General features: G+C 46.8%; 3 protein-coding genes and 1 pseudogene across 6 annotated transcripts in view; 1 reads left to right on the top strand and 3 right to left on the bottom strand.

Moving 5' to 3' along the window:
- The window catches only part of LOC146203721 (uncharacterized), a 7,918-nt gene extending 3,592 nt beyond the window's left edge, over positions 1-4,326 (bottom strand). Inside the window, exon 1 of the mRNA XM_084588887.1 lies at positions 3,787-4,326. Within this exon, the coding sequence (XP_084445013.1) occupies positions 3,787-4,080 (294 nt within the window). The 5' untranslated portion in view covers positions 4,081-4,326. The remainder of the gene's footprint in view (positions 1-3,786) is intronic.
- A 13,818-nt stretch (positions 4,327-18,144) lies between these two features.
- On the bottom strand, positions 18,145-32,068 carry LOC146203720 (uncharacterized). 4 transcript variants are annotated; one of them, XM_084588884.1, is made up of 3 exons: positions 31,776-32,068; positions 30,054-30,139; positions 18,145-20,441 (listed from the first exon to the last, which is right to left on the bottom strand). In XM_084588884.1, exon 3 carries the CDS (start codon positions 20,319-20,321, stop codon positions 18,840-18,842), a length of 1,482 nt encoding a protein of 493 aa, XP_084445010.1. In that variant the 5' UTR covers positions 20,322-20,441; positions 30,054-30,139; positions 31,776-32,068; the 3' UTR covers positions 18,145-18,839. The 4 variants fall into 4 exon arrangements, 3 of the variants coding, with proteins under 3 accessions (XP_084445010.1, XP_084445011.1, XP_084445012.1); XM_084588885.1 differs by having other exon boundaries at positions 31,913-32,068; XR_014703911.1 differs by lacking the exon at positions 18,145-20,441 and adding an exon at positions 22,801-22,984.
- A 9,079-nt stretch (positions 32,069-41,147) lies between these two features.
- On the top strand, positions 41,148-45,221 carry LOC146203719 (uncharacterized; the record flags this gene model as incomplete). The annotated part of the gene is made up of 3 exons (XM_084587533.1): positions 41,148-41,701; positions 42,782-42,885; positions 42,969-45,221. A coding segment is annotated over one exon (540 nt), but the record flags the coding sequence as incomplete, so codon positions are not given.
- Positions 45,222-46,428: 1,207 nt separating this feature from the next.
- LOC146203718 (uncharacterized) lies at positions 46,429-47,384 on the bottom strand (annotated as a pseudogene).
- Between the last annotated feature and the right edge of the window lie 24,705 nt (positions 47,385-72,089).

The raw sequence follows: 72,089 nt of genomic DNA, 5'->3' as shown, positions 1-72,089 counted from the left end.
AGAAAGGCAGTGAAGGAATGACACATACCCTCGGTCCTTACCTAGATCCTCCTGCTACAGCGACTCTAGAGACCTTACCAATAGTCGCCATTATTCAAGACCTCTCACTAACACTCCCTAACTCTTCAGGATATATACCATATACGCTGATTCAATGCAGGCTATACGCGCCGTTCATACGGGTCGCATTCCTAAAGAACTACAGGATGATCTACACAGAGCTCTTACTAAACTACGCCCCCACACTGTCACACTGGGGTGGATTCCTGGTCACGCTGGAATCCCAGGCAATGAGATATAGTGCATCGCCTCGCCCGCGGACTTCAGCAACGGGCGCCTGGGATTCCCTGGCCTTATCCACTTACGTAGAATCCACTTCACTAAAAAAAAAAAAAGAAAAAAAAAATCAATCTTCAATAAGACCAAATTATACAGAAACTCTTCGTACACTTCATTGCTCTCCCGGATAAATCCCTCACTACCATGCAAATACGCATTCTTCGGCGCATACGCCTAAATACACTCCTTACTCCTGCCCGATCGTTTCTCTACAGCATCAAACATTCTCCCGCAATGGCCGAATTATTCTGAACCCTATGCAAAGTTAGAAAACTGCATGTTTTCCTGCCCTGTTGCAATATAGTCACCTTACTTTCCACGCCCTTCTCCCTCAGTGTGGCGGGCTTTGTTAGCCTCCGACTAGCTGAAAGACCAGTTGGCCTTGGTGACCGTACCAGGACATTCTCGACGCATAATAGTGCGTTTCATTAGATTTTTTTTTTGCTCCTCCTTCCCCTCCTATTAACACGTTTTAAAGCGAAAGCTAGGAGAAACCACGTGACAACCATGACGTCATTGAGCCGCAGCTGCGCTGAGCATAGAGTTTATATTATAGTGAACTATAATACTATAGTTTATATGCTCCGAGGCCGCGCGCTCGCCTTTGCCTAGTCACGTGATAGTCATGACGTAACTCGGCAACAGCTCCGCCGGTGCCGCCGCATTGCAACAGTTCTCGACATTGCCTCGCCGATGAGTATAAAGTGGCTTTGCTGCCGTGTTAACGGCAGCAGTCGTCATCCAGTGAACGTAGCTCGCCGAGGTTTAGCAGAGTTAAACCTGTGCCTAATTGTAGGCATGGGGTTACTAACACACTTGCATTGAAACCTTCGTCTGCCAGAAGCATGCCCGTGAATTTTCAAAGCTGCGACGCCACCGACAGACAGGCTTTTTTTTTTTTCTTTTACTATACGGTCATACTAACGCTCCCGCGTTAAAAAAGTGGGTGTGGCGAGTCAAACACGCTACCCCTACGCCACCAATTTTTTTCATTATTGCCAGCTGCAAAACTTCATTTTACACACAAAATTATACGCGACCAACACAGAACATGGGTTAAGAAACCCGCCAACCTCACTCTCGGGCTGCATGATTCATTAAAAACTTGCGCATGTGCAACAGTATTTCCATTCTCGGAAGCCACTGAGGCACCGGGTCCTGTGACCCGAACAATAACACTGCAGACGTATTCGCGAAAATATTGTCTTATTGTCCTCGCATCAATGTCTGCGTGGCCGAAAATCATCCTAGATCGCCAAATACTGTGCGGGCCTAAAACCATGATCATACTCAGTGGTAGCTCATCATTTTCAATGTGCAAAAACCTAATTCAGAAAGCATCCCCGGTAGGTTTTTTTAATCGTTCGTTGTAGATTGTCCCAAAAGAAAGCAAATGTGTTTTATAGTTTCCGGCTTGCGGCATACGAAGCAGGATTTCCACAAGGTAAAAAAAACTTTCTAAATACTTTTTCACTTCAAGTGTATTGCTGTGGAGCTTGAAAACGTTTGCGCTCCCCCTGGGGCAGTCATACTTTTTCCACGTTTAAGGACTGAATTCCATATACTTGCACAGTACAAAGATCTGTACAATGGAATTGGAAGAAAGACGTCGTACAGATCCTTAAAGTTTCTTTCCCCATACAGCAGACAAATATTCCAACGAAAATCTGGTTTGCAAGACACGACATGCCATGCAAACTCCTTTAGAGATGCCAAATTCTGCCTTGCCTGGTCGCCGAACTTACGACTAAATTTGGAAAGGCTCTGCTCACAACTGACCGGACTTTTCGTGGCACGACCGCTTTTCGCCTGCTCCACCAAGTCAGATCCTTTCGACTGGGTTAGAAAGCAGTATGTTATGGCAACAAGCTGGTTGATGTTGTGATAGGGCATAGGGATCCTTTAAGACCATCGCGTTATATGCCCAGTTGTGAAATCCAGCGTTGTAGTTATAGCTGGCAGGTTATAGTTGATAGATGACATGGCCGGGTAGTGATGCGGGTTCTGCGACGTCACGACACCATATGACATGGCAGGAGATGCCAACTAGGACTAATCCTGTGAGATGGGTGGGTGAAAGGGGAATCTAATATTTCAGACCCGTGGGCGTATTCCTGGACCGCGCAGGCACGTCCGTATGGTTTGGTTAAAGCGCGGCTTTATAGGTGTCTTATGTCGAATGCTAAGTCCGGACTGTAAGGAGGGCAGTAGATTGTACAGTAGCGACAAATTTGGCAAATGAGTTTCCAGGCCGGTCTGAGCACCGGCGTTTCCTCCATGCTGGCTCCGTGAAGGAAGAAAAAAAAAAGAAACAACTCGTACAAGGTAGGAACGCATGCCCTTGTTCAGCGGGTGTGCAAAACCGTGCATGGTCACCCCGACTGTATTGTAAAGTTTAGAGGTCCAGCAAAAATGGGAATGTAATGGTTGCAAAATTTCAATAAACTGAGTGTATGGTGCTCGAGAAAAAAAAGCATGACTGACATTACATTTCTGACACCCCACGTATTTCACGAGTGACTTTCTTTTTTCTTGTGCGGTTCAACGAAGAAGCCGCCGGCGCTCGCTTCTAACGTCATCATTAACGCATGGAAACAGTATATATGATGGCCTATTAGGACTTGTGGAACAAAACACGTGGCAGTGTTCGCCTTTAACTCATTACAGCGTGCACCTCAAAAATGCAGTTAGGCGCCACTGTGCGACGCCTGCATATATTTTATTATGGGTGGAATGTGTCACAAAATGTATTACACCCATCGTTTTTCTTTTATGGCGTATGCGGTTCAACGTTCCAAAGCACCATCGGCTAGAGAGATGCTGCAGTGAAAAGCTCCGCTAATTTCGACCTCCTGGAATTCTTAAACGCGCGCCGACAAAGCACAGTACATGAGCGCCTTGCTTTTCGCCTCCATCGAACCGTGACTGCGGCTGCAGAGATCGAACCCGTGTCTGGCGCCTCTCAGCGGGACAGCACTTTTATTGTGCTTACTGCTGTTTAGAGTCTTCAAAACAGGCTGCACATTTCGGTAACATTGGATGACTACACGTAGGCGGCCTCCAAGTGCTGAAAAGCGCCACCATGCCGCCAATTAAGTCACTTCGTGCAGGTAGGGTGTAGTGCAGGTATGCCAGTGAAAACTGTAGGCGGCAGCCGTCGCCATCGTACGCGACGTGGTGAGAAGCGTCGCTTCACGCGATTGTCGCTTCACGGATGGGGCTACTCTCATATTTAACGACCCAAAATAAAGCACTCGGTCTCAGGGGAATGATATGTTCAGATCGTTTGGGTACCACGAGGCGGTTCACTCCGTTCGCATTACTCTTCGGTCGCCAGGTTCCTGTGTAACAACTATGACAATATAGTTTAACGTCTTAATCACTTTGCGCAACGCGTTCTCTTGAGTTAAGGGGCCGAGGCAGGGCAGCCTTGTGGCCTTCGCTTACGTATTTTGAAGCCACGTCCTGGCTACTGTAGGTCATTCGGGCGACGTCCTTCTGCCGGAATCGCTGCGCATCTAGCACACAGGTGGAGTTCCTTGCCAGGCACTGAGAGTAGCAGCTGTCGCAGACAATGTGGCAGCACGGCAGCATCCGCGTGTTCGCGCTCACCACGCCGCAGTAGGTGCAGTACCGGCTCGGGGGCAGTGGCTCCAAGAAGCATGTCTGTCGCCAGTCCAGGTCACTGTCGAAGCCGTACATGGTGTAAGTGGGGTCCGTTCTCTCCGCCGCCGATGCCATCTCGTCTACGTCAACGTTGGTGGAAACTCTCTCTCGTCTTCCTACCCTTCCGGCGCCTCACGGTGTACCCTGCAGCTGTACAGCGGAAGGCCGGTGCTATCGGCTACTGTCTCGCGTTCACAGTAGCAACTGCTGCTTGACAAAGGGGCGTTCCCGGCAAACAGTTGTTAAAAAAGACGAGCTGACTACAAATCCGATATTCTACATGTGCGCACGCTGGAGCGTATTCAAAAAGAGATTAAGCGAACGCATGATAGTGTGCGCCAAGGGGGACACTATTTTTATGCTCAGATGATATATTGATACCGTAGGAACAAAACGTTAAAGTACACATGATTGGTGCATATAAAGCTACACATCGATATTAACGGCTAGAAAAGTCTCAAGCCAGCATCGTCACCGTGCTGTCTGCGCGAGGCTCGTGTGAATAGTTTTTTTTTTTATATATATAAGCAAAATGACAAGTGGTTTCGTACACTGAGTTCGTCACATACCTTTGCAAAGTCAACGAGAGAAAAGAAGATATAGACGAGGAAATGAGTAGCTGTGAGGCATTCACTACAGTGCAGCTGCCATAAAGCCGTTTGGTGAAGAAGCAACCATTGCTTTTCTTAACCCGAATCGTCCCTTCACACTGGATCAAGTGATCACATGTTCTTTGCTAGTTCCCGAAATAGTAGGCACTGTTTTATGCATGCATGGCTACGTTTGCAGGCCTTTTTCATGTGAAGATTTTTCCAGCGACAAAAGTGCCGTATATGATACAACACACTACTTAAAAAGCGGGAAAAGGAATTGCATTCGGGTATTGGGCAAACGTGCAGGAGCTAGGCGTGAGTCGCGCACCAGTTAGGGAGATATATAGGCAATTATACCTATTATAGGCGCCCGCTTCTCACCATGACCGAAACGCATGCCACTAGCAACGCTGAATAATAACATTCGCACTTTGACAGTGCCGTGCAGACGACGCAGGAGGTAGGTGTATGATGTCTTGATACGGGGATTGGATAGAGCATAGACTGGGTCAACGGCCACGGCATCCTCATTTTAGCATAGTGAAAAGCGACTGAGTGTTGATATTTTGATGCCCGAAAAAGAATCCGGGAGGTCGATGAGGATCCAGAGGCATCCGGCGCGACATTTCTGCTGACCTGGTGAGCTCGCGTTTTAAGCCTCTCTGCTGTGGACAGCCACAAAAAGACTACATGATTGCCGCGGCACAGAATATAAATAATCGCTAGAAAGCTGAACTGCCATAAAATGTAGTAAAGAGAGGCGGTCGGTAAAATTTGAGGAACTTACTGTATGGGAAAGCGGAGTCATGATGTTTATTATGTGTAAGAATGATTTAATTATCGGATGGGGACAATCTCGAAAAAAAAAAAAAAAAGAAAGAAAGGAAAAGACGAGTAACTATCTTTCTCATATCCACGTGCACTAAGCACTGCCTATACTTGCACAAACGTGCCTGAAAGGTTATCGCCCTGTGTGGGCTCGAAATTAGATGGTCATATAAAAGCCGCAAATATTCTGGGAAAACGCAGTATGTTGTCCGGGCAGTGGGCAACGTGCAGAGCATGTTGAATTTTTGTTGCCAAAAAAACGTTACACAGCTGGGCACGACCGAGCATTGAGGAACGATGCAGAGAAAAAAATGTGAGCAATAGCGTCCAGTTGCAAGAACCCGCTACCTCCAGTAAGGTACATGCACTTATTATTTTTTTCAAAGACTGCCATGTGGTATAGGATGGGGCTGTGTTTAGCTTAAAGTAAGTCGTGTAGGCATTATAACTACAAGTGTTTTTTTTTTTTTTTTTTTTTTTTTTTTTTTTTTTTTTTTAAGCGAAAAGCTTCACTATAGGCTAGGGATGGATGGCGGGTGCCCCGCCTCAGACGCAGGCCGGCTGGATTAAATCCGCTGGAATAAATAAAAAGTTCTGCTCTCTCTCTCTCTAGGCTAGTCAACTCCGAGTCTCGCGTGTGCTCCGTCGTAGGCAGGAGCTTCCAACTCGGGTCGCTCCTTTCATACGGGAGGGTGACATCAGAATCAGCCTGCCAGAACGCTTTGCATTCACGCAGGCACGTCCATACGGCTTAGTTAAAGCGGGGCTTTATATGTGGGCTGGTAGCTTACGCTATCGCTTCATACCCTTAAAGGATGAGCTAAGTGTCCTCAATAACGTAACGCCCTGCACTGATAGGGTGGGATGGGGGAATAATGTAGCAGGCAAAAGAAGCTACCACAGCTACTTTTTTTTATTTGATTTTATTTTACTTTTATTTATTTATTTATTTATTTATTTATTTATTTATTTATTTATTTATTTATTTATTTATTTATTTATTTATTTATTTATTTATTTATTTTGCTGACAACCCCACTTCTTGTAGTCGTCGTGTTCATGGTGTCTGCAACCTTGGGAACGTTCATAAAAGGTGGCAAAGGTCCATCTCTGTGGAGGGTCTTGGACAGGGCATGTGCTCGGCGCTGCATCTTCATGAGAGCCCAATCGGCAAGTCACCGACGGGGTAAGGACCTCCACAGCCCTAATCGTTTTAAGGGACACCTCCTCCATTCTCGTTAGGTTAGGTTTAGGTTATGGGGAATCAGGGCACGCGCATTTTTCCTTAAAACAGATGCTAAGATTGGGAGAGCGGAGCGGGGATCAAATGGGAGGCTTGTGGGTGGAGCACTCGTCTTAGAGGCTTGTTGTGTAAGGGATTTTTTTTTTTTTTTTTTTTTTTTTTACGGTCAATATTCTGAGCGCCTTCTTGTATCCAATATATCTGAATGCGTTTTGCTATATTCTTATTTGGAGCATGTATCTCCTGAGTAAGACTGTTGAGCTGTTTATTCGCCGCTAGAGAGTCGGTGTAAATGTGAGCTTCTCGTATAGGCGGTATTGCCTTCATCGCACCGCGTATAGCGTAAAGCTCCATTAAAAGTGAATTTGGGTGGTCCGTTACGTACTACCGATGTGTAACTAACTCCGCATGTGTGGGGCTGGTAGCTGCCGTTCTTTCATCAGTTTGAATGACCGATGCGTCTGCACAAGTTATACGGGCCGGAACCTAAATCAACCAATGGGCATGTTATTGGCTGTGCTTCACGACGGAGTTTAGTAGTCCTTTTAGTAGTCATTGTCGTGTAGGCCTTGGGAGGGTGGTCTATTATTTTCACTGTCTGTGCTATCACCACAGCATATACGGCTGGTACATGTGCAACAAACTTTTTCTTTGAATTTCTTGTTTCTGCTCTCAGTTGAATAATTTCCGCCAGAGTGTTCAACTGTGCATATCCCTGGAGGATAGGGATGGGTGTAAGCTTTGGCGAACGCGTGATGGTGAGCATTGCGTTTCTATATTTATTGTTTCTAGCTCCGCTCACTGTTGTTTCGTCGGCCTATGGAACTGAGCTTGGTACACTATCTATAAGCTGAAGTGCTGAGCGTGCGAGACGTCTGGTTATATCTGCTGGATGCATGAAGCGGAGTGCTAATAATATTAAGGGTCGCACTCGGCCATTCTATTCCAGCAGAAACGGGGTGGTGTTGAGCCCCATGAATCACGTCACATTCGCACTCTGTGACGGCAACAGCATGGTATTAGTGCTGCGGCTACATTCCTAGGAATTTTTCGGTCGAACACCACGTCCCTACGTGTGCGCAGCACTGCCAACATTAAAGCTTTCATCTAAACGTTGCGTTGTAATCACTATTTGCGCGTCGACCGCCTGCATAGTGCGTGCCTGCTGCTCGGTGGCACTATCTGCAAGCTGTGCCGTATAACTCCCATTAAGAGCCTAGGCTGTCTACGAGGCACATGCCGCCCGGGTGCCGGTATGCAAAGCCACGTCAACTGAAGACTGACGTCACTGCATTTGCACTCCGCGGCGACATTAGCTGGGCGCAGCGCTGCGGCTAGATTCATAACCTTGGAATTCTTCACGTGAACGAAAATCAGGGCACTTCGTAGTTCGGTGACATGTCGAGAAGACCGGCACGTCACAGAACTAACCGAAAGAACAGCAGAAATAATCCTTGGAGACATCAGGTCTGAAACAATTAAGCTAGGAGACAAGGGCACCCCTCAGGGCTCAGTTCTTTCCCCTTTCTTCTTCAACCTAGCGTTAAAGAACCTCCCACCATTACTGAAAACTGTGAAAGGGGTGAAACATACGCTATATGCTGATGATGTCACGTTATGGACATGCACAGGCAACGATGGGGAAATAGAAGAAAATCTTCAACACGCAATCGACATTGTTGAAGAATATGCGGAATGGGCAGGGCTGAAATGCTCACCAAGCAAATCGGAATTTCTGGTAATACGAGGAACAAAAAAACGCAGTATCAACGCTGAAGAAATTTTGGTGGAATTAAATGGCACACCGATAACCAGAGTGGACAAAATCAGGGTCTTAGGACTGATAATACAAGAAAATGGAAAGAACACAGAAATAATAAATCGACTTAAGTCAACAATTAACATGACAACCAGGTTGATAAGGCGAATAGCCAACAAAAGACGCGGGGTCAAAGAGAAAGATTTGTGAAGAATTGTTCAGGCTTTTGTGATAAGCAGATTAGTGTACACCATCCCCTACCTCAAGCTAGGGGTGGTAGAAAAGAACAAAATTGAAACGATCATAAGGCAGGCATATAAAGCAGCACTGAGGCTATCCCACTGCACCCCTACGGAAAGACTTCTTAAACTGGGGGTCTACAATAACACCATGGAACTATGCGAGGCACATATAATAACACAGCTAAAGAGGCTCGCCACCACATCCATGGGATGGAAAATCCTGGGTAAATTACGGCTACAAGATAGAATCCCAGAAAGAAATGCACAAGTAAAACTGCCGACTGAAGTAAGGAACGCACTTACTATTAAACCGCTACCAAAAAACATGCACCCTGCTTTTCATGAAGGCAGCAGAAAAGCAAGAGCAAAGGCCCTTGAGGCCAAGTTAGAAGGCTCTAAATACACTGTTTATGTAGACGCGGCGGAATACAAAGGAGGCAACTCTTTTGCTATCGTGGGCGTGAACGACTCGGGTAAAACATTAATGGCAGGTTCAATAACAACAAACTACTCAGGGACAGCGGAGGAGGCGGCTATCGCCATGGCGATGGTCAGCGCCAAAGCGGTTACCATAATTAGCGACTCAAAATCTGCTATAAACAATTTTGCGAGGGACATGATCTCCAAAGAGACAGAGCGAATTTTAAGATATAAAGACTGGAACCAAAAAGAGGTGGAATTAATATGGGTGCCGCCACACTCGGGGAACAAAGGAAACGAGTTGGCTTACAGTATAGCTCGAGGTTATGTCAGCCGAGCAGTGAGCAAGGTTGATTCCCCCAATTTCTCGAGAGATGCACTAATCTCATTTCATGACTACACTGATCACTTTAAACTAGAAAGGCGGATATATCCTCCACCAGACAAGAAACTGGACAAAAGGCAAGAAGTAATCTGGCGTCGGCTCCAGACGCGTGCCTTCTTCAGCCCTTCTAAATTAGCGCACATGTATCCAGCACAATATAATCCAAATTGTAAACACTGCTGCGAAATAGCAGGATATGATCACATATTATGGAGCTGCAAAAAAGCGCCGCCACCAGCGGATCTACTACCAGTCCCTTCTTTTGAGCAGTGAGAGACTATACTGGCCAGCTCAGACCCGTTAATGCAAGTTCGGGCTACTGAGTGGGCTCAAAAGGTCGCCGAGAGCAACGGTCTTGAGGCCATCTAAGTGTAGCGCCCACAAATCGCTCATTGCTGACAATAAATGTTTTCCAATCCAATCCAATTCTTCTAGGCTCAGTATCACGGATACGACTATGTGTTTTCGTTCAATTGGCAGTCGGAATTAAAGCCCTAAAGGGCAAAGTTGACAGGATCGCCACCGCAAATCCAGGCTGCGCGGGCCGATTTCGATGAAGGCTAAAGGCAAGGCTCCCGCGTACCGCGCAATGTCAGTGCACGCTTAAGAACATCAGACTTTCCTAGAGCCCTGCTCTACAGCATATCTCGAATACGATGACAATTTGGTTTGATTTGTAGGGTTTAATGCCCCAAAGCGACTTAGGCTACGCGAGACGCCGTAGGGCTCCCGAAATTTTGACCACCATATCTCGTGCACTGACATCGCACACGGGCGCCTTGCTTTTCACCTTCATCGAAAAGCGGTCATCGCGGCCGCGATTCGATCCCGCATCTTTGGGCACAGCAGTCGAGCGCCAATTCACTACAACGCCGGGTCGATGTGGATTTTGCACGTTAAACCCCATAAAACCAACCATATCAAGTTGACATGAATGCAGGCGCGACAGTCACGTGGTGACCAGCTTTATTGCTTTTCTCATATCTACTTACTGCCAAGAATGGGCCCGAGTGTGCGAGCCCACTTTTTGGGCTGGTACGTACTCGGGGAAAAAAAATTCTGAGTAGCAGCGTTGAACTGCAAACTTACCGCTGGCTATTTCCATGCAAATATGAGGCACAGATTTCCCACCGTGTGCCGATGTCAGGCGCCGCATCACTGCTCGCGTATGACGACAGTTGCGCGGGAGTCATTTGATCGGCTCTCGCTAACCTCGAATCGAGGGTGTTTTAATTCTATGTAGTGCAAACGCCAACTTTCATGGACAGACAAAGCTGCAAGCAGAGCGCTTGCCTAGTCTTCGCCCAAACAACATCGCTCTTTATGAAGGAGCTAATAATTCACGCTTTTGGCTTTTTGTTGTTCATTTGTGCACTGCAATGCAGCATATTTTCGGCACGTCATGCTCGCCGGCCTGATCGCTGCTGCTGTACGAGCGTAGGCTCCAGGTAGATTCGACAGGCCTTTAAATGGGAAAAAATTTCGTGCCTCACTGGTGGCGTGTACACGAGTTGTCGCCACGGCGTCTTCTCATGAGCTGCCAGTCGAAAGCAGATAGACTAAACTTTAATGTCCAACGGATAAGGTGTTCTACCTATACCCCCGACACGCAGGTCAGGGGGCGGGTGCAGCCGCCGCCTCAGATGCAGGCTTGGGACGTCTTGGGTCCCACACTCTAAGAAAAAAAGGTGTGATCTTACCCCTTTAGGGGGGTAAGTCCCCTGACGCACTGGGGAGCCCCTTTGGGTGCAAAGTAACACCCTCGACAGGGGCTTAAGTGTGTGTGGTGTAAAGTTTATTCTGCCACGAGGCTAACGTTATGCCATATGGTGAAGTGCAAGTATATGCTTCTGAGGAGTAACGTTGCCCTTTCTCAGAAGGACTAAAGGTTAGGCCATAAAAGTGCAAAAATATGCTTTAAAATCTGGTGCATATTTGCCCCCAGCTGGAATAAGCTTATGCCTAATCCTAAGGTGTAAACTTACCCTCACAGGGTCTGCATTTATGCCAGGGTAATGAGCTTACTACAGCACCCCGTAAGTGCATTTTTGCACCCTATGAATGGGCGTAACTTTGCACTTTTACGTTCATATTTATGTTTCGTTTGGAAGGGTAATATTACCACCCAGAGGAATAAAATAAATTCATACTAGAGTGTGTTTTTACACCTATTTAAGATAATGTTCTTTTCCTTCGAAGGGTATGTTTGCGCCCTTCTATATATACTCTAAGCGCACACTGGTACGCTAGTAATTTGAAAAATACCACACTTCGACTGAGTGTGCATTCCGTCACAAGACGTCGCCGCTATCGAAGCGATACGAGACATACATTTTATTTATTTGCAACGCAAGCGACTTCGTTTGGCGTATGTGTGGTAATGCTGCCTTCGCTGCAACATTAGACAGCCTTAACATACACCCTATGCAGAAGAAAAACTTTAGGTAAAAAGATGTGTGATGTCTTCGTCAGCCGGTCACAGACGCCCTCGCTTCCGCAATGTTGGTTTCTTCGTGCTAGAGCGACATATTTGTGACGGGCCATGTAGCCATTCAGGGTGCAGTTTGCACGCCAATATTAGTACATGAGGACGGAAGGCAGAGTTTACTTTTTATTGCGTTTGAAAATGGCAGGATAACTGAGCAGTCTTTTGTCATCGTCGTGGTTGAATCCATACTCCGAAGGAACCTGTGTGAGAGAAGAAAAAGAGAGAATTTGAGATGTGAGGGAGTACACACAATTAAAATGTATACACATGCAAGCGATGGAAACACCACGGCGACTAAACTGCGGCGACGTGGCAAAAAAAAAAAAAATGGAAGTGTGTTGGAACCGCGTCGTGGCTGCAGATACAGCAAGCGCTTTCTCTTGCATGGGAAACATTTTTCCAGCAACACACCCCTCTTGTGGCCGCCAAGCGAGGAACGTCTCACGGGGCGGGTTACCGAAGATCGCTCCTATTTTTTCTGCACATTCGGCTGACCGAGGTACCACGGTCAGCCGTCCCGTCAAGGGTACTTCACCTGGCGGTCACAAGAGGGGTGCGCCACTGAGAAAAGGTCAATTATTGTTACGAGTTTAGTTGACCACCATATTAGCTTGATTAACCTGTATCCTGATGTAAACAATTGCAATTTGAAACCATCTCAATATCACAAAAAGAAGTTTTAAACCTTCCGGTTCAACTTCGCTGACACACATGGTATACGTATGGGTGGTCACTCAAATGCAGTCACGCCTGCTGATCATAGAGATTGGGACCATTCGAACCTCGGACTCAACACTGTGCTCACTATTGCGACGCATGCTGATTAAATGAGTACGGGCTTAAACCGACAATAAGGGCAGCAAGAAGTTCGAAAAATGAAACTTACAAGCACCATGCGCCGGTTTACGTTGACCGCTGCCGCCGCACCTGCTGCTGTCGCCCATCATTGGCATGCGTCATGGAGTCCGAAGCTGGTCTTTGTGACACGGCGTCACCGAAGCAGCAACCTTTCAAGTCAATACTTGTTCTCAACGCTGGCCAAGCGAATCTGCTAACGTGACCTCTCCTCCGCTGCTGCTTTTCGGCAGCCCAAGACTGTTGCAGCACTAGAAGATGTGTACCTCTCGCTTTATCCAAGCTCCACGTCGTCGCTGATTGCAGAGTCGTCGCGAGCTGTACCCTTAACAGAATTCTGTCGCGTCAGTTAATTTAAGGTTACGTCTCTATATGGGGTAGTTTCCTGCAGTGACAACGAAGGACTTTGCTCGCACATATCTATTTGCATGTTGAGTATGATACAAATATTTACAACTCAAGGGCAGTGCAGCCCATAGGCATAAGACTGAGACCGCTCGATGCTTCCGCGTCCGAACAGGACATCGCTTCTGCTGGAATGACTCGTGACCCCACGGAGCCTTGAGAAGAGTGTGTGTGCAGAGCCACCACGTGCTCGCTGTCGAAAAGAGGCGTGCATTTGGGCTCCCTGGGCCCTGCCATATTGTTCACAATGAACAGTCTTGTGTACCTCGTGCAGGCACTGTGGAAGCTACAGCCAAACTGGTTTCCGAAAGTGCGACGAAAAATGACTTTGCGCTGTGAAGAAAAGAGTTCCGGGGAGCAGCAGGTTCTTCTGATTGTTCCGTACCCCGCCTCCGTCATTGGCGCGTGAGATTCAGTGTCCAAAATTCCGATGCTCACTGGAGGGGCAAGCTTATCGGGACAAAAGAGCATGCGTCACCTTTGCGCTTTGTCATACGGCGAGCGAGGGAATCAATGCCTAGTTTCCTGGATTCTTGGAACTGGAAAGGATACGTGACCGCGAGTAAGTATCACAGGCTGTACCTGGCTCCGCAGGTAGCCAGCTAGCTGGTCTTTTGTAAATTTTCCACTCAACTTATGCTGGAAGGCATCATGTCGCTCAATGCTGCTGCAAACACGTGTGTGCTGCATTGAAAAACGCGAAGTGCATGGTGTCCGGCGTGGCGGAAAACATGCATGTGTCATGTTTCATCACAAAAGCGCCCGAGAAGCGGCGATTGCAACCACCCGACAGCGTGGTGCAGCAAGTACGAAACACGCCGAAGAACTGCGAAAAGAAAGAGCCCTGGAAACTAGGAAGAATAGAGCTAGCTCTTGGGGCAGTTTTTGCACCTTAAAATTGTGCCAAAATGGGGTTACTAGCGGAAACAAAAGACGCAAAAGACGGATATAAACGAACCTGCTGAAATCTGAGCCAATAAAAAAATTATGAATGATGGCATGCCAAAATAACGTCTCCTGCAATATTAATAAAGAACACGGTGTACGCATTCTGTTTCCTTCACCTTCCAAACTGATTAGCCTGTCTTTGAAAATTGGAAAAAAAAGAAAGGAATGAAGAAGGGAGCATGTGTGTAGAACAGTAAAATCAAGCAAATGAAAACCTTGGTCGAGGCAAGACGGGTTATTTACCGCATTCCGATGGCCCGTGGAAAAGTGCATTATAGGACAGACAGGCAGGTAGGTGCCTTAACTTTATTTGCAGAAACATAAAAATTCTCTTAAAGAGGAGACCCAGGAATATACAGGGCGTTTCACAATTACCAGCGCGCTGTATAATGCTCCTCCCAGCTAAACCGCAAAATCCTCGCAGCTGAAATTTCGCACAGAAATGGAATTTTGCCGTTAGTATTTTGAATACTAAATTGTTTGGGGTACTTGCCTGATTCAATCAGAAGTCGAATGTTCCCATTATATGCTGTGGCGGCGATGCAAGACAAGCCGCTGTCTCAGCGATAGCACCGGCATCGCCGCCGCATACGATGGGAACATCCGACTTCTGATCGAATCAGGCAAGAATCATACCATCGACAAATGCCATTTCTGCCCGAAATTTGAGCTGCGAGGATTCCACGGTTTAGCTGGGAGAAGCATTCTACAGCACGCCGGTAATTGTGCAACGCGCTCTATTTTGCAGTTCATTGCAGCAGGAGCAACGAGAGAGAGAGAGAGACAAGCATTTATTATGAGCAGGCGTGAAATATTAAGCCCTAAGTGGGCAGCCTCCTCAGTATGAAAAAAAAAGAAAGGGGGGGGGGGAGGTTTCAGCGCGTCATCATTTTGGACAAGGAAAGGAACGGACGAGGTATATATATATATATATATACGTGTGTGTGTGTGTCCATTTGTAAACTAAGAATGTCCGACTGACATGCTTTCTGTGGTACGGTAAATGAGGGTGAAGAAATCCTTAATTTCAGTGTAGCTGGTCGCATTTAACAAAAATCGAGTAGAAAGAACTTCTAATGAAATTTGTCCTCGAGTGTCACAGATTTCAGCTGCCCATCAGCCTACCTCTAGTTCACGCTATAAAATTAAATTATTTAAAGCCAGGATGACACCAAAGCTGTAGACGCGATAGCGCCTTTAACACCGCGTTTTCCTTCCGCGAATGCTTGACGTTAAGAGACGCAGAGTTCGGCAATGGGATTAACGCCTTTAGTTGGCTTGGTTTGGAGGAAGGGAAGGTGCTGTGTCTGTCTCACTTCTTGATGAACTACGAACTTTAAAATGAAAGGCATAAAACAGGAAGTAGAGCCGCCCAAATCTTTAACTGGCGTGCGCATGACGACCTCCTTTTCTGTGCTACTGCGCCTTAGTGCGGACAATACTTGCCAGAAGATCAAGATTACGCAAGAGCTTGGTGAGCCCTTTCTTATATATATACTTGGACTTTTCGCAGGTTAGCATGCTCTGTAACGCTCAGAACCACAGAAACTGCTGACGTCACGAACATCAGTTAAGATTTTGGCAGCTGTACATTGTCATTGGTTCGAATCTCTGTCGCAAACTAACCTTCAGTATGACTAGCAGGTGGATGCTAAATGTGACGCGAGAAGGGTATGACACCACCCTGAAAGCTGTATAAGGAATCGGTTTTACCACGATTTTAATATAAATCAGAGCATATATTTTTCCACGAGTTGCGAGTTTCGGCAACGACAATGGCAATGGCGATGCCTTTTCGACCGAACGAGCTTTATGCGCTTCAGGTAAAATCAAATATGTGCATAATTTTGTTGCTGAACACAACCAGCACCTCTTTCTTTCTTTTCTTTTATTCCACCTTCCTTGGAAGCTTCCCAAGCTTCCACTTGCGGTGTGGTTCAGGATTCTACCAAGAAGTGTGACAGATACTGTGCCTTTTCTTCCCTTTAAGCAGCTTAGGAAATACGTTTGCACAACGGCCCGTGACAGTGCGCTGTGCAGTCGGAGCGGCTCCACTAAGCCTGAAACAGGCTGTGTACTGCCAGAGCATTACTCCCACAAGCAAAACAAAAGTATCTGCTGTTTCATTACAATTTAGAAGCAGTTTTGCAGTCATGACGTCACCCCATAGAAACCACGACACACCTGCAGCGTGCAGTTCGTTACTGGGGAGAGGTAAACTTGGAGAGGGACCCAAACCCCCCCGAGAGAAAAACGGTGGCGAGGGTGGCACAAAAGGCGTCCCCTCACTGAAAGCGACGCTGCGGGAACAAAACATGATGGGACAGAATGCTGCTCGAGCGCCCCATCGTGACATGTGCCCAAAATAATCACACCGCTGTTTAAGGGGCAGGAACACACACAAACACACAAACATTGGTAGAGAGGGTAAGTAGGGTTGCAGTAGGGTGCAAGTTTTCTAAGAGGGGGTAAGTGAATAGGGATCTGCTTCCAGCAGGTGCAAAGTTACCCCCAAGGCCTTCTAAAGGGGGTAAATGACCATGCTATGCCCTTTTTACCCCTTTCGCACACCCTTTTTTCTTAGAGTGCAGCAGCCTCAATGTGTGCGTCCCCCTGGGAGAATACGGGCATTCCCATATTATGTGGTCGAGGGTCCCTGTCGCCTCACAAAGATTACATTCATCACTCCTGGCCTCAGGGAACATGTGGTTCGCCATAACCGGGTGCGGGTATGTATAAGTTTGCAGTCGCCTCCACGCGACTGCTTGTCTTCTACTTAATTTCAGGACTGGCGGGGGTACCAGTCTACGATCCAATCTATAGTGCTCCATATTTTAGCAAGCGCTCTCCGCTCCCTCGGTCATCAAGTGGCCCTGTAGCGGCTCGGCGGTAGAGATCTCGAGCCAGCTTGTGGGCCGCCTCGTTGCCAGGGAGAGCTTCGTGCGCAGTAGTCCAAATTATCAGACTTTTCCTATCCAACTTTTTCTGACCTAGGATTCTGGTTGCTAGGGCGAGATCCTGCCCTTGCTAAAAGTTTGTATGGTAGTTTTGCTGTCACCGATGACAAACTTCGTTTCCGTTCCGACGCAAGCTAACGCGATCGCAGTTTCTTCGGCTATTTCTATGCTCCGCCTGCGCAAAGTGGCAGCTGTCACGGGATTGCCCCGGCCGCTGACGACCACCACCTCCCGCCGCGTCTGCATAGGCTACCTCATGTTCCGAAATTTCGCCGAATCTAATTTCTAATGCTTCGGCTCGTTTTTTCCTCCTGTAAATTTGTTATATTCCGGGTGCATGTTTTTTGGCAGGAGGGGGGGGGGGGGGGGAATCATCAGAATTTTTCTGGCTTCCCTATCTACCTCCACCTTGACCGTGGGACCCCTATGATAAAAAAATGATAGAAACAACAAGGGCCGGAAAACAGAAATGAAAGAAATAACAAAAACTTTAAAAATATAAAAGCTGATAAAAAGCAAGAAATGTGCAGACGTCGCAAAAAGCAACGAAACACAGAATCACCTCTCAATGAAGCTATAGGCATGGAACTCGCAATGCTTTCTCATTTCCGCACGTGAGGTGACGTAAGTGCACACCTGTAAATTTTTGCCATGGTTTCGAGGTAGAATTTAAAAACGAGATTTAATGAGCTTCGTATCTGCTTTGTTCGCAGATAAAGAATATCTAGCATAACATTTCTTACGCTGTTCTGAAGCAGTTGGCCTCATTAATGGCCGTGCCTGAAACGTCATCGGAGCTGGTATCTACGAAACATGGGCTAACATATCAAAGAATAGCTGCGGAACAGCTGCTGTTTTCTTTGAAGCATGCAGGTGCAGAGATTTTCTCTTGCTCCCGTGAAGCACTGGTGTGTAGGATGGGCATTGTCGGCATGATTGGCTTTCATTGGAAAATGCGAAGGCCGAGGCCTCTGCATTTTGAATGGCCAGTAATATCTTAATACACATCGGTCCTGAAGGCAACTTTTATTTTGCTGTTTACAAGGTCAGTAACTACAGCCAAAGCTGCTGCTTTTCAGCCTGCCAGTATAGGTGCTAAATGCAGTAACCAATGTGACAATAAAATGCAGCATAGGAAACATGAGCTAATAGAACAAAAAAACAATAACGATACACTGAAGACAAAAGAGCGAACGCAACAATCACTTCTCTGCAAACATTAAACAGAAGATAATCACACAAATTAAGAGTACCAACTCTAATGGCATTTTGGAAACAGATGAGCAGGACGACTTAGATCGAAGCAGCTTTGAGTCACATGAGACTTTTCGTGCCAAGAGTCTCTTCCAAATACACATGTCAGAAAAAAAAAAAAAGAAAAAAAAAAACACTCAAGTGCTTGTTTTGCAGAGGGAGCAGCTCTGTGGTGAAAGATTGCTTTGGCAGAGCAGATGCACTTGATGTAAGCCTCTATTTGGCTTCGAATTTGAGCAACAGCTTATCACCGGAGACGTAACCATTCGTGTCAAAATAGTCGGCTTTGACAGTCTTGGTGCTTAACGATGGCTTGGCGATCTCACTTCCCGGCTGTCTGCATTTTTCTTTGAGATCCCTCTTCGTGTCAACTGTCAAGCCACGCACCTTTCCTTTATCGGTGTGGTGAAGAATGCTGAGCGTCAACTTCTTATCGAGGGGCCACTCAAGGAAATTGTCATAAATTCCCCTTCGCACGTAGAAGGAGAAACGAAGCCTTAGACCGCCGGCTGTGTTTTCCAGCATCAGACCAGGGACGATGATGTAACCGAAGAACGGTGAGCTGATGTCGTGGAAAAAGTCCGTCGCCTCGCCCACAGCAAGTGCCCTGGCCTTTAGTTCCGACCATCCATCGAGGTACCACTGTACGGGCACTGAGACGCGTACGCGCTGTCGCAAAACGTGTTTGCCCAGGCTTAAGAGGTGGTCTATCTTTTCCGCAACATATTCCGGGGAGAGAGTATTGCCGGCGCCTTCTTTTTGTACCGCTTGGAGAACTTCTGTTGATCCTCTCTTGATCTCGTCCGTCACGGTACTTGAAGATGCGCCCTCCCCCTCTCATCTGCCTCCTAACCTCTTCGGCGGCCTTCAAGACGAAGACAAGCTCTTCTGGCATCAGTTTACCGAAGGCATCTCTTACCACGTCAATTCCATTGACAACCATGCGCACGAGGCGACCGATCTCATTGAGGTACCCGTGCAGCAGGGAGGACAAGGCGCCACCGTTAGCACCTGCAGAAGTTACTTCCATTTCGCTGACCGAGGCAGCAGTTTCATCCTCGTTTTCGCTGTCTATTGTAGGGCTTGCTGGGCTCATGGGAATCTCGCCTGTGTCGTGTGGCAGTGCAGGACTCTCCGACGGAGCTGCTCGGCTTTCTGAAGAATCTTCTGTTCTCTTGCCGATGTCTTGCGCGGGAGCTGCTGCTCCTTCGGCGTGCGAAGATGCATGGTTGTTAAACGCCTCAGTTTCAGGCGTCGTCCCTCGGTTTTGCTCGGACATACTCAAAGCGCCGTTTGCCAGTATAGCAGCGACGAGCGGGTACTGTTGGCTTTCTGGGGGTGGTATTTCAAGTGGTGCGCTGTTACTGTCTGACGATACTCCTCGCCCTTGAAGGCTGACTTCTTTCATGGGGTCCTGCACAGTCGTAGGCGATATGGATAACAGGCAGTCTGGGATTTCAGCATCTGGGCTAAGAGTGAATGATTTACGCCCCGTCAGCAGATCGGTGTGCTGGTCGACATAATTAGGTAGCTCTTCGTACAGATCATTCCTCACTGCCGCTGGAATGTAGCTGTCTACAACAGATTCCAGCTTGCCGCCGCGATCATTGCGTGGATAAGGTCCCCTTGCTGCGTCCCCGCTCAAATTCATGACCGGTGAAGTGTTGGTCGGACGATAACGTCCAGCCAAGGCGAATGTTGCACTTGAGGTGGCGTCTCCGCGCTCGAGCTTTGGATGCTGGTCAAAACTGACAAGTACTTCTTGATCGGCTTCACTCGGTAGTCGGGAAGCGCCCAGGGCTTCCGGTTTGAGCTGTTTGACAGCCTCTTCGCCCTCAAGCAACGTACATGGTACTCGGTTCTGAGGAAGCAAGGGCTGCTGCGAACTTCTGGGGCTGCAGTTCAAGGCCAGGTGTGCGGCGATGTCAGCGTGAGCCATCACCTTGTCGCACCTAAGGCAGCTAACTGCGTGGTACAAGCAGTCCTTGTGGAAGTGTTCTAGAATCAAGAACGACGGTCCCGAAACTGTACAGCCCCTCTCGGCATTCCAGCATTTTATCTGCAAGTAAAAAAAAAATGTTTCTTTTTATGACAGCTGAAAACAGAACGTAAAAAAGTTACCTAGCACCTTTTTTTTTTTTTTTACTTGCCTTCTATTAGTTGAGCACGTTAACCTTGCCTTTGGTACGAAATTAATATGCTAAGCAAGGCCTTTTGTATTACGTTTAAGAGGTGGAGCCCTGCATAGTGCTCTGGAGCATATAACTCTCGCGGCGAATCAGATGTTAGTGTGAAAATTAGCTGACGCCTAAGCAATATATAGCAAAGCCCAGGTTGGCTTACGACAGCACACGTAACAGGATGTGGCGTTCTGTTGGCACCGGCGGCAGCTCAGTGCCAGAGGCGGGCAGTTTTATACGCGAAAACGCGGATATTTGGTTTGGTTTGTGGGATTTAACGTCCCACAGCGACTCAGGCTATGAGAGACGCGGAAGAGGAGGACTCCGGAAATTTCGACCACCTGGGGTTCTTTAACGTACACTGACATCGCACAGCACACGGGCACCTTGCTTTTCGCCTGCAGTGAAAAGCGGCCGCCGAGGCAGGGATTAGATCCCGCGTCGTTGGGAACAGTAGTCGAGCGCCGTAACCACTGAGCCAGCCCCGCGGGGCAAAACGCGGGTATTTGAATGGGGACGCGACGACGCCAATATCACAACACAAAACAATAGCTGCTCAACACGTGAACTCTTCAGCTGCAGCAGTGGCGTAGCGGTGTGAAGCACCAATCATCGGAACGGATCTGCTCGCGCCAGCACGGTTCGAATCCCGTTTCCGGATGCAAGTTTAGCCATTAGTTTTCTTTCGCAGGGTATGACGCCGGGCGCTGGAGAACGTCCGAAGTGCCTTTTTATACTGACGCATAAACAGACTAATTTTTGCACTTGGAATCTACGGAGGCAATAGCGGGCAGGCCAAGCAGTTGGAGAAAAGCATCAACTCTGTCAATTCAGGCGCACGCAGGCCGCAACAAAAACACGCATCAGTTTCTCGTGGATCTCACCGCTTTAAAGATGTTAGCGATAGTTTCCCTATGCCTAGTACGTGAAAGAATGCCGATGTAAGATAACCTTCCCGCAAGAATTTCTGAAATGCGGCATTTGGAAGCAGAGTTATTTACAATCAAAATTTGAATGTCTGCGCCTTCGCGGCTTTCCTCCTCTCAACTTTTTAGCGCGCGTAAAGGCTGGCCCTCCTCCACGGGCCTCGCCCACTGACACGTCACAACTAACGCATCTGCGCTTTTACTTTTTGCTTAGCGCCGCACGCCGCCACTTCCGTTTTGGCGCGCTTGTTTTCCGACGCGCCGCCGGAGCTGGCCGGGGGCCTCTCGTCGTCTGCTTCATCGTCCGTCGCCCCGGTCGCCCTTCGGCGCAACTCGGAAGTTTTGTTGCCACGCTATACATATGTCACCACCGAGATCTTGAAACTCGGTGTTTATACATCCCTGGCGTTGACCTCACCATCGATTTTGTGTTGCGTCGTGTGCGCGACGGGTGCAGGACAGCTCTGGCACGGCCAGCTCGAACCCAGTGCGCTTCCATCGAGCGGCCGTGGCTCTGGGCTAGACTGGCCACTCTCGAGTTCGCGAAGGCAGTTATCGAAGCGCTGAATTGTTTTGACGGGACATGAGCGGGAGGTTGCTACAGTGTCTAGTCCCTGGCTGCGAAGGTATCGCTAGTGACGGCAGGAAAAAAAATCTACATAAAGTACGCCAACCTCCGGAAACAGTGGCTACAGCTCATTGGATAGCCAGCATCGGTGAAGAAAGAGTTTATCTACGTTTGTGGACGGCATTTCTCTCCCGATGTGCACAATTTTTACCCGGATGTGGTTTGCGATTTGGGGATCCCAACAAGACTGCGTCTGCGTGAAGGAGCGGTACTAACGCTGTTTCTTCCAACACTACTGGCAAGTGTAAAATGAAAAAATTGTGAATTAGCTTTAGACGCTTTATCACAGTACAGTGTGTTTTTTTTTTTTTTCTAATTCTGGCGATTTTGCTGGCGGTTGTGGCGTGCATAAGCGATTAGCTGCCGATCGAAAGTTTAGGTGTTGGTTGACAGGAGCATAGACAGGAGTTATACACAGCTAGATTTTTCGTGCGGAAATGGGGGGGGGGGGGGGGGGGGGGGGGGGGGGGGGGAGAGAGATAAACCGCAACAAGGGAAGAGGGCTTCTCCAAATGGCTCACCGAGAACAATAAGAGCAGGAGCCTTCTTCGGTTCCTAACGGAAAATAATTTACACGGGTTTTTATAACATGCCTTATGGCAAGCTTGAGTAATATATATATATATATATAAAAAGACAGCGCGCGCGAATGCAGCAGTGCGTGCTGCGATCGAGTGACACAGTTCGGCGCAATGTTACAAGTGGCTCACAAATGCACATTTATTTTTGTCCCAGCTTTTCCAGGAACAGCAGGCGCAGATCATCAGCCAGCTGGATGGAATGGCCAGGAGATGGGGCGTTGCGACTCCCCCGGCTACAGCGCCAAATATGCACGTACAGCGTTGTTGCCATTCAGACTGACCATATCCTACAATGCGAACAGGTAAGAATAGGAGAGGTAAGGCAATGCTGTGATACGAAAATTGGCAAGCTACAATTCATAATAACTGTGTGAAGTCAGCTGCAGTGCCCAATAGCGCGAACTTGGGACCTGGCCTCAACTTAACGAGTCTCAGTGACGTCTTTAACAAAAGGCAACAAATTCTGCATATTATTAAGAGATTATTTTCAACCTCACCAAGAATGCCCTTGGCATGTGCTGCTTGCATGTCTATACACAAAAAGAATCAAATTAATCATTATACAATACAAATAATTGAATTACAAAATGTTTCATCGTTACAAACCATTGGGGAAGAGGTACATTTGCTGACATCTATTGTGTAATGAGTTTTTAATTTCATCTATCTACAGACCGCCACCCAGCTATCCGGACATATTGCAAGAACAGCAAATTGCACATACAGCACTACTTTGATGCCTGGCACATTACAAAGGTGCGTGCAGTTGCTTGCTTTAATGATTAGGGCGAACAAATGGTCATAACATTATCCTGCACTGGATTTAAGGAGTTGAAAGCTGTGAGCAGGTCGAAGGGCTGTGAAGCAATAGAACCACGGATCCAGGCAATCATAAGTCATGTTTACTATGTTGCTGCCCTAGGCCAGGGTGATGGTGCGATAGCATGATGGCCATGATGTACCATACAGCAAATGCCTGCATGAGCTCCTTGCAAACAGGCAATGGATGAGCAGAGGTAATCTGTTTTCTATAGGTTTTTTTTTTTGTAAAGTTTTCATTTTGATGTTTGGCAGGTGCACGGCTCACATTTGTGGCATTTGTCAACCGATGCTAAATTTAAGGGACAGGTAATGCAAATAGAACTTCACGGAAAAAACTTTCTACACATCCGCACATAACAGCAAGTTCACATATAACATAGCAGAGAAAGAAATGCATAATGAAGTGAAGAAACAAAATAATGTAAATGTAAGTGCCGAGACTGCAAGATATTTTAACACTGAAGCAGCTTGGTTATACATGCCAGTATGGAACACAAATACAATGGGATTTTCCATACTGTCCTATACTGACAATTTTAAAGAAGACAAAGTGCAGCATGTTTGCTCGACAACATTTCTTAGATTTTTTTTTACACAGTAATATAGTAGTACAAGACCTGGGGTCTTTTTATGAATATGATGCTGCTAAAACTGTTTTCAGCTGCAATGCAGAAGCTGTAAGCAGGTTCATCTACGATTGACTAGAATAGACACCAACACTGCGACTCTATGTATATGTATTTAACAGATTCATGTGCTTTCAAGAAGCTGATCTCCATTGTGAAGAACTCCCGGTTTTTGAATGACATTCAACAACTGAATCATTTCACAACTTGGTCATTGCAAGTAAGGTAAGTTGAATGAAAAAGAAGACCAAGACATTTTCCACTCCAGTGTGACTATGCAGTCCAACTTTTCTGCATGGTACGTGTAAACAATAAATCCTTGAATGAAGCTTTTAATGTATGCACATAATATTGTAATTATAAAAGGAACAGAGGCCAGAGGAAATAGAACCCAGTATGAAAAAGAAAAACAGAAGTTCATCTACGAAAGCTTGCGCTTCATTTGCTCTATTTCTTTTTGCTCCTTTTGATTCTTCAAACTTGCTAAGCAGCCCATTTGAACTTGTAACCAAGCAAATCGATTTTAGTTTGTGCTATAGAATAGCCCTGGAGGGCTAAAAAATTGCACTGTGACCAATTTCAAGTACCTCAAAGCAGTCTTTCTCATGGTGTAGTGCTGAGGTCTGGAGAAAAAGAGAAAATGAGTTCGTGTTTCTTTTTTTTTTTTTTTTTAATGGGAGGAGGGAGCAGCTGCTGTGTTACTGGACGCAATGGGTGCCTTCTTTTTATGGAAGTTGGGCTTGACTTCAGTCTCCTTAGTGCAGTGCTTGATCTGGAGCTCTCATGTTACCAGGCCAGGTAAAACGAGACCCTACAAGATTCACAGGAGTCGATCCTGACATCTGCCAAAAAAAAAGTGCCCAGCACGTAACTCTATCCCAACTTCTGCATAAAGTAGGCACCCAATGCACCTTATGAGCCAGTTGCTAAATCCTTCCATCCTGATAGTAAATACACTGCTGTAAAATTATCTAAACTTATCTTGCGTCTTTCTTCGAAACTTGGAACACTGCCATGTCAAAGGTAGTTTGCATACATTTGGAGGAGACTGTGGTGCACACTTCTGACATTCAAGGATGCTTCATATAATATGGTAAAAACATATTTGGTAGGATGGTAGCACTAGCCATTCTGTAATCCCCTTCCATGGAAAAAGTGAGACAGGAGGCTATGGAAGTACTGCACAACCCACTCAAGGGTCCTCACTGAAAGTCATTGCTGTTATTTTAGAATAGGCAGATGGGATGACATAAAGAACAGTGCACCAGGAACACATACAGACAGAAAGGATAAGAGCTGAGCTGCAATGACACAAAGTTGAGGACAAGCATGGATGGCTGGCTGGAAAATCACCTCGTTTCTCTTTTGTGCTCCTCATTTTAGTGCAGTCCCAAGACAAAGGTAGCTTCTAAAGAACTGGAAGTTATCAGCGCAAGTTTCTGACCCCTCTAGAACCGTCTCGAATGTCCCGAAGCTACTGTATTGAAACTGAAAGAATGCTCAAGGTTCACTTGATTACTTGAACTAATGATAATCGCTAGAATACAACAGCAGGGAGAACACGGGCGATTCCCGATATCATGTTGTATCATCATCAGCCAGACTATACCCACTTCAGGGCGAAGGCCTCTCCAATATTTCTCCACTTAACCCAGTTCTGTGCTAGCTGCATCCACTTGACTCCTGCGAACTTCTTAACCTCATCTGCCCATCTAACTTTCTGCCGCCCCCTGCTATGCTTTCCTTCCCTTGGAATCCAGTTTGTTACCCTCAGCGACCATCGGTTATCCTCTCTTCGCACTACATGTCCTGCCCATGTCCATTTCTTCTTCTTAATTTCTACTAGAATGTCGGTAACTTGAGTTATTTCTCTGACCCATTCTGCATGCTTCCAATCTCTTAATGTTACCCCTACCATTTTTCGTTACATAGCCCTCTGGGTTGTCCTCAACTTAAGTAGAACTCTCTTGGTTAGCCTCCACATTGCAGCCCCATAGGCGAGTACAGGTAAGATGCAACTGTTGTATACTGTTGAATTCATCTTAGAGCAGCGCGAAACATAAAGTGCTCGTGTTGTCTCGTTTCTTTTCGTCTTGTGTTTCAAGCTGCTTTAAGATGAATATACCGTATTTACAAGCGCATAACCCCCACCCCTGCATAACTTGCATCCCCAACTTTTAACTCCATGTTACAAGAAAAAAACAAAATGTACAGTAAACCCTCGTTAACACAAACTTGCATATCTAGAAAATTTTCCACGCCCATTAGCTCCCGTTTATTTCGAAGCATTTTTCAAGCGTAATGCGGATATCTCGAAATTTTGACCGGAAAGTCCAGAGGCAAAGGGCATTACCGGAAGGTGATAGGGGCTCTCAGCGAGCGCTTTGTTCTTATACTAAGTGCCGAACGCAGTCACGTCGAAGAGTGAATACAAAATTCCCGCTTTTCACCTTGGGAACAGTCACGTGAGCGCCGATCGCACGCGGGGGCTGACAAGTCTTATTGGGCGTGGTTCGGACAGCTGCTCTCCGTACGTGCATACTAGCAAGAGCGATTTAGTGATTGTGTGGTTCTGTTTCGTCGCGCCATGTGCACGAAGCATTGACAGATTTTTGTTGTGTATGTGGTGTCCGCAGCACGTATCAGACGAAGGGAGCGTCTGCAGGTTCTTCGCTCAAGCCAGACTAGGAAAACAAACAACAAACTTCGGTCGCGCAAAAGAAAAAGTCAGGACGGAAATTGAGTAGCCCAAAGCCTTCTGTGACAGGCTGCCTAGCGAGCTGCTTCTGGCTGATACACGAAATCTTCTGCTCAATTTTCGTCCTGGCTTTTTTTTTTTTTTTTTTGCAAGCGAAGTTTGTTTTCCTAGTCCGGCTCGAGCGAAGAACCTGCAGACGCTCACGGATGCGACCGGTCAAGGGCTGCCAAAGCATTTTCGCTCGTTGCTATCGCACTCAGGTTCTGGCTTTGTAAAAATTTTGTGTATCACCCAGAAGCAGCTCGCCAGGCAGCCAATTGCAGAAGGCTTTGGGCTACTCAATTTCCGTCCTGGCTTTTTTTTTTTTTTTTTTTGCGCGAGCGAAGTTTGTTTTTCTAGTCCGGTTTGAGCGAAGAACCTGCAGTTGCTCACTTCGTCTGATCCGTGCATGTGTGAGCGCATCGAGACAAATCAGTAAAAGCTTGGCAGGGTAGTAAAGGAAAATAAAAAGGCTAGTGTGGCTAGATGTTAACTTTCGAAAGGAGCAAGAGAAAGTCGCTGCTTGCATCGCAGTGTAGTAGCGCACCGCTGAGCTGTGACTTTTTTTTTTTTACACACGATGCATTACAAAAAAATTCATCACTGTTTTACCATACGTCATGCTGTTTAGTGTTATAAACGGGATATAGCGTAAATGTACTCCCCCTGACTGAACAACGAGGCGGTGGTAATAAAGCAACGCTGAATACGCGCCTCTGTGTTCCTTTGCTCTGTGCGGTGTGCACCAGCAGCAACGACAGGCAATGGCGGCGGCGGCGCGCAGCTGATCGCCAGGGAGTGTTGCCAGAAATTTTTGGCATTTTGTTTAACTCGAAACTCCGCTTATCTCGAAATCTTTCCCAGATTTTATAACTTCGCGTTAATGAGAGCTCACTGTACTAGAAAGATACAACTGCACACTCGGTGATCATTTTGTTTTCAGAACATTAATTCAAACAACTGCCACAATGTCACTGGTTGTCCAATTCTCAATCATCGCCGCTCTCACTGCTACCATCCGAGGGTTCAGAGCCACTACGTAAGACATCCTCAGAACCATCCAAGCTGTTACTGATAGCACATTATTTGAAGCTGTGCTCCTTCCGAAGTCCGATGACATATCGTTAAATGCTCAAAAATTTTTCCTCGTAAGCATCAGGAACCTCATCCGCCCACCTAACTTTCTGCCGCCCCCTGCTACGCTTTCCTTCCCTTGGAATCCAGTTTGTTACCCTAATTGACCATCGGTTATCCTTACTTCGCGCTACATGTCCTGCCCATGCCCATTTCTTCTTCTTGACTTCCACTAGAATGTCAGTAACCTGAGTTATTTCTCTGAACCACTCTGCATGCTTCCTATCTCTTAATGTTACCCCTACCATTTTTCGTTCCATAGCCCTCTGGGTTGTCCTCAACTTAGGTAGAACTCTCTTGGTTAGCCTCCAGGTTTCAGCCCCATAGGTGAGTACAGGTAAGATGCAACTGTTATATACTTTCCTCTTGAGTGATACCGGTAAGCTACTAGTCATAATCTGCGAGTGCTTGCCAAATTTGCTCCATTCCAATCTTATTATTCTTGTTATTTCCTTTTCATGGTCTGGATCTGCGGTTACTACCTGTCCTAAGTAGACATATTCGCCTACTACTTCCAGTACTTCGCTACCTAATGTAAGCTGCTGTTCCTTCCAGAGGTTGTTGAACATTACCTTCGTCTTCTGCATATTAATTTTCAAGCCTACCTTTCTACTTTTCCCGTCTAGGTCATCAATCATTATTTGCAGTTCATCCCCTGAGTTGCTTAGCAAGGCAATGTCATCAGCAAATCGAAGATTACTGAGGTATTCTCCATCTATCCTTATCCCTAACTACTCCCATTCCAAGTCTCTGAATACTTCCTCTAAGCAAGCTGCGAATAGTACTGAGGAGATTGTGTCTCCTTGCCTAATACCTTTCTTTATAGGAATTTTGTTACTTTCTTTATGCAGAACTATGGTTGCTGTGCAGCCACTATATATATCTTCCAGCACTTTCACGTACGGCTCGTCGACCCCCTGATTTTGCAATGCCTGCATCACCGCCAAGGTTTCAACTGAGTTAAATGCTTTTTCGTAATCAATGAATGCTATGTATAAGGGCTGGTTATATTCCGAGCATTTTTCTATCACCTGATTGATGGTATGGATATGATCGATAGTAGAGTACCGTTACTGTAAACCTGCTCGATTCTTTGCTTGATTGCAGTCTAAGGTTGTCCTGATTCTATTAGCGATTACCTTAGTAAATACCTTATACATAACAGGCAGTAAGCTGATTGGTCTGCAATTTTTAAGGTCCTTAGAGTCCCCTGAGAATAATGTTTGCATTTTTCCACGATTCCTGTACTGTCGATGACACCAGGCACTGCGTATACAGGGTGGCCAGTTTTTCAAGCACAATATCCCCCCCCCCCCCCCCCCCTCCTTTCCCAATTCCCCCTTTTTATAGTTTCTAATGCTTTCTTGACCTCGTCCTTCGTCACTGGTGGAACGTCTGACTGTTTTTCCCTACCGCCAATCTCATTACGATCCTGACTACTTTGGCTACTGTAGAGATTTGTATAGAACTCCTCGGATACTGACTATCTTGTCCATATTCGTGATGACGTTGCCCGCCTTGTCCCTTATCGCATACATCTGGTTTTTGCCTATGCCGAATTTCTTCTTTACCGCTTTAAGGCTTCCCCCGTTCTTTACAGCATGCTCAATTTCCTCCATGTTATACTTCCTTATATTGGCCACCTTGCGCTTATTGATTAGCTTTGATATCTCGGCCAATTTGATCTGTTCTGTTGGATCGGAAGCTTTCATACTCTGGCATTTCTTAATCAAATCTTTCGTCTCCTTAGACAGCTTCGTTATCCTTTCTAACTATCCTACCGCCTACTTCTACCGCACCTACTTCATGTTGTATAGCCCATGCCATACATTCATTTTGCTGCTCGAAGATCACTGCATCACATTCTTAATTCGATATAAAGGCGCTGGATATAGGACCTAAAACAGAAGCAATCTCTGCTGCAGTGATGTGAATATAATGCATAATGGTTCCTTATAGTAGCCTCTACTCGGCATAATTTTGCTAGTAGGCAGAAACATTTTTTTTCCAAAGTATGAGAAATTCATTCATATTTACCTTCTTTTTAGGTCACATCTGGTTGTTACTCACTTCAATGAAAATTCTTCAAGGCTCCAGGCATAGAAAAAGAAAGGAGAGGACCGCTGGAAAGTGAAAATGGTAAAATCAAGAAATTGACATTTCAGTGCCACTCCAGTGAAAATGGAGCCCACTTCTTGTAAGTTAAAACTTTGTTCTAGTTATATTATTACACAAAAAACTAAGTGAAGTATTGTAACCTTGATGACTATTTCACGCAGCATACGTCCACAGGCTCCTCCAGGATGCGGAGAAACGGTCTCAGGGTTCTTACACAGAGAGACAGCTGCAAGCATAGCTTCAGAGCACCACTTTATGACTGGTGCCTATGAAAGACCGTCAAAAGAAGAATTTCTGTACACAGGCACAGATTTGCGCTTCATCATGACTATTCAATTGCACAGTACAACTGTCAGTATACTTGACCCAAATGCTCAACAGACTGGCATCAGCGCTACAAAGCATTGGCCGCTGGAGCCGAAACAATTGTTTCAATATGTTTGCTGCGACTATCAATAGCTGGAGCGCAGTTTCATATGACTTTTTCTGTCGGAGTGAGTGCAGTCTTGTTGTACCCATGTCTCAGTGTTCCACTTCTGGCTGCGGCCAAGCAAAAGTGCACACAAAACATGTTGCTGTTTGCTTTTTGAAGCAACTCCACATGTTGTGCGACCGCTCGCAGGCCCTTCAAGTATTGCATTAAAGCTGCCGCTTGAAACAAAAAGTAGGAAAGACAGAGCAACTGTGGGTTCAGGGTGTGGTAAGGCTAGATTGCGAATAATTATGCCGATCAGAGTTGTTCAGCTTCTCGAGACCAAGCTGGAAGTAAGTGGAAGTAATTAAAATGAGCCGACTTCACAAGTCACCACGTCACATCTCTCTTTTCACGGGCTCGCTGTTCCTTATTCGTTAAGCTACACAGTTTACAAGACAACAGTGTAATTGCGCTGATTATTATTATATGCGCGAAATACTGTTTCTTAGCGGTAATTTATACTGCTGAGCGACTAAGAAAGCACAGCGCTTCGCCGCGGATAAAACGGTTTTTTTTTTTTCTTTTTTTTTATAACGTTGTTTACTGTCTCATGGCATAATGGAATATGTTTTAGGACTTATATAGAGAAATGCTGTAGGCCTTCTCTCGAAATAAAGTTGTTTTCTTTGTTTCTTCGGTGCCTCCTCATCACTGGACGTCATGTGAAACCTTGCAAGGGCCAGATACAGCATGCGTATCCTAATAGGTGTTTACCGCGACGGCTTGTATCTCTCCGGCTCAACCGCTCAAACCTGCACACGAAGCTTTGATATTGCGGTAACTTTTATTTGCTCGTAGTAAGTTAGGTAAGGGTGCTTAATTCGTTGCTGCTGCGTACAATGCGAACCCGCAATCTGCGCCAGTATCAGGGGCCGAAAGCTGCCAACGCCGGCACACGATACCGCCGGATCCGCATCGCGCATGGCCGAGCCAGGTAGGTACAGTTAGCTAATTTACTTTAAGACAAAAGTCTATACGCTGCAAACTTACCACAAGACAAAATGCAACCTCTGTGAGTAGTTTGACGCAATCAAGTCAACAGTTGAGACGGTAGGATTTTAAAAGCCGCCACAGTAATGATGCATCACAACAATGACTAACTCATTGCACCTGTGAAACTATCGTCTATCTGTGCGCTATATTAAGGCTAGTAAACACATACTTACCAGCGTATGTTGTCACCTTGACTCGATCCGTGGTGCGTATTTTGGTTTGGTGGAACGGGAATGGAGCGGTTGCCTCCGAAATTTTGCTGCACTACGTACGGCGCGGTGCACTGGGGTACGGCATTTGAGGTACCTACCTAATGCTGGAGACCGGTAAGCCGGCTTCGAAGTCCATTTCGCATGGGAGACACAAGAAACAAGAACATACACAGGCGGAAAGCGCCCTGCAGACTGTACCGCAGGGAACTGAAACTGCTGAAACGAGAACAGAGAACGCCGCTCGTATGGAGAACATGGCCGCGCGCGACCGTGCCGTGGTTGCCGTGGTTACCGTGGTGCACGCGCAAGACCGGAAGTTCAAGGAAAAAAGCTTTAAAAAAAATGTTTATGTCTACAAAACATTCTAATTTTCGTTCCTGATAACTAACTTTTAAGCGTATTTCAATTATTTTGGCATAAGTGGTAGTTTAATGGATGCGTGACGTCGCAAAGAAGCAGACCAATAGGTTGCACAGAGGACAAGGATTGCCCCGCTGGTGTGGTGCAGTGGTAAGACGCCCGACCACTGTGCCGGAGTTCCCGGGTTCGAACCCGACCACGGCGGCTGCGTCTCGATGGAGGCGAAACGAAGTGGCGTCCGTGTGCTGTGCGATGTCAGCGCACGTTAAAGATCCCCAGGTGGTCGAAATTACTCCGTAGCCCTCCACCACGGCTCCCCTCCATCTCCTTCCACCCTCACTCCCACCCTCATCCCCTCCCAAGCATGACAGATACTGCACCTTTCCCCTCCTGTGAACCAATTATTACCGCAAAAAAAAAAAAAAAAAAAAAAAAGAAAGAAAAAAAAAAAGAAAAAAGAGAGCGCAAACTTTCGAATAGGATTGCGGGACCTGTACTGCGCGTAGACGTGTTTTATTACGTTCGAATGTGTATCGCAGCATAATCTAGCGACAGAGCTTGTGAGCAATGCTCGGGAGGTGTTTGTGGGCCCCTTTAACGCGATAGCGTTAAATGCCCCGCTGATCGAAAATCCGGCGTCGGCGCCAGCGTTGGCGTTGTGAGCGAAAAATCCCGAGCATGGCGCTGGCAGGAGGTAGCTGTATATATAGTTGAAGATAGGATTGTCTGATGTTACGTTTGGTAAGAGCTGTCAACTCGGGAGGGGAAAATCAAAATCAGCCTGCCAGGACCTTCGAATTCACGTTACCCCTAGGCCACGTAGGCACGGCTTGGTTACAGCAGGGCCTTTATATGTGGGCTGGTAGCCTATAGGCCATCGAGTCGTACCCTTAAAGGCGGAGCGCCTAAGTGCCCATCATAATTTTTTTTCTTGAAGATTCTGCTCGAAAGGAAATGTAGAAGAGCATCGCGTGAACCATGCACCACGTAATGCTCTGCTAGGACGCGAGCGCTTTCGGCTAAATTGCGTGTGTGCACCCAGGGCAGTGACACGTCATCGCAGGCAAAAGCTATTGCATGCTGCAGTACAATTCGCCCTAGTGAACGCTGCAACACGACAACTGAGATTCTGAGGTGAACGCTCGATCCCAAACAGACCGGGTGAAGACAGTGCATGCAGTTTAATTAAAGACTAAGGTGCTGCGATTCCCACGGGGATCCATACTTCGGGATACTATCATGTTCCGATTTCAGCGAAAGAAACACGCTGTCCTTCGGAGTTCATAAAATGAAGCCTAGCACCTTACGAAGTGCTTCGCGCAGCGCAATGTATCGTCGGTAGAGACCGATAGCAAAGCGGCTTCGATTGCCGCCACTTACGTGGCGCGCAGCCAGGTCCGGGAGGCTAAATGGCATGGTGGCAACGTCCTGCTGACGGAAGCTCTGCGAGTCCAGCACGCAGGTGTACCTCCTTGTCACACACTGGGAGTAGCAACCAGAGCAGATTATGTGGGCGCAGGGCAGCATCATCATTGTTGCGCACACTCGGCCGCAGTAAGTGCAATAACGACTGGGGGGCAGCGGCTCGAGGAAACACGTCTGTCTCCAGTCTATGTCGTTATTGAAGCCGTACAGTAAGTAGGTGGTTTCGGTTGTATCCGCCCCAGATGCCATCTCGCCCGCTGTCGAAGAGGAAGGTGTAGGAGCTCCCTACTCCACCAGCTTCACAGTATGCCGAACGGTCGCTGCCGTAGACTGCCGTCCAAGCTCTCGCCCTTGCAGGCCCAGATCAGCAGCAGTCACTCCTGGAAGCAAAAACGATGAGTACCAGTGGGCTTTGATTACGTGTCGGAGTGTGTCGCGCGCTCGCGCTGGAACGCTGGCTCGAGCTGATCAGGGCGTGCTAGAAGAGGAAGAAAACTCACGAAAACGTCACTGAATATTAGTGCGAAGATCACAGCTGCGAGTGTTCTGTTTTTATTTTTTTGCAAGAAAAAGTATTACGCATTCGACCGACCGCCTTGACAGTGAGCAGGGAGGAGAGAAGCTAACGTTTATTTGCAGACCAGAATTAAGTTCGCTTGTGTATAAAACTGAGTTTCCAGGCTCTCTGTAAACCGAAGGACCGATAAAAGCAGAAGAAAATTGGCAGTTTTCTTTTTTAACCGATGGTACCCAACCCAACCCTGTCCAGTTCAATCCAAACCAATTCAGTCCAATCTAATATAATTCAGTCGGTTCAATCCAATCGTGTCCAATGCTTAGTACACGCTCAACGTCACGCTCGCCCGAAATGCGCCGCTGACGAGCCTATCATCATCACTAATATCATCCTCACGCTAGAGAAGGAGAATTGATATTCAGAGTGCTCAGCTGGGGATCCGAGGGATGGAGGTTCGATTCCCGGTGGATACTTTTTTTTTTTTTTTAATAAGGAGACCGTTGATCCTCCTCACGGCGTAGCTGCGGCCACCCGAGGTCTCGCTTTGGCTGTCGGGGTGTTGCTTTCGCAACAGAAAGTTAAGAAGAAGAAGAACACGTGCCGGAAGGTGCCGCGAGTCTCGTGCGCTGGCGTGTCTTCTGCAGACGTGTCGCTAGCTGGTGTCAGCCTTGTTCGTTCCGAAAGCTCGTCGGCGACTCAGTGTCCTTTTGTCCGTGTGTGGCTGCACATCTTCCAGCGACATCATCGCCTAAATGTCTTCGCGAAGGGCCAAAAGGATTACCAGGAGGCAGGTAAGCACGCACTTTTTTTTTTTTTTTTCACGCTTTGCGAGCACGGCGATATGTTGGCGAGGAACGCTCATCCTGCCGTTCTGCTCGCCGTTCGCTTGCTATGGACGTATCGCTAAGCCTTGATTGGAAGGTTGGCGCAGTTCTCCGCTGACTTCATGCAGTAAGCAACTCCAAGGCTCCTGGCGCTTTAGCTTTGCGTTCAAGCGGCAGCCGATAACGACAGGAGGACTTTAACCCTGATGTTCCTTACTCCTTCCACAGGTAGGAGGCGAAGGGCATGTACAGACGGGCAACTGACGAGCGCATTTCTCGCTTGCCGTACATATTTGTGCCGGCAGCCCGAAGCATGACTCGTTGATATGAATTACTGCTAGGAGAATCCCGCGCGAGATCATTGGTGGCTCAGTGGTAGAACATCTGCTTCTTATGTAAGCGGGGCTAGGTTCGAACACGAGTCCGCTTGCCACCTGGGATGTTTAAGGCGGAAGTCTTTAATGCCTCATACTGTCGTCCGCAAATGTGTCCGCGTTTCAGGTGCATGCCTTATATGAGCATATATGCCTATCACCATTGAATCGATACTTAATCAATAGCAATCGGATGATATTGGAACATGATTTAAGGCATTTTCAAAATTTCATGATAATTTACGACTAATAATAAAATAGTTAAGCAGATATGCCCATAGGAACCCATGCATTTGGAGGTCATCGTAACAATAACTAAACATCACTTACTAGTAAAGGGGTGTTTAACACAAACCAGACATTAACTGGTACACAGAAAGTACAAGTCATGGTTAACTATCACTAACCGATAGTACGGTATCGATAGTAATGGTTAGGCGTTTCGAGACGTCCATAACCGTCACGTGGTGACGTCATGATCGGATGTGACGTCATCACGACATCACATTGATCACGTTCGTTCGTGACGTCATCACTGGTAATGACGTCACCAGGGGAAGCTGGCCCCGCCGGGCGTTCTATCCCGGCGTCCATGCGGCGCTTCCTCGAACGCCGCACCACAGAGCATATATGGAAACAGACGCAGTACAGCAGGCATCAGCGGCGTTTAAAATTGGTTGACAGCAAAGAAAAGACGCAGTATCTGTCACCGTATCTGTCACAATAGACTACCTTTACTTGTAAGTGATCTATGCACTTTCTATTCCAAGAGCTGCGTATCAACGCTTTCGCTTGCCTGTGGCAGCCTCCGTCACTCCCGCCCTGTCCCTATACCGAGTCCACGAAACAGCGACTGCGGATCAGCTGATCGACGGTGGATGCGACTTGCCGGCGTTTCTGCGCTCATCAGTGTCCGTGATTAGATTTGCGGCCGACCTGCGTTCTTGCCGCAAACAGTGTTCGCTCTGTGAACGCGCGGATGGAATGTGATATCTTCACGTAAGCACGTGAGCAGTGGGGCTGTCTGACCGGCGATTTGTAAGCAAATGCAGTCAGGTAATTTTTTTGTTACTTCATGAACGATTTACGAGCTGTAGACATAATTCTGCTGGAGCTCGTTTGCTCTGCCGCATGTGCGGCAAGCCATCTTCCAATCTTCCCGAAAATGTGGGAAATACGGTGTCTCAGTAAACGAGCTCGCGTGCTCGCTGCAGTTCTGTTGTACGGCGTTCCCAGGCTGTTAGTGCCAATTACTCCCACTATACTATTTTATCTGTACTGTAAGCTAACCGCAATGACAGGCCGGTGAATACACTTGTGGATTCGTGGCATCGTCACATCGTCAGACGTCGCTACAGCTAGGGATCTGCATGACGAGGTAACTCCTTGGGTGCACACATGCCATGAGCAACGAAGTTTGGTGCTTTTTTCTGAAAGGGGACTCAAGCTTGCTGATTGACAGCAATGAAAGTACGCCGCACACTTTGGAACAAACTGCACTTCGCCATCTCATGTGGCAGGATACATCATCAATAACCTCAACTTTTGACCCAAAATGATGAAAACATAATCGTTGCTTTACCATCACAAATATCTTAACATTCAATGGTGGCTATAATTTAACAAGCTAACTGAAAAGCGGGTAAGTGCAAAATGAGCCCGAAATGAGGTATGGCCTTCACTCCTATCAGCCATATTCATCGACTGCCACACCGGGGACGACGGGGAAAATTAAGCTGTTTTCTGCTTCCGGTTCACCATAGTCCTGGTTATCGTCGTTTCATTTGGATAGTTGGGAGATCCGTGCATGGAGCTGTGGACCCTGCAATTTGCTGCAATAAAGGCGAATTGCGCTGTCTACGTCTACTGTAAACAAGGAAAGAAAAATAAACGACGTTCAACTGAGCGGGAGAGATGAGACGCTCGGTGTGCGGCATCACCGTAGGCATATCCGATGTGGGATGCAGGCAAACAGACGAAACTAGCGACCGTCAAAGTATCGAGATGGCATACTTCACTAGTGAATTCCATCGAGTAAGCAGAGATTGCGCACATAAAACTGCGAAAGAACCACACGCAGAATTACACTGACTTGCTACGCTTATCGGAAAAGCAGAAGCTTCACTGTCGTTTGATAATTTCACATAACCGCAGCCTCACCGCACCTGAAGGGAAACTCGGCACAGCGCTAACCGATGATCGACATTTTCGCTGTTTCAAAAGCTGTAGTTTCAGAGCAGATCCTTACTTTTCTATGGACAATTGGGATTTCATCCATTTCTTTAACTGCGGCTCCTGAAGAAGCCGCTCGCCAAATAATTGTTGGCTTCGAGCGACCACAATTCGTCATTTACTCGTGAGTAACGTAGCTGGTAGCATGGACCAAATAATCCTTCATGTCCGAGAAAATAGCAGACGACAGCGCGGAGCTACTCTTGCTCCCACAGCACTGCACGAGCTCGCGCGGGCAGCGCGAGCGCGCTGTTGTTGAGAGTAGCTGTCAGTTGGCGGCGTGATGGCGATGGCGGCGCGCCTCCAGCCGTTGCTTCTGCTGTCACGAGAGTGTACTACTTCTGCTGCATTGTTCTGCTCTCCCGCTCGATGTGATATACACGCGGTTCTGCATGTGCAAGTGATCGCGCTTAATGACAACTTCATAAACATGCTACTTTCTACCCTTGGAGGAGACCAAGTGCAGTTTGTTCCAAAGTGTGCGGCGTACTTTCATTGCTGTCAATCAGCAAGCTTGAGTCCCCTTTCAGAAAAAAGCACCGAACTTCGTTGCTCATGGCATGTGTGCACCCAAGGAGTTACCTCGTCATGCAGATCCCTAGCTGTAGCGACGGACCAAAAGCCGAAGCTTATGCAGCGTAACTTCAAGCGCGCTAAAGCGCCAGAGGAAAGCGACGAATACTCTGTGACAGTGGGTACCAGGACGCCCGTTCGACTCATGAACCGAGTTGTGAGGAAGACGTGATCGAGGGAGACGTGGAACGCAAAAGCCAGGCGCGCATTCTTCATCGTTTACGGTTGGTTCTTAGTTCTTTAATGACCTAAATAGCTGATGTGTAAGGCACCTTCTGTAACGGAGTGCAACAGTCGCAACATCATCTAGGCGTTGCAGGCTAACTGCAACCGCGGCGGTTAGTCACTCAGCCCGAAATGCGTTTCGGATGTAAAAAAGGGACGAACAACACCTGTCTCCGCAGCTAGTTGCCGACGCCGATCAAGAGGCATCGTCGACGACGAACTGCGATTGTTACACTGCATAGCATGGAGGAAGTTTTTCCTTCATGTTGCATCGACAAAAGCATAGCAGGAATTGTAACTACGAGAGGGCGCTCGCCTGATTGCTGGTGTAGGCAGTGTAGGTCCCTATCATGGTCCCTATGCTGGTGCGGAGCCAAAACCACAAAAACGCTCTCATTTTGGTGCTTTCTGCACACCTCCATACGCAGACACACCCTGCGTGCTCCATGTGCGCGAGAAAAAGCGACGAGGCGGCGCGGCGAAGGCGGCCGTCGTTCGCTCCGTGAAGGCGATAACGGCGTGCAGAGCGGTTTTGATGTCTGCGACACTCCGCGACTTCGTAAACATTCCCGTAACCTGCTCTCTCCTCTTTTTGAAAGCTTCAAGGGCCTGCCTGTTAGCCAGGGCAAAAGACATTTTTCATAGGGCAGCGGGGCGGCGATGACCGATGACAAGGCCAGCGAACTTGCGAAGGCCAGGACAGATCATGTGTTCACAGGGGAGGTGCCAGCGCTTTAATTCTGGCTTAGTAAACGTGTATATCCGTAAAATGTTGCTTGATAGTGCTATGAGAAAGCGAATTGTGCTGATGACAATAAGCGCTGCGAGTCTACAGCTGGAGTGCATGCAACACGGAATCGAGCACCTGTAGCGCCTCGATTCGCATATCGATCGCTGTGGTGCTTAGCCCGCTTCAAATGTTAAGACCCTCGCTACTGACAAGCAGGCTGTTCCCATTATTTCAATTTTTCGGCAAACTCGCAGCTAATGCGAAATCACTACGGCAGCGGTGCAGCAATATACACACACACACATATATATGTATATATAATAATTTAAAGGAGCCGACAGTCTACGAGTCCAAGGCAAACGTTGGGGATATTTTCTTAATGTTTGGTTGTTGCCAATACCAGGTATTAACAAGAAATTACTCTTATGGTGATTTTAGGGATAAAGGATAATAAATGCAAAGCGGAAAAAAAAGCAATGCACCAATATATATATATATATATAATATGCGCTGCGAGTCTACAGCTGGAGTGCATGCTTCGAGCACCTGTATATATATATACTGTTACGCTGAGGGCTTTGGTGAAAAACTGGTCGTACGGGACGCCAGGTGCACTGTGTCAGCAGTCAGTCCTCTGTCGCTCTACGCGCGCACCATTTCCTCCTTCTTCTCTAGCGCATCTTTTTCTTTGCAGCCTGTTACATTTCCCCCTGCACAGCAGAAGCCCGCCGGGCGAGTTAGGTCTCAAGAGGGTGGCAGGGCTTCAATCGCGCAACGTGTGATAGTTCAGTATTTTTCGAACGACGGCCTGTCGCAGTGAGGCGTGCAAGCTCGTAGGTAATATCACTGATGCGGTTAATGATCACGTAAGATCCATTGTAGTGTGCCAACAATTTCTGGTTAAGCCCACGTCTCCGTAGCGGTCGCCAAAGGCAGACAGCATTGCCCGAAGCGTGTACACAATTTTAGTTTCGATACCTGAAGTCTGCCATATTGCTAGATTCCAGCGCCGCGTGGGGCTGCATCGGTGATGCTGTGATACCTCTGAAACCGTGGCCAGAGCGAAACGTGCGAACCTGCAAGCATCTGCTGGCAAACTAAATACAAAAACATAGCAGCGGTTGGCTAAGAACTGCAACCGTTTACGTGCTTTATGGCACAAGCGGCTGCAATCGGTGGTGGTCCAAGCAGCCAGCCGGCAGCTACTGCATCGACGGAGCAAACGATCATAATCGGTGAGTGTCACTGCTGCTTACTACTAAAATACTGAAAGTAAGCACTTTTTGTTAGCGGTTAGCTGACATGCTGGGGGTTTTGTTTACTGCGGGTCACCTGACATTCAATGGAAAGAAAGACGATGGCGCCGTCGGAGCTAACTTTGCTTTCCTGAGCGACATTGATTAGTCAGCGTTCCGGACTTCCGACCGCCCGCACACAGTTTATCTTTGGCTGCATTTCATATGTACTGTGCTACTACGCGTAATTTTTTTCTTAATAGCTTATCCGAGCTAGCTTGGTCAGTACACGCGCTCTTGTGGTAACCTTCGTCTTGCGTAGCCACGCCTTTGCATTGTGAAAATACTCGCCGTACCACGAAATGTGACATTGAAAAGGACTAGATGGGATGACTCCACGCTTTCTTGTGCTGACTGCTCTACCGTGTCTGGTTGTAAGAGCAGTATGCATGATTATGTGTGAAAGTAACTGCTGGTTGATAGTCTGCCTAGTGCTCTAAATGTGCGTATGATTGGCAGCTCCTATCGCCTCAACTATTTTGCACGACTAAACTGGCTTTGCAATTAGGTTTGTATGCTCTGTGTTCAGGCAAGGAACCGGTATTTTTTTTTGCAATAGTTGCAGTTTTGAGAAGGCAGAAACAACAAAATATGTCGAACTCATGACCGTACATATATTCAATTGATCTGTGGCTCTGGTTGCATATCTGCAGGCCTTTGCAGGTATCTGTATATTAATAACCTTTACATGTGTTTTTTTTTTTTCAGATGGTGGCACCCATATTCGTCCGCTGTTTGCTCAGCAATGGACTGATGACACCAATGCCGATGACAATGACAATTATGGCCGGACATAAGTGCTCATATTGTGTGCTATTTAATTAGAACGAAGGCCTGTGACCTAAAAGAGGCAGAGGCATACAAAAGCCTCGAGTCCTACAATCAGCTGCAGTGTGGCTGCGTGGGCCAGGTGCTGAGCCATGAAGCAGCTCCTAATATTGTGTATGTGAAGGCAGATATACGTCCTTCACAGGCAGTCAACAAAAGACCATGGTTGTCATGGGCCTGTATACGAAAGGAGGAACAAGTCACAGCTGGCTGTTTGTGCATGGCTGGCAGGGCACGAGTTTGTAGCCATGTTGGCGCCCTCTTGTGGAAGCTGGAGATGGATGTCCAGCTAGGAATCACCAGCAGCTCCTGCACCGATAAGGTAGCGGCATGGAATCGAGGTACTAAAAGAAATGTTGAGCCGGCTCTCCTCAATTCCATGACTTTTAAACTTAAAAGGTCAACGGTGGACCCTGCAAACACACACGACCCAAGGCCGACCCGAAAGATTAAACGTTCTGCAAACAAAAGAACTCATGGGCCATGTTGAGAAGTCACCATATGGTGAGCTTTTCAATGTTTCTGGTAAGGGCTGTTGAGACACATATCCATGTTAAATAAGCTGATTACTGGTGTTATAACTGTGCCTTGTTGCTCGTCAATATCAGGTAACATTGTTGTCACATTAGGATGAGTAAGATTGCAACAATGAAGGGGCAAACTGGTCAATATCACTAGAATTTATACCTAGAAATTCAACAGCACAATGAGTACTACAGACAATGCACAGAGAAGTGCAGTGCCGACTCAAGTAAAAATTGATTGAAAAAATAGAGCATTTGTACATGGAATGAGTTTGCCTCTCAGTTTGTAATAGGTGGTTATCATTTTCAGAAATGGAGCAAATGTTAATCTGCTCACCATGAAGAATCTGTTTGCGAGCATATATTCACCGTAAAATTTTTTCTGAATCTGAGCATATTCCTCTGAATGGGTGTCTGGCCAATAATTTATTTTTTATTATCAGCGATACAGGACACCAGCAGCAAAATTTTAATTCCTTTTTAAGGGAAGGGAAACCACTTTTGAGTACTCTGCCTGGCTCGTAAGATTTTATTTGTATACTCCTAGAAGAGAATGAATGCTGTTTTTAATGTAAAAAAAAAAAAAAAACCGCTGGGCATATTGTGGTGCTCCCTAAAAAGAGGTGATGATTGCATTTTATGTGGAAGCTTTATGTGCAGTAAAGCTATGTGCTGTACAGATAAACTAAAATGGAACACTGTTAACAAATAGTTCCATGAGAGTAAAAGGGATCAATATTTTGGGAATGCGTCATGTTGGGGTTGATTGGCCAAATTTGGTTTACAAACCCTAAAATGTGCTAGTTACACACTTCAGTCAAATTTCATTAATTTGGAGATATATTGGCATTTGTGTCATAAGAACCTAATTTTCACTCCTTTGATCACTACAGTTGCAAGTGAACACTGCTCATCGATTCTCTTTCTCGCCCTTGTTGCACTGTTTCATTTTTGGAAATGAAGCCAGTACAGTGACTATAATATATACAGGTGCAGGTTCATGTGCATGCCTCTCATGGAATGAAACTGGCTACTAAGCATTGTATGGTTTCATGTGCAGGCACCCTCCTTCACCAGACACTGACAGTTACCAGAGAGAGCAAGCAGCCCACTATGGCACCAGCAACTGTCCAGAGGGTACAGGTTCCAGGTCATTCAGAAAAGGTAATGACACAAGTGCATGAGCCTTAGTAATAAAAACTTATTAATAAAAATTATCACTAGACTAATGAAGACATTGTTTTCAGGTTGCCTGCCAGTCAAAGAACAGTGAAGAGCCACTGAACAACGTGGAGCTTAAACAGCTTCTGGGAGACTGAAATTTTTGAGACTGTTCTGCAGCCTCCAGTTGGGAAATCCATTTGGAAGTGAGCAAGTGGCTAAAAGGGGAGTGACCACAGCAGAAAAAATTGAAGCTGCCACAAGACAGCAAAGACATTGCGCTGCGTGGTTTTTGCATCGAAAGGGAAGAAACGCATTGCATCCAACTCCCATGCCACATGGTTTAGAGCGTGCTTACGACTCCTACTGAACAAGAAGAAAAGGTTATTTCGGCGGGCCAAGGCAGCACAAACTGCTGAACGTTGGCATGCTTACACTGCCGCTAATACTGAATACAAAAAAGTTGCATCTGAAACAAAAAAGCAATTTTACCAGCACACCCTCCCATCTCTTCTGAACGAAAATCCCAAAAAATTTTAGAGTGTGGTCAGCGGAAATAAGTCGAATATAGTAGATCTTTCCAATGATAGCTACATACCAATACCTGAGAGTGAATGCTGCTAAGTGTTGAACGAATATTTTGCTTCATGTTTCTCGTCTACATCTCTGAACTGTTTACCCGATCTTTGTAAATCTGACTTTTTACCTATGGATCCGATAACCATTGATTCTGTTGGTGTATCATGTTTAATTGAAAGACAGAAGGTTTCAGCTTCCTCGGGTGTGGATGCAATAATATCAGTTTTTGAAAAGTACTGCTACATGCTGATCTTTGATTCTTTGTGAAATATTTATGCAGTCGTTGCAGAGTTGTTCCATGCCCAATGATTGGAAGGTGGTTCCTATACATAAATCAGGTAACACTGTTTCAGCACTAAACTATAGGCCCATTTCACTAACCAGCGTACCCGGCAAACTTGAGCACATCATTTACTCTCACCTTGTTTCTTTCCTCGAATCTAACAACTTTTTTAGTTCATACCAACATGGCTTCCGAAGACTTTTCTCGTGTGAAACAACTCCTCTCACTAATGATCTTTTTCGAGCTCTGGATGCTAACTTTGTTGTGGACTGTATATTTTTGGATTTTGCTAAGGCTTTTGACTCTGTTTTGCATGACTTGCTACTAATTAAGCTCTGTGCTTTGAATATTGACAATCAATTATTGGGCTGGATTAAATGTTTTCTTTCTAACCGAAGCCATTATGTCACAGTCAATGGGTATGACTCACCTCTAATTTCTGTAACTTCTGGAGTACCTCAAGGTTCTGTGTTAGGTCCTCTCTTGTTTCTCATTTATATTAACGATCTTCCTAACAATGTTTCTTCTCACATTAAACTTTTTGTAGATGACTGTGTTCTTTACTGTATCTTACTAATCCCCTTGAGGAAGCATGTTTGCAGTCAGACTTGGATACAATTTCCTCATGGTGCAGTGACTGGCTTATGAAGCTTAACACTACTAAATGCAAATACATGCGTGTTTCTAACCGAACTCATAACACCACTCGCTATCTTAATTCCACTCCGTTATCACCTGTTTCATCGTACAAATATCTTGCCGTTCACAATCTCTCTTGAAAAATGCACGTGAACTGTATATCTAACCAGGCTAACCGCACACTAGGCTTCTTATGCCGCCATTTCACAGCTGCAGACATTTCCGTTAAGCTTCATTTGTATAGTATGTTAATAAGATCCAAACTAGAATATGCATGCTCTATTTGGGATCCTAATCAAGTAACTTTAATAAGTCCGTTCAGAACCGCGCCGCCCGCTTTATTGTTCATAATTTTTCACGAACTGCATTAAAATCAACCCTTGGTCTTCCTGTGCTTTCTCTGCGTCTTAAATATTTTCGCTTATGTCTTTTTCACCGAATTTATTATACTAATCCTGTTCTCAAAGATCAGTTAGTTCTTCCTCCTCCTTATATATCCTCAAGCCTTGATCATAGCCTCAAGGTAGGGATCCCGTACTGCTGAACTACACCTTGTTTGAATTTATTTATTCCTCGAACTGCAAATGACTGGAACCACCTCCCTGCCTTCATCACTGCTATCACCGACGTCGAAAATTATTAAGAAGACTACTGCTGATTTTGTATGACCCTCCTCTCTGTAATGCTTCCGGGCCTTGAGAGTATTGAAAATAAATAACTGCTTCAGTATTTAAAGTTGTTTGTTGCTCGAAGCGCTTAAACTGCACTGCTCTGTTAAAGAGAATACTTAATGCTGACAGCATAACCAGCCCTGCCATACAGTATGGAATTAACTGTGAGCCCGCTGCAAAAAAGTGCGTGCTCTGGCTGGTTTCAAGGCAAAGCATACAAATGGCAAGCTCGAGGATTGTGGCCTTATGATACATCCGGACTATCCCTATCTTGGTTGCAGTCCAGATGGTTTGTTGTACTGCGATTGCCCCCCCATGGCACTTTTGGAAGTGAAATGCCACGCATCCAAGTGAACTAATTGAGGGGCAAAGCAAAATAGATTTTTTGTTTAGATGCAGCAGGCAGACTGAAGACATCACATAAATACTATCAACAGGTTTAAGTGCAGCTGCACCTAAACCTGGTAGGAAGCACTGTTTGCTACCTTTACTTGCATGTGGATCAAGGTGGAGTTTTGATTCCAATTCAGAAAGATGGGTTCATGGGGACCCACGTTGATACCCTTGAAAGCTTTTTTCAGAGTATAATAGTACCTAGGCTGTGAAAGCAGGCAGCAGAGCAGTCATTTGAAGGCAGCTCTATCTACCATTAGTCTGGTCATAGAAATATGCACAGCATAAGCACTATTAACTGTGAAAATTCAAGGGGCACTAATTCCACCTTTAAGGATATGATGGGACAGCATTAATGGCAGCTCCATGATTATGTACATACAATTTGTTACTCGCTTAACCGCTACTCTGTTATTTTATACCTGTATTGTCTCGTATACTCGTAAAAACACAGTCGTAAGCAATCCCTTTATTTGAAAGACCAGTTGACACAGATGTAAAGCCCCACTTTAACCAAGCCGTACAGATGTACCTGTGTGGCCTTGGGGTAGCATGTCTTACGAGATCCAAGGATCTGTGAGGCTGATTCCCACCTTCCCATCACAAAGGACACCCAAGCTCTTGCTATTTTGTACATGTGGTCTCGTAATGTTGCACAACGCAACGACCAAGTAGAGCCCGGCCATGTCACCTGCCAGAGACATCAGTGTGAAGGACATATGGGCTAACCCAGCTAAAACAGGTCTGGGCTAATTGACAAGACTGCTCTGGCATAGTGGATATAACGAAGTTGATAAGCTGCCTTTCTTTCAAGAAACACACACGGTAGAAACTTCTTCCTTATTGCAAAGTGATCTCTGCAATCCTCAGCAGTTTATTGTAGTGTGCAATATTGGTCATATCTTTTTTTTTAGTGCATTTTATACTTCATGTGCATGATTTGCAATAAATGTGTCAAAGCCTAACAATGTAGGGATCACAGTTCAATCTTTATTCTTGTCTTTTATCAGAGGGCCCCTCAAGTTGCATAGCCCAGCACACACAAAAACCATCATGTTAATGTGCTTCCTCGACTTGATAGCTAAAGGTTGCTTAAAAATTCAGTATGTCTTTAGCCGATTAATTGCACGTTCTACGTGGATGCGCAGTGAGGCAATTCGCCTGGTTTTGGTCACTTGTTTGGAAAGTGCTCTTTCCTGGAAACAAAGAAAAACTATGAGAATTATTAGAAAACCAGAGGTGAAATATAAAAAATATAGTCTACATACCTTTGGTGAAGGCCGGCACATTCATGCGGATTCCTTGTGCTTCGAGATGTGGCTCGAGCTTGAATACGCCATCTTCCATAATTTCATCACCTGGCAGTTAATAGTCCTCCACACCACACTTCCGAACAATGTACTTATCGGAGGTCCTACCTCCAAATACATCTGATACAAACATGATGAGACCATTGGGAGCAATGAGGGTCAAAAACTATATAGTATTTGCTCCTTTATATGCGCTGTAGCTCTGCGCCCTAGCCATTAATTTTCTTGGCCTTTGCAGCCATGCCTCCCCTGCAGTCAAATATGCACATACGGTCGTAGCCATTCTTGGCAAAGCTATCTGGCATACTTTCATATACTACTGACCGAAGCAGCCACACCACTACGTCTTCCATTACTTTAGCCAAGTTGAACAACATACTTGAGAATATCGTTGACACTGTTGTTGAACACTGTTTTTGACACAGAAATGTTGAGGTCCCCACAAAGGAGTCCAAGTCTGAGCCTCATAAGTGTGAGCAACAGCTGTTGTTCTAAGCTTAAGACTCCCGCTGTTTTTGTGCCATTGGCCCTCAACAATAGAGCAAGTTTGTTGAAAGCATCAACATAGAGACCAGTATAGAAGTGCACATCTTGTGGTGTTAAGTATTGAAAGAGAATGCTTCTCATGGTGAGAGGAATGCTTGCACAGTGTTCTGTGTAAGCATATGTGTGGTCTGGTTCCACCCATTCCCACTGTGAGTTGTCTTTCATTTCCACCTGCAATAATAAACAAACTTTTATCTTGTTTCAAGAATACATTTACTTGCAAATTACCTTTTCTCTTTCCTTTCGCGGCATATTGCTGTAGCCACCTATTGCAAAATAGCAAAAATATCAAGCATTTCTCTGCTACTGCGCTGTTCTGCCACAAATCAAGCTGCTGTAGGTTGGTTTAGTTGTTGGAAAAGTGAAGTTTGCACGAGCGTTGCTTCAAAGCTAGCGTCCGGGTGAGATGAGGCAGCATCGGCTCTCGAAGAGAGTTGCTAGAAGAAAGGTGGAACAGCAAGCATTGTGTCTGAAATAAGCTTTTGTAAGCTTAGACAGCATGCTAGTTAATATGCAGCTTACTGCTGCAGAACAAGTTTAATTGGCATGTATTCTTTAAGACATGCCAAGTAGTAAGTCTGTTGTTGCAATTTCAAGTGAATTGAGAACAGATTTATAACTAGATAACAGCTAGGCTGCCAGAGGCGAACTACTTGTTTGCAGACAAGCACAAGAGTGGCAAAATAGGCTACAGGCTTACAGCATATTGTGTACCTCTTATGTTTGCATGCATGCTTACGTTTGGTTCACTGCTGGCAGAAGTCGTCTTGAACATTGCAGGTGACCTGTGAAATAAAGTTCATTAGGTGACTACAACTTAGCCACAAAGGATCGTCAGATCACGCATACTTACACTCTCTTCATGGCTGGAAGGCAGGCTGCACGAGTCATGTTCAATACAAACAACCTGTTAACAGAGAAGTGCATTTGCTGTGGGTCTATTTTTGCAACATGGTGCAAAGCATCGGAGAGAATGCACTCTTACATTGTGTTTGCTGGTCGAGGGGAGGCTTGCTATGGGATCCTCTGTCAGATGAGACCTGTAATGATGCATTGAACAGCAACAACCTTGGCTTAAAATATTGCAGCATGGGATGCTTAACAAGCTTCTCCGTATACTTTTTCATGCTTCATTAGAAAATGGCATATTTGCTGAGGAAATTCTGGTGGGAATTGTTACGTACGTTTTTGTGTATCATACATGTGTGTTCATTAAATGCACCAGACGACTCTGCGTTAGACCTCTTCAACACTGAACTCTTTTAGGAAAATTTCTTTCCCTACAAATGCTACACTGTGAAGGGAACTATCTGCTCGATGGTCTAAAATCATGCTCAAAAGCCAGTGCATTGCACAAATTCCTTTTCCTGCTATATCATGTTATCAGCATAGATGCATACCTAAAGCCTGCCAATTTATCGAATGTCTTACTTGATGCTTTTGTAACCAATGCCATGTTTTTTTAATCCTGTGAAGTTGTTTGCAGCTGTTCAATTATCTGAGCCAAATATGTGGGAGTGCATTGTTTTTATTTTTGTTTCTAAACATTGTGTTTGCTGTCTGTACTTCTGCTCATTCCTGTAGTGGCTCACACTTGTTAAATGATAGCAAAAGTGCATTTCTTACATTCTGCTGTGGTGTCAGCTGCTCTGTGTCAGATGAGTCAGTTGAGACATCACTGAGGAAATCTTTTCTCTAAAATACAAAGAAAACAAAGTAAGTTTCAGTATTTCCTTGTACAAACTCAACAGTCTGACCTTGCACTTGGCATGTGGTGGACCATGGTCACCGCGCATCAGGCGTTTGCGGCCGTAGGTCGCCTGTATAACGACACAACGTAACACGCTCTTGTAATTCGCATGCGGAGATAGTCAAGTTATGAAGCTGTAATTTTGCGTTCTCGCCAGCGTTTTAAGTTCAATTTGTGGACAACCAGCACATTTCGCACCACTAACTTGTCTGGTGTTCGCGTAAAAAAAAAAAAAAACAAAAAAAAACAAAAAAAAACAACAAACGCGCCGTAGATCACCTGAAAAGATTACAACGTAACACGCTCTTGTAATTCGCATGCGGAGATAGTCAAGTTATGAAGCTATAATTTTGCGTTCTCGCCAGCGTTTTAAGTTCAATCTGTGGACAACCAACACATTTCGCACCACTGCCGATAACATGTCAGGTGATCGCGTAAAAAAACAAAAACATAAAAAGTACGTGCTTTCATGCACATGAATGCAGCAAACTAAACACCTCCGCCGTGAAATGACCAAATTACATGCATTACTACATGCAAAACAAAGAGAACTGCAGCCTTGTACTTGCCTTTCGCTCGTAGCCAAGATTTAGCATCGGTAGTGGGTTTTGCTTCGTTCGCTTGCCATCGACGAAATGCAGGGAACAGACGCGCGAGTTTGTGTTCGGGAAAAAATTCTTTCTGTTGACCAGCGAAGTACACTGACGACTCAGCTTGGGGTCGACTGGAAAGCGGTGCAATAAGAACATGTCGCACCCGCACTGAGACCTGAGCGCAGCATGCTTAGCGCAAGCGCTGTCGGCGATCCTTTTCCTTTTGCGCTGGTTTCCACAACCCACGACTGCACAATGCTGACCAGATGAAGTTCGAGCCGTGAACGGCATCGCAGCATTCGTTTTGCTAGGTCTGGAAAACTGCAAGAGGTGACACACGCGCACGCTTCAAGTCACGGACAGAGAGCAAGACACGGTGACCGATGGCGATGTAACAACAGCCCACTGCCAGTCGGCAACCATGGGAAGCCGGAAAAGCACTCAGTTCGAGATAACGTTGGCTTGTTCGAGAGTACTCCCCCCCCCCCTCCCCTCCCCGCCGCCTTCAGTAAAATCGTGCATAGGTATTTATGCACGTTTCTTGGAGCGGTCTTGGGAAGCAATGGTCGCCGAGCTTCTTCTGCGAGACACAGGGTTTCAGCGATGCAGGGCTCATCGCTTAGGGAGAACCAACGTTACTAGGATCTAGTAACGTTGGGGAGAACGGCAATATGGTGTCCAGGGTGTAGCGTGGTGGCCAGGTGGCCAGGCGTACAGAATAAAGGCCTCCGTAGTCTCATGAGTGGCTGTATTGAAGGCATGCATATGTGACAAACGACAGGATGCATGGTGTCCCAGTTCTTGTGATCCGCAGCCACGTACATTGAAATCATATTTGTAAACGTCCTGTTTATGCGCTCTGTCAAGCCGTTTGTTTGCGGGTGATATGGTGTGGAGTGGAGCGAAAATTCGTTGCAATTCAGGAGCTCCTCGACAACATCTGCCGTGAACTGAGGGCCCCGGTCACTTATAACCCGCGTTGGTCTATGACGTAAAATCACTGAGCGGAGTAGAAACAGCGAGACTTGATGGGCTGTAGCTGGCGGGATGGCTGCCGTTTCACAGAATCGAATAAGATAATCGGAGCAAACGACAATCCAGTGGTTGCCAAAGCAAGCCTTTGAAAATGTACCCAGCAGGTCGATGCCGACTTGATCGAAAGGCACGCTAGGAGGTGGCACAGGGTGAAACAGCCCAGCGGGAGCAACTGTAGGGTGTTTGTAGCACTATTGTGTGCAAGTTTCCACATATCTGTCAATGGTAGATTGCATCTTCGGTCAATAAAAGCGTTCTTGGGCGCGGCGGAGCATCCGAGCCGATCCGAGATGACCAGACATGGGATCGTCGTGCAGTACGTGCAAAACAGACGAACATAGGCTTTGGGGAACTACAAGTAGTAAACATGGGCCCACTGAAGAATAGTTCTTTTCCCACAGGACAGAATCGCGTATACAAAAACGGCCGGTACCTCGACTGGTCTGCGGGACGTTGTAGGGAGTCGAGAGGCCCGAATCCTTTTGCTGTTCCGATCCAAACACTTGAAGGTCTGGAAACTCCGCAACCACAACCGAAATGTAGTCGTCGAAGTTGTCGGCGTCGTACTCCGTGGTGGCTAGAGGCAGACATGATAGACAGTCTGCGTCGGCGTGGCGTCGGCCGCTCTTATACACCACCTCGAAGGTATGCTCCTGGAGGCGAAGGGCCCATCACGCGGGACGACCATTGCGATCCCGAAAGTTGACAAGCCAGCAGAGAGAGTGATGGTCGGTTACAATGCTAAATGGGCGACCGTGTAAGTACGACCGAAATCGCTGGATGCCGAAGACCACTGCTACACATTCCTGCTCAGTAACAGTGTATAGTTCCGCTCGGACTTGCTTAAAGTACGGCTACGGTATGCAATAACATGTTCTTGCTCACTGCAGCGCTGAATAAAAATAGCCCCAATGCCAACACCACTCGCATCCGTGTGAACTTCTGTCGGCGCTGCAAGATCAAAGTTGCGTAGAATAGGGTGCGATGTCAACAAAAACTTGAGCTGACGAAAGGAGGTTTCACATTCGGAGGTCCACTCGAAAGAAACGTCTTTGTGTAACAGACTCGTCAGCGGGCGGCGATATCAGCAAAGCGGTGTACAAAACGACGAAAATAACATAACCCCAAGAAGCTACGAAGCTCTTTGACAGTCTGGGGTGTATTAAACAATTCGACAACCTCCGTTTTCTGGGGATCGGGTCGCACCCCGTGTTCATCGACAACATGTCCGAGCACCACTGCCTGCCGCTCGCCAAACCGACACTTCATGGAATTAAGAATAAGGCCGGCTTGGCGCAAACCGTCCAGGACAACCGCTAGGCGCTCGTTGTTCCCTGAATGTCTTCCCAAAAATAACTACGTCACCTAGGTAACAAACACAAATGCCCCATTTTAAACAACGAAGCTTGTCCATAAACCTTTCAAAAGTTGCGGGCGCGTTGCAAAGTCCGAAGGGCATAACATTGAATTCAAAAAGTCCATCTGGCGCGACAAATGCCGTTTTTTCTTTATCATCAGGGTGCACAGGAATCTACGAATATCCGGATCTTTAATCGACGCAAGAAAAGTAGGAGGCGGCAGAAAGGCGTCGTCAATGCGAGGGAGGGGATATACATCTTGCTTGGTGATGGCGTTCAGACGTCGATAATCTGAACCGCCACGTGCCGTCCTTCTTGCGCGCCAGAATTACAGGAGCCGCCCACGGACTGCAAGACTCCCGAATGACCCCATTGTGGAGCATTTCTCGTGGAGCATGATCTTGGGCTCGGATGCTGATACTCTAAGGTTTCTGACGGAGCGGGCGGGAAGAACCTGTGTGGATCATGTGACGAATGCGATAATCAGGAATAGACGCCAGTCCAGACGTTTGTGGGGTTTAACGTCCCAAAGCGACTCAGGCTATGAGAGACGCCGTAGTGGAGAGCTCTGGATAATTTCGACCACCTGGGGTTCTTTAACGTGCACTGACATCGCACAGCACACGGGCGCCTTGCTTTTCGCCTCCATTGAAAAGCGGCCGCCGAGGCCGGGATTCGATCCCGCGTCCTTGGGAACAGTAGTCGAGCACTAGCTACCAGCCCAGAGGGCTGGTCGACATCAAAAACGTGTATTGCAGTAGGAGGTCCACCAGAGCTTGGCGTTCAGTACTACTGAGACTGGCGTTCACCATGCGAGCAATTGTCGATTCTAGTGACGAAGGCGGAAGAGGTTCGGTTGAAGCGACTCCGACCTATGCCACGGCGGACCTATGTCCACAGCTGTGGAGGCAAACTTCAATCCAGCTGGCAGAACGGCGTGCTCAGCTAGGGAGGAATTAATAGCCCACAACACGCACGACGTTCACCACAGAAATCAAACAATGCGGCACAAGCACATTTCCCTCTTAACACATGCCGAATAAATAGGCTGTACTGGAGCTTCAAAGGTGTCGTCCTTATAAGACGAGGGCACTGTGACGCACACTGCAGTCCGCGATGGTACGACTGTGTATTCGGAGGCACTAAATACAGTTCCCGCATCGCACGAACTTTCCAAGAGATTAGGCACAAATGTCTGCTCGAAATAAATCGCTCCACTTCCACAGTCAACGGTAGCGCCACACATTTTCAAGAAGTCCATGCCTAAAATCACATCATGTGGAATGGGCAATAACAATAAATTCCGCTTGAAAAACTGATCCGCCCAGTTCTACTTCTACACTACACACACCCAAAGGCTGTAACGATTTATCGCTTACTGCAGAGAATGTTGACATAGGGGCACACTGAAACATCACTTTGCGCCCCAACAACTGTTTAAATGCTAAACTAAAACAGTAGCACCAGTATCCACAAGAGCGACCTCACCTCCATCGGTCGCGCTGACTAGTTTTCCGGATGAGGTGAAGAGCGCTGGCGTGGCGATGGAGAGCGGCGTGTGCGGAGGGGAATCACGCTGCGATCAGATGGCGGAGAAGGGTTCCTTATGCTGCCCTGATAATGATTCGGTGCAGCGGATGAGTGGAGGGTAGATACTGCTGCTAGTAGTCTGGCTGTGCAGTAGTATAGGTGGTGGTGGTACCGTAACGAGGTGAGCGGCGATACCGCTGCTGGTAACCTGGCTCTGCAACATAGCTGGTGGTACCGTAGCGAGGTGAGCGGCGACGATGGCGCATAGCTTAAAAAAGACGCAGTTGTGCGTGCGATTAGCGCCGGTTTCCTTGGTTGTCTTTTATGCCTTCTGCATAGAATGAGCAGTGGGCTGGGTTATGAGAAAAAAAAAGAAAAATGAAAAGAGAAGGGTTGGTGTGAATAGTCACCTCTGAGTGGAGTGAACTCTAAGCCCGTGGTATTTCGTTTTTCTTTGCCAGGCGTCGCAGTACGAACCACAGAGCGGGTCAGTAGAAGGGATGTGTGAAATTCGGAAACGTTCTAACCCCCCCCCCTCCCCCCCCCCCCCCCCCCCCTGACCTTCCGGGCTTCAAAAACACTCGGGAACGTGAACGTGAATCTCATTTTATTCACAAATTTAATACCATTCAAAAGAGTCTTAACGAGAATCTTGGGACCCTTTAGTTTATACATGCTCCCCAAACCAAATAATCTGCTAATCATTTTGAAATGGCTTATCTCTCATACCAAATTATTATTCACTTATCACCTAAGACTTCTAACCTCCTGGATTTTTGGTTAAAGGATAATTGAGGAGAGATTTAGAGGTCGTACGGCGCTGCAGTCTCTCAACACCACTTTTTTTTTTTCAGCAATGAAAGGCGAGGTCAGGGGGGGAGTGGCTAAGAGCATTTCCGAATTCCACACATCCCTTCTACTGACCCGCTCTGTGGTTCGTACTGCGACGCCTGGCAAAGAAAAACGAAATACCACGGGCTTAGAGTTCACTCCACTCAGAGGTGACTTTCACACCAACCCTTCTCTTTTCATTTTTCTTTTTTTTTTTTCTCATAATCCAGCCCACTGCTCATTCTATGCAGAGGGCATAAAAGACAACCAAGGCAACCGGCGCTAATCGCACGCACAACTGCGTCTTTTTTAAGCTGTGCGCTAACTCTGAGTGGAAAGAAGCCTTCCCTCTCGAATACCAGCGCCCGCACACGCCACATTCCCTACAACACCTGTTTGACCTTACACTGACCGAGGAACCCACCCCGGACTGCGTTTGTTTGTTCTCTCTTGTCTATTCTCCCGCCTTCCAGATTTCATCCCTCCCCTTTTTCTTTTTTGAATTTCTTAAGAACTGTCCTTACTCGTGACAACTTTATTGCTTTGTTTGTTTTGTAGCGGTGACTGCTTAAAAAGGCAGTCCCAAGAGGTGTAACACAGTCTTGATAAAGGTCGGGCTCGGACCGAAACGTCGACAACTAATAAATGTGTCTCTAAGAAGTGTCTACTCTCTTCAACTTTTAATTACGGAAGCCAACGGAAACTACTTCGTTATATATATATATGAAGGAAAGAAGCCAACAGTCGGCGAGGCCAAAGAAAGCAATTAAAGACATAAAACATAATCCCCAATGCTTTCCTTGGCCTCGCCGACTGTTGACTTCTTTCCTTCATGTATTATAACGATTATAACGAGCACCCTCATTTCCCCTTCATTTATCTGCTTATATATATATATATATATATATATATATATATATATGCCTCTTGTACTCACTAGGCTGTGCGATCAGCACGGGAAGTTATGCGCCAGCGTTTTGTAAAGCTCACTAGACCAATTTATCGCAGAGCCCCAGAGTTTGTGCGTCAACTTCGGGCCAGTGGTTTCCGCGACCGCACTACTTAAACGGCGTTTTCCTTAATATCAGTCATTTATACTTTACGTGCCAAAGCTACAGCTCTCCAATTTGGCACATCGTAGTGGAGGGCTCCGAATACATTTTGTCGAGTGGAAATACTTTAATATGCAAACCGTAGAGATTTTGTACTTCTCTCCTACGGAAATACGGCCGCTATTACCATTATTTTATAACTGCATGTAACCTTGCGCTCAATAACAAAGTACCGCCCTACCGCGGTGGCGCAGTGGTTAGGGCGCTCGACTTCAGTATGCGGGATCGAATCCCGACCACGGCTTTCGCTTTTAGATGGAGGCGAAAACCAAGGCGTCTGTGGTGTGTGCGATGTCAGTGCACGTTAAAGAACCCCCGGTGGTCGAAATATGCGGAGTCGGGGACCTTAAACAGTAATCTAAACTAAAATAGTTACAAAGCACCATAGCCACTGAGCTACCATGCAGGGTTATTGCGTAAGCAATACTAAGCCAGGCTTCAGCTCGTCGCGTAAACCCGGCCGGTAGCCACGTTTGACCTTCAGAGCGACCGCAGATGGGGCCCCTCTTCAAGCCGTCGGGTAAACCCGGTCGGTAGCCACGCTGCGCTGCAGATGGCGGAGGACCTCACCCCAATTACTGCCTTGGGCTGAGGTCCTCGAGGACGCTCCGTTGTATAGACACTACGACATAAAGATAGACGCAGCCAGGCTAGGCCACATGTGTGATCAAGCCCGGGAAGAAGTGTAAGTGTGCAAATGCGTGTTCGCTCGCTTTGCCCGACCATTCGACATGCTGTCTGATTCTCAATACTGCACCCATCAACAAGTGTATTCATTGGTATAAATAAAGCAAAACAAGACTAGCCATTTCCAGTGTATGACCCATCTTTATAGCCTGAACATATCGCACCACACTACATGCTGAACCTGAGCGTAGCCATGCAGTATTGCTTACGCAACCTACCGGGTTTAACTAAAGCTAAACCTCAGCAAATTTTTTATTATGCCCGGGAGCATCTGACGATCACTGCTTGATTTTTAGAGATGGTGCGCATTCGATTTGTTGTTCAGAAAGTGTCATCTGAACTGTACCTTCTCTCGTCCTTGCAACCCTGGTTTAGACCCAGTCTCACGTGCGAGGAACATTGTTGTCCTCTTAACGTGCGCAGGTGCGACGCCGGTTGCAGGCCGCTGGGGCCACCGTGGTGCGTCGCTACACCGGTTGCACCCACCTGCTGTGCTATCTGCACAGGATCCGAAGCGCCTCTGTCAGGTTCTGGCTGCCCAAGTTGCAGCGAGTGGCGGAGTTCATCTGCTGGGTGGTGCTGATCCGTCTGGTGATGCTGCTGTCCGTGATAACCTCGGTGCTTCTGGCCTCTTTCTTGATCGCCAGCCTGGCCCTGGGAGGCCCTGTGATGCTGCAAGCTCAGTCCGAGTTTCTGAGCCAGTCTTTCTGCGAGGGTGTCGCCCTCGTCTGCCACTACGTCTCGAACCCCCCAGCAAGAGCGCCTGCTGGGGAACGCCAGGAGGGACAAATGGCCTGAGTAGTCGCGCTCCTTCGCGGGAGCACAGCATGAGCGGGCACGCCTTTTCGCAGCGGACAGTGCACGCACAGGTCAAAAAGCAGTTTTGTGAGTCGTGTGTTACATTGGGTGAGCCGAAACTTACTCTGTTGTCGTCCCATCGCGGCCAGTTGTCCAGCCTTTCACGTGGGAGCCACAGCGCAGATATTCGCCGAGGAAAGCAGTGACTTCGCACAACTGGGCTGCTAGCTAGGCTCTCCAGCCGCGGTCTCAACGGGCTGCAAGTTTCCGGGATGCCTTCGCACTTGTGCACCAGTGTGGTCATTGTGACGTAAGTCGGCAGCTTGTAGAGCATTTCACTTGTGCACATAAGCATCGCATATTAATACTGCATGTTTTAAAAGACAATGCTGGCATCCTAATGCTTCTTTTCAGCTAGAAACAAGCTGGAGTCTTTTCATGGACTTGAGTTGCGGTATTGTGCCGAAAAACCAGCTGTAGCGAAGTTGACCACTGATCAGTGTAATATGCGCTTGGTGTTTCATGTAAAATGTGCTACGAGCTGCTGCCTTAGAGACCCTCCGTTGCTCTACCTGAGTTGAACAGCCAACCAAAACTCTCATCGTTTATTCGTCAAGGGTAAAGTGTGTTAAAATTGACATGAAAACAGCAGTGACCCACCTTGCTTGAAAAATAATTACTTGCTACTGTAACCACAGCTGATCTGACGAGTGTTATGAAAGCAAACATGACTAGAACTTTTGAAAATTGCAAGTAAATTAGCTTCGATTCACCGGCGTAGCTTAAAATTGCCCCTTTCAAGGTGCTGCCAGAAGACCTCCAGGTTCAATACCTCGCATTGAAAACTTGTGGCGATTGACAGAGCGCACGCAAGGTAAATCAGACCATTGTACTGGGCGCCGTCAGACTACGCACATGGCATGGTGCGTCCGCTCGCTGCCAACGAAATATGGATGACATTAGAGGCCCTGCTGGGAAAACAATTGGACTGCTTTTGTGAATAACATAGGTTGAGAATGTTGGTCGGAGGTGGTTGCGGCTGAAGAGGACAGGAGGTTAACAACAGGTGAAGAACTCAGATCCAGCTAGACCGGAGGCAGAGGACGTCTGGAGCACAGTACGGCAGGAGAATCAGGCTGGAAAAAGCACTGAGCAGCAGACATTGGGTTGTGTTCTGGAATCAAGACTTCTGCAACGGGACTCAAAAGCTCTGCATCTCGTCTGCCATGCCGAAACCGCTTTGTACCATTGTCGCAGTGATTTGAAAGTGCTTGTTTTGTTCATCTTGAAATGTGGTTTCAGGCGGCACTGATGCGCGCACCATGCGTTCAGCATGTATCGAGACACCCTCTTCTTTGTTCTGTGCAGTGCACCTTTCATTTTCTCTCACCCAGTGTACCGCGCGCTTTCATAGTTTTGTCGGCTGCCTATTTGACTAGCGCTGTCCGTAGTGTGGTGTTCTTGAGCTGCCTTGCTTGCTGTTTAGTGTGTATGTGTAGTGTGTGCTGGTTTAGTTGTGTGAGCTGCTGTGACATTAAATGTTTCTAACTCTTGCGTCGCGCTATCCGATTTCTCAGCGTGTTTTGGGAGCGCAAATCAGACCCGGTACACGGCGGCCTTCAACTGCATGGCGGCGCAGCACAGCTGAACAGACCACTTGACACGCACATCATATGTATTCTGAACATGCATGATGCAGGAATCGAAGGGCGTGTGGTTGCGCGCTGTCCAACCTGGTATTCTAAGCGGGCTAGTGGCTCAGTCCCAGGAAGGAGAGCGCATAGTGCTCCCAACGACCGATTGATGCTGCAAGGGCTTCACTTCAAAAGTCCTCATCCTGTTTGTTTGCGGGAGATGATCACATTACCGATAGCATTCCCCAACATGCGTATGAATTCTGGACACAATTTTTCAACTGGAAGTTGTTTAAACGCAGTTTTCGCAAAGCGCAAGACTGCGCCTTAAAAATCAATGTATCCGCATAACTCCAGTCAACTTTTGAATATATATTGCCAAAATCGCAACCCATTATTACCTATGGCACTATTAACACTTTTACTAAAAAGCAGGGCAAACTAAGATTTTGCTAGTTATCAAGGCTATTTCCGTCGATATGTTGCATAGCACTATCTTAATTCACAGTTACATGCCAGTTGTTGCCAAAAACGCGTCCTATTCGGTTTTTATGGCAACATTATCTGCTCAATATGATCGCAGGGCAACTTTAAAAGCAAGAGTTTGCGGCGCATTCGAAGGCTGAATGTTAGACCTTATCGATACATTCGTTGTCATATCCTACCGCACAAGGTCACTGCTGCTGGAGGCGCGGACGCTATTGCATACAGGCTGCCTGTACCAAGTTGCATCCCAACGCCACATCACTCTGAAAGCGCTCCTGCTGTGGTTCACGAGGGCCTAGGACAGTAAAAGGGTCCGGTCTGCCGCGTGACGTTATCAGCGACAACAGTTTCACGCATTATAGGTCCGAGAGAGAACAGTATACATACACTTGTACTACATATGGGGCCCCGCCGGGGTGGCGCAGTGGTTACGGCTATTTACTATACTGTGCCCAAAGACGCGAGATCGAATCCCGGCCTTGGCGGCCGCTTTTCGATGGAGACGAAAAGCGTGTGCTGTGCGATGTCTGCACGTTAAAGAACCCCAGATGGTCGAAATTTCCGGAGTCCTCCACTACGGCGTCTCTCATATAACCTGAGTCGCATTGGGACGTTAAACCCGTGCAAGGACCACTTGTACGTCACGCATTTCAATTATTTTTTTAATTTAGTTATCAATTTATTTCTTTGTATGAACACGTATACCAGTGTTTTTTTCTTTTCATTCATAGATTTCTTGTATTTTTTTTCTCCGAAAGCAAAGTCTAACAGAAGCTTATCTAGTTGACATGCACTGGTGTAGCACGGAATTCCCTCGCGTTAGAGCGACAGCGGTCGAGGTGCAGAGAAGCCGCACGTGCGAAGGTCTCTGCACACGTAAGCTCCAGCGGTCTGAATTTGTCCAGACTGTGTTCTGTGCTTTGCACGTACTTCACTGCGGACGGCACAACGGAATGCCATGTCCAGTGAGAGTGGGCTTTGTCCACTCACAGCGCGGAAAAAAAGTGGGACGCTTTGCGTAACCTCGAGGTGGCATGCAAGGTTCTCCAGGTTAAACAAAACAAACAAAACAAGCCACTAACCTCTGACACGTACATCTAGATATACTGTTCAACGTTGCTACCGATGTGTTTTTGAAATTCAACTGCAGATGAAATTGCAAGATTCTGGATCAAGCAAACCGCTCCAGCTCGTTCTAGTTTGTGTAGAGGTAATCGGGAAAGTGCGATGCAGTGACCACAGGATGGTGAGGTCCCCAATTAGCCTAGATCTGAAGAAGGAGCGCAACAGATTAGTAAGAAAGAAACCCATCAACGAATTGGCGGTCAGGGGGAGGGCAGAGGAGTTCAGGATCTCGCTACAGAATAGGTATTCAGCTCTAACTGAGGATGGCGACATTACCCTCGAAGCAACGAACAATAATTTCAGAGATATCATTACTGAGTGTGCTGTAGAAGTAGGCGGTAGGATAGTTAGAGAGGACACCGGTAAGCTGTCTCAGGAGACGAAAGATTTGATTAAGAAACGCCAGAGCATGAAAGCTTCCAATCCTACAGACCAGATAGAATTGGCCGAAATATCAAAGCTAATCAATAAGCGCAAGGTGGCCGATATAAGGAAGTATAACATGGAGAAAATTGAGCATGCTGTAAAGAACGGGGGAAGCCTTAAAGCGGTAAAGAAGAAATTGGGCATAGCACCTCGGCGGCTGCGTTTCGATGGAGGCGAAACGAAGAGGCGTCGTGTGCTGTGCGATGTCAGCGCACGTTAAAGATCCCCAGGTGGTCGAAATTACTCCGTAGCCCTCCACTACGGCTCCTCTTTCTCTCTTTCCACTTTCATTCCCACCTTCCTCCCTTCCCTTACGGCGCGGTTCGGGTGTCCACAGAGCAAGTGTGACAGTTACTGCGCCTTTCCCTTCCTGTGAACCAATTTAACTTTATTTAAAACCAGATGTATGCGATAAGGGACAAGGCGGGCAACGTCATCACTAATATGGAAAAGATAGTCAAAGTAGCCGAGGAGTTCTATACAGATCTCTACAGTAGCCAAAGTAGTCAGGACCGTAATGAGATTGGCGGTAGGGAAAAACAGTCAGACGTTCCACCAGTGACGAAGGACGAGGTCCAGAAAGCACTAGAAACTATGAAAAGGGGGAAATCAGCTGGAGAGGATCAGATAACTACAGATTTGCTGAAGGACGGGGGCGATATCGTGCTAGAAAAACTGGCCACCCTGTATACGCAGTGCCTGGTGTCATCGACGGTACCGGAACCATGGAAGAATGCAAACATTATCCTCATTCACAAGAAAGGGGACTCTAAGGACCTTAAAAATTACAGACCAATCAGCTTACTGTCTGTTACGTATAAGGTATTTACTAAGGTAATCGCTAATAGAATCAGGACAACCTTAGACTGCAATCAAGCAAAGGATCAAGCAGGGTTTCGGAAACGGTACTCTACTATCGATCATATCCATACCATCAATCAGGTGATAGAAAAATTCTCTGAATATAACCAGCCCTTATACATAGCATTCATTGATTACGAAAAAGCATTTGACTCAGTTGAAACCTCGGCGGTGATGCAGGCATTGCGAAATCAGGTGGTAGACGAGCCGTACGTGAAAGTGCTGGAAGATATATATAGTGGCTGCACAGCAACCATAGTTCTGCATAAAGAAAGTAACAAAATTCCCATAAAGAAAGGTGTTAGGCAAGGAGACACAATCTCCCCAGTACTATTCACAGCTTGTTTAGAGGAAGTATTCAGAGACTTGGAATGGGAGCAGTTAGGGATAAGGGTAGATGAGAATACCTCAGTAATCTGCGATTTGCTGATGACATTGCCTTGCTAAGCAACTCGGGGGATGAACTGCAAATAATGATTGATGACCTAGACAGGAAAAGTAGAAAGGTAGGCTTGAAAATCAGTATGCAGAAGACCAAGGTAATGTTCAACAGCCACGGGAAGGAACAGCAGTTTACGTTAGGTAGCAAAGCACTGGAAGTAGTAGGCGAATATGTCTACTTAGGACAGGTAGTAACCGCAGATCCGGACCACGAAAAGGAAATAACAAGAAGAATAAGATTGGGATGGAGCGCATTTGGCAAGCACTCGCAGATTATGACTAGCAGCTTACCGGTATCGCTAAAGAGGAAAGTATACAACAGTTGCATCTTGCCTGTACTCAGCTATGGGGCTGAAACGTGGAGGCTAACCAAGAGAGTTCTACTTAAGTTGAGGACAACCCAGAGGGCTATGGAACGAAAAATGGTAGGGGTAACATTAAGAGATAGAAAGCGTGCAGAGTGGGTCAGAGAAATAACTCAAGTTACCGACATTCTAGTAGAAATTAAGAAGAAGAAATGGACATGGGCAGGACATGTAGTGCGAAGAGAGGATAACCGATGGTCGGTGAGGGTAACAAACTGGATTCCAAGGGAAGGAAATCGTAGCAGGGAGCGGCAGAGAGTTAGGTGGGCAGATGAGATTAAGAAGTTCGCAGGGGTCAAGTGGATGCAGCTAGCACAGAACCGGGTTAAGTGGAGAAATATGGGAGAGGCCTTCGCCCTGCAGTGGGTATAATCAGGCTGATGATGATGATGATGATGATTGCTAATAAAAGATGAATGAAAAGAAACGCACTAGTAATCAATTGCTACTCTTTAATTGTTCAGACGTGTCACGGGAAATTAAGTACATATTGGATGCAGAAGTTTGCCGGTAGGATTTGAAAATACAAGTTCGTAACATGCCCTGCTGCGGCGGTGCAGTGGTTATGATGCCCGACTACTGTGCCGGAGTACCCGCGGGTTCGATCAAGACCGCCGGCGGCTGCGTTTCGCGATGGAGGTGAAACGAAGATACCCATGTGGTCGAAATTACTTCAGAGCCCTCCACTACGGCATCGCTTTCACTGTTTCAGCTTTCACTCCTACCTTCCTCCCTTCCCCTACGGCGCTATCAGGTGTACGCAGAACAAATAGCGACAGACACTGCGTCTGCGACAGACAGACAATACTGCGCCAGGTTTCGGCCCGTCGCGTAGTCCGTGGCCGCAGCCACGAATGACCTTAAACAGCCGCGAAGAAGAGGAAGAACGCTCGGTCACCCGCAGCTAATGCTTTCGCCACCTCCTTGATCCAGCCCCGTCCAATATAGTCAACAGATACGCTATAGACCAGATCATTCATGCATATTCCGGAAGCGGGGAACAATTGATATTGGAGATTTGTACCCGAACTACACGAGACGCGACAACCCGACTCTTGACGAGCCTTTCTCGGACGCATAGATCTGGGTCGCACTGGCTCAACTCAAGACAAAATCTTGTCCTGGGCCAGATAAAATCAATAAGATGCTGCGGAACCTAGATCTAAAGTCGGTCACAGCGCTTACGGATTACTTGAATGAGTGCTGGAAGAGTGGTAGCATACCCCAATGCTGGAAGCACGCCAAGGTGGTTTTTATTCCAGAACCTAACAAGATGATAAACCTTGATAACCTTAGGCCAATCTCGCTTACCTCATGCTTAGGTAAGCTAATGGAGCATGTTGTGCTTAACAAACTGCAATATTATACCGAAGAATACTCTCTTCTACCACACACCATGGTGGGCTTCAGAAGGGGACTTTCTACACAGGATGTCATGCTTCAACTGTCACATGACATTAACAGATCTAACAAGGTAAATATGCAGGCCATTCTGGCTATCGACCTAAAGATATCATTTGACAATGTCTACCATTATACTATACTAGAGCACCTAAACGAAATTAACCCTGTGCGAAAGGCTTACAACTACATCAAGGCCTTTCTCAGTGAGCGCTCGGTGGAACTGCACGTGGGAAATGACTCGATAAAGCTGCGAAACAGAGGTACTCCTCGGGGGGTTGTTCTCTCTCCATTCCTCTTTAATCTGGCATTAATCAAGATCCCGGATAGGCTCGTCAAAATACCAGCAGTACAGCACAGCCTCTACGCGGACGATATTATGGTGTGGGTAACAAAGGGCTCTCATGGTGAAATCGAGGCCGCTCTTCTAGCATCTGCAGACGTGCGTCATCGATGAAGAGGCCAGGAGAGCGGGCCTCGAATGCTCCCCTGAAAAATCGGAGCTTATAGTGTTTCATAAAGGCAAATTAAGTGCGCCCTTGACGACAGTCATTATACAGGGCGTGCAAGTAACAAAGGTCGTCCAAGAAATCAAGATTCTGGGGCTCAGGCTGCAAACAAACTCTGGAAACACGCCAGCAATCAACAAACTCAAATGGGTGGTTCACCAAACAGCCAGACTAATAAATACAAAGAATTACTAATAGAAAACGAGGCATGAAAGAACACAACCTCTTCAAACTTATAGACGCCTTCATCATAAGCAGGATTACATACTCCCTCCAGTATACTTAAAACTCCGAAGAAACGAAGTTGAGAGCGTCGACGCCATCATTAGGATGGCTTACAAAACAGCAATGGGCCTGGTTCGCTCTATTCCCAACGAAGAGCTTTTCAAACTCGGGGTGCGCAACTGCCCAAGTAAGGCACCAGTCTAGCACGCCCGCCGGTAGGACAATACTTGAGAGATGAGGTATTGAGGGCGAACCCCTACAAGACCTCCCTCAAACTATTCCACGCGATATCCGAAAGAGATCACCATCAAACCTCTTCCTCGGAACATGAACCCCCACGAACACCAAGGCCGAAGAGAAGCACGAGCTAAGAGCCTGCAAAGACCCTGAGCCGACTACAGGATGTCATCTACGTCGACGCCGCAGAAGACGCGGAAGACCCTAACAAATATTCGATATGCATGTGGAGTCACACACCCCAGCGTTACCCAGCGAGACTCGTTATGGCGGAGGCTGTTTCCACATCCAGACCCCTAGTGGCGGAGGAGGCCGCCATCGCCGCGGCCATCGCCTTTACCTATGCAACAACCATAGTAAGCGACTCCAAACTGGCGATCAGCAACTTTGTAGAGCCTCCAATCCCGCCTCACAAATACTCAGTGAAATGAGAGAATCTCCTTTCTTGAGAGACATTGAATTAATATGGACCCCAGCTCATGCGGGGAATCCAGGAAATGAGGCTGCCCACCAATACTCCCTAGAATTAGCCGGCCGAGCGGTGGCGCAAAATCAGGAACCGGAACCCTTCGGTGAGCCAGCCGTATCATACCGAACTCGCCGCACATTACAAAGCAATAGGAAGAACACTCCAACCACCCCATAAAACACTGACCAGACAACCACAAGTAATATGGAGACAGCTACAGACGGGGACCCTCCCCAATTCAATCTAAATATCAAAATTCATAAATAAGGATGTGAATCCCTTCTGCTGGTTTTGTGGGGAGAAAGACAACTTCGAACATATGATCTGGGCGTGCACAGCCCATAAGCCTCCCTCAGAACTCTTGCCTGATCCCTCTAAAGAAGTTTGAGACAAGCTAAGGTCCAGCGATGACTCTAGCATTCAGTTCAAGGCCGTCGAATGGACCGGCGTTGCCAAAAGTCTCCACGGCCTACGGCACGCTAGCTGACTTCCCCTATTCCTCCTACTTATTGTGAATAAAGTTCTATCAGACTCAGCCTCAGCTACATATTAGTTTCAGCAGCGCTGAACCCTTCTAAGTTTTTCAGCGAACCAATAAAAAAAAATAATTACAGGTATTTACTAATAAGCTCATAAATCCGCACAATGATGGTTGCCAAATGCGAGTTCGTAGCCACGGCCAAGTCAATGTCATATAAAGTTTTGAGAGAGAGAGAGAGAGAGAGAGAGAGGAACTTTTATTCAGAGTATAGGTGTGAAATGGTCGGCCTAGGTGGGCAGCCTCCTCAATCTAGCAAACTGTGGTCTCGAGTCATCTTCCTAGTCTTGTCGACGAGGATACGCTGGTCATCCTGGCTGGGGCTTGATAGCTGGGTCTCCTATTGCCCATCTGTTAGGTCTCTCGATGGTAATAGTAGCATGTGGTCCCTTGCATCCCCACATCACATGTTGTTGGGTGTTTGGCACGTTACAAAATGTGCATTCATATCTGCAGGTGGTGGATGAGACCCTATGCAGCAAAGTGCCGTGGACGTGGCTGTTGGGTTGCATCTTTCGGAGGACGACTGATTCTTCTCTGGTTAGTTTCGCGCGAGGTATGGGAATATTTTGTTCAGTTTTTGAAACGAAAGAAAATTTATTCTCTGGAGCGGAGCTAACTGAGCGCATGAAGCGCACAGGATGCCCCGCGATAAAGCAACTCTCTCAGGTGACGTGCTGGCTACGGGGCTACGTTCGAACTCTCTGCATTACTCTGGCAGGACACACACTTGATTTTATAATAATGATTGTCAAAGGTAAAATCTACGTAGTCGGCGGTTACTATTTTTTTACTTTGCGCCTAAGGAAGAAACAAAAGAAAGCGCGCGATGTAATACTACGGCGCAGGAAGTTTGAATTTCGCGTATGTGGATTTCAGCACGCCACAGACCATAAGAGGAGCCTGCGCGCAAACTGACGCTGCGCTTGAAGAAGGCAGTTTCGGTGTAGTGTTTGAAAAAAGAAAAAAGAAAAAAAAAGGAGACACAGCATGACAGCATCTCCTCCCCACCGCTCAGCCGTCGGATTATGTAGATTACAGGGTACCGGTTTAATTTGACCGGTTCATATTGTGTGGTACAGGTCTGCCGCCATCGCGCAGTGACCATAGTTGGATGCATGTTGTTCGAGGTTGGTTTAAATACGTGTTGGTTTCGAGGTTACGACGGATAATTTCTTTTGTTTTGTTTAATTCATTCGCTAGTGGAGCGAATTCCCTCTTGTTAAGTTTATGGTGCTGATTCCTGAAGCAGATACTGTTTGTTGCCCACGTTTCCAAGGAAGGTTTCGGAAAATGACTTTTTATTCCTTTCAAACACCGATACGGTATCGCCTTGTCCGTAGCTGCTTGCTCGCCATTCGCACTGACTACTAAGCTATTAATTTAGCGGTAGTTACTAAATCTTGATTAATTATGAGTTAGTGCAATTTTCAAATAGCTTACATCTATAGCAGCTTAGAGTGCGTTGCTGAAAATATTTTCTTTCCATTTCAAACATCCTCCCTTCAAGAATTCTCGGGCTCGCTGAAACAACCGGTATTGACTCTGTAGCAGAGTGAAGTTATACTTGTCGAAATACAACGCGATGCACTGATGAAGAAGCATTCATACGTTTCAAAAGTTGTTTTTGAGAGGCCCGGTAAATGCATGCTGGCAGAGAGGACGCAGCTGTGTAATGCGCTCGAAGAGCAGCCTTATCGAACGGCCGTCGCTGTGTGCCGCGCGACTCGTTCAGGCCCAGCTAATAGGGCCGAGGGGACTCCTGTCGCAGGTGCATTAATGGGCGAAGTTATACGCGTTTACGAGTATGATTCCGCAAGCGCTGCCGAGTGCGAGAGTGAATGCCGTGGGCGGTGAAAGCCTTGAGGAGGTTAGAGCTGTGGAGGAGAATAACCTTCGCTGTCAGCACTGCGAGCGTGGCCTGCGCCTGCTCGTCCGCTAGAGGAGCTAGCACGTGCTCGTGAACTCTTGAATGACGGCCAAGGAGCGCGGATAGATCCAGGAGAACCTTCCCTCTTTTTCTTTCTGTCTCAGCGGCTTTAATTGCTCGTTTCCGGTCTCGGGCGCATGGCAACACTCGGCGGTGGCTACTTGCACTGCGGTCAGACGCCTATCAGAGGGCGCGAATTCGCTCACTCAACAGCTGAGTACAGCTTGACAGGTGCAGCTTACCGCGGCCACAGATGGCATTGTCACGGTAGCGTATTGGAAGCAAGTTGCTGGGAGAAACTGAGCTCATAAAATGACGACTCATAGCAGATTAACCTTTTGCTACATGTTCGTGGTTTAGATTTTCAAGGTGGTGAGGGTTATTCGAAAGCACGTATTAACAAAAAAGGAACGACTTTTTTTTTTTTGTGCCGCAGAAATTTTTCCGCATACGCTACAACATGGCAAAGAGCGAGATGTTTTTCTTATTCTTTGCCATTTTCTTTGAGGGGGAGGGGGGGGGGGGGGTGAATGCAGTGACGTGCTACAGGTGAACACCCCGCTCCCGTGCTGTGGTCCTGTTGGCACGACGCTGCGCTCAGTAATGATCTGCTGGTTCGGTGGTAGAGCATGCATCGTATGCACCGAACTACAGTGTATACCGAACGTAACTTGCAAGGAGGGGCGTATAGCCAACGCTTATTGAACACGATAAAGGAAGCCAGCAGTGAGCGAAAACCACGTGCTTGTCCTTCTTTCGGCGAGTCCTGGCTTCCTTCATGTTTACGTCATTACAAGTCCCCATTTCCCTTCTCTTGTCTGCTCGAAACTATATAGGGAGGTGTCAAGCCCGTTTCACATGCTGCGACTGCAACGAAAATTTTCGGTGCAGTCGGTGACGCCGCAGTAAGATTTCGCACAGTGCTTTCACATGCAGCGAACCCGCGTGCGAATTCGGTGAGAGATGCTATGGTGGAGATGCGAGATACCGTCAGGGTCGTTTGATGTTTTGTAGAAAACGCGTACACGGAGCGTGTTTAATTTATATACTCTGATGTATTTTTAGTAATAACTCATACGTATTTATGAAAACGTGCAATCTATCAGCGTACAAAAAGCGCGTTGCTGCGCCGAATGAAACCACTCGGACGTGAAAATAGGGGTGTCTCATGGACGCGCACGCTCCCCAGCTCCCCTTCGATACTGTACGTGCCAGCCCGTTTCACGTCAACATACGTCACATGACGTCACGGCGCTCCTCAGCTCCTCACTGGTCAGTCGCAGAACGACCGCGCCGACGCTGCGACTGAATTCCAACCTGTTGGAAACGCCTCCGCGGCTGGAGCGACGCTCGCTCTGCGGCTAGACCGACGAGAATCGCAGCGTCGCAGTGTATGTGAACGGGCCTCATGCGACGTCGCATGTGGATTGCCATTATCAATGTGGTGGCTACAACATCTAGAGGTACAGTGGCTGTCATTATTGATAGCACATCATGACGATGTGAACTGGAGTTTCTCGATCCCATAGGCTATTTAAGGGCCAACATCTTCTTCGTCCGTGCCTCCCGAAATAACGTTAACGACTCCGCAGTTCTACCAGCAGCGCTCGCAGAGGCAGTTCGCGCTCATTTATTTGAACGCATTAGAGCTTCCGGTGAGTGTCGTACAGCGGAGTCAATTTGCTGTGTGTGCCAATTGTCTATTTCGTGCCAACTATGCAGACCGAGCGGAGAGCTGTGTTGGACATGCAAGCGAAATGGAACCTCTGCCGCGACTCGGCTCAGCGTAAACATTTGCCGCCTCCGTGAAACCAAGCAGTAAATTAAACGGCGTAATTGTGCTCGCAGCTGTTAGAGAGAACCAATCATCAGCCAGTTTCTTTTAACATTACCTGATTACATTACTTGGCTATTGACTACCCTATAATAGTTCAGAGGATAACAGCTCATTGTGGCTTCCTGGCTAACGAAAAAGCGGAGGAAGCGACCCGCACAGGCCTTCAGCATCGTATACCTGCAAGCGGATTTACTTAACAAAAACCAATGCGGCACAAATGGCTGAAAGGTAGGCTCCCGAAGAAAAGCAGCGGTTTCGGAACTTGCCGACCACATCATTACCCCGTTCTTCACTCCCTCATCTCAGATATAGACTACCACACCGACTAACTCGCCATCTCGAATCTCTTCGCCGTCCAGTTTAGCTTGACGCTGCGTTCACAAACGGCTTACGGTTCTGTTTAGGGTGAAGGAGCAATCCCTCTTGAGTGAATTGCAGTGCAGTCGAACCAGCACATTATATTATGTTTGAATGCCCAGCATTTGCCGAAGAACGTGTGCATTATGAACATCTAACAATGGATTTTGTGTTGAGTTCCCTAGCATATCATAGATAACACATACCCGCGTAATTAGCTTATTGTTTTCATATGCCAAATATATTGAACTCCTAGATAAACTTTTAGCCCTCCACGTTTTTCAATACTGCGCACCATCTATGCATTAGACATTGTAACCCGGTTAATAGGACATAATGCATCACTTCTAATTATTTCTAAGCATGCTCTCAATCTGCATTCCATTCCTCATATTTTCCTTTCCTTTTATTTTAACCCATTCTCTACACTTGTCTTTTCCCTTCTTTTGCCCTTCAATTCCCTTCTGTGCGCAGAGTAGCAAGTCAGCGGCTTAAAACGCCAGCTCAATTCTCTGTTTTTTTTTCAATCTCTCTCTCTCTCTCAAATCAAGTGCTTATGGACATCCAATACCGTTTAGAGGAAGTATTCAGAGACTTGTAATGGGAGCAGCTAGGGATAAGGGTAGAGGGAGAATACCTCAGTAATCTACGATTCGCAGTTGGCATTGCCTTTCTAAGTAACTCAGAGGGTGAACCAGGCGAACTGCAAAGAAATATTGACGATCTAACAGGAATAGCAGAAAGGTAGGCTTAAAAATCAATATACAGGAGACTAAAGTAAAGTTCAACAGCCTCGGTAGGGAACAGCAGTTTACGTTAGGTAGCGAAGCACTGGAAGTGGCAGACGAATATGTCTATTTAGGATAGGTAGTAACCGCAGATCCGGGCCATGAAAGGGGAATAACTAGGATAATAAAATTTGGATGGAGCGCATTTGGTAAGCACTCGCAGGTTATGACTAGCAGCTTACCGGTATCGCTCAAGAGGAAAGTATACAACAGTTGCATCTTAACTGTACCCACCTATGGGGCTGAAGCGTGGAGGCTAACAGAAAGAGTTCTACTTAAGTTGGGGACAACCCAGAGGGCTATGGAACGAAAAATGGTAGGGGTAACATTAAGAGATAGGAAGCGTGCAGAGTGGGTCAGAGAAATAACTCAAGTTACTGACAGGACATGTAGTGCGAAGAGAGGATAACCGATGGTCGCTTAGGGTAACAAATTGGATTCCAAGGGAAGGAAAACGTAGAAGGGGGCGGCAGAAAGTTAGGTGGGCGGGTCAGCTTAAGAAGTTCGCAGGGGTCAATTAGATGCAGCTAGCACAGGAGCGGGTTAATTGGAGGAACACGGGAGAGGTCTTCGCCCTGCAGTGGGTATAGTCCGTACGATGATGATGATGATGATGATAACTACCGCCATTTGCTTCCATTTAATGTTGGTTTCTGTGTGACATACTGCCCCCAAAACCCGCAAAATACCGCTAAATTTCAAGTCAATATTTGCATCAAAACTCCAACGTTACGCACTTTATTTGGTTATTTGATCTGCAAACGATATTAATAATATTGTAAATTTAATAAAAAGCGTGTTTTCTTCTGCTTCTATTGACTTCAGATCAAGAACAAATTTATTTTCTGAATTAGCCTGCTAATTTTCTGTAGGTTTAAATTAAAGTTGCAAAAGTGCATCTTTCTTTCCCGTCTACAAGCTGTCTGCGGGCACTTTTACTCGCAACGAGAGGTCGTCTCCTCCATCTTGCTTTGTAGAACACTCTGCCGGCGATTGTCCGCTGATATGCAGCGTACCGCCGGTTATAGGCGGGTTAAATGGTACAGCGATTTTTATCGAAACTTCGGCTCCCGCATCAACCTTTTCCTAAAATTTCTGCACATGCTTAGCAGGCCCCATTCCGCCGGCCATGCATGTCCGGCATCAGCAAACTGACCACATTAAAAATGTCCCATAAATAAATACAAGGCGTATTATAGGCGTGCTCGAATATTCACCATCTTGAGATGTTAATGACGTCATGCGCTCAGAGCGATGTTCTCTTCCAGCAATGAATATAATTTCAAAATATCTGCACTATTCTAAGCAAAAAGAATTTAGGACCACAAAAACTCCGCTAAAAATCCCACCTCGAGCAATCAAACATTTTTGCCCGCTAAATAGTGTGCAAAACCTGTTAACTTTAGTGGCAAAACCACTAACTTGGCAGCATTACGTGCCTTTGGCTATGAATATTGGAAAAT

Source organism: Amblyomma maculatum, chromosome 1 (genome assembly GCF_055883805.1).
Source record: "Amblyomma maculatum isolate TAMU_Amacu chromosome 1, ASM5588380v1, whole genome shotgun sequence".
In the NCBI taxonomy this organism is placed as follows: Eukaryota; Metazoa; Arthropoda; class Arachnida; order Ixodida; family Ixodidae; genus Amblyomma; species Amblyomma maculatum.
Note: the sequence above shows the minus strand (reverse complement) of the source record. Positions and strands in the feature narration are given on the sequence as shown.

Excerpts from the sequence above, each read along its gene's own strand:
- LOC146203720 (XM_084588884.1), bottom strand. The coding sequence starts at position 20,321 with ATGGCTCACGCTGACATCGCCGCACACCTGGCCTTGAACTGCAGCCCC.